Here is a 72089-nt window from a genome sequence, read left to right on the forward strand (position 1 = left end):
CAAATGAACTTATTTACAAAACAGAGAGAGACTCACAGACATGGAAAACAAACTTATGTTTACCAAAGGCAAAAGAGGGGGAGGGATAAATTAGGAGTTTGGGATTAGCAGATACACACTACTACATATAAAATAAACAACAAGGTCCTAATATATAGCATAGGGAACTATATTTAATATCTTGTTAACCTATAATGAAAAAGAATATGAAAAAGAACATATATGTGTAACTGAATTACTGTGCAGTACACCAGAAACTAACACAATATTGTAAATCAATTATATTTCAATAAAAGAAAAAAGAAAAAAATGACATACTGGCCTGCCATGGAGAACTGAGTGCAGAATAAAAGAATAAGCCACTTCTTTGAAAAACTTGATAGCATTTCCAAAATGCTAAAATGATTTTAATTATGTTAATAAATCAGGATGTAATCAGACTATTGGTTTAATACTTATATTCCCAGTCTAAATATCTTATATGTAGGGGGAAAAAATCCACTAATATGAGCATTTAGAATTTGGGGATTCCATGTAAAATTCTGTACAGAATTTTTCTCTTACTGGAGGCATATTGCTTAAGGAGTAACATTTTAAGGACTAGACATTCCACACATTAATACTTTGGTGGGAGGATGTGGCTAATAGGAACAGGGAAGGATGAAGTCTGTCTCTGGGGCTGGAATGTTTCATTTAGCATCCTCAGTGTTACTGTGAAACGGCGAGTTGCGTGGAATCAGTGAGAATGCTTTGGCCATGAGGTGGGTGAATTAAGGAGGGATTCTAAGGAATGGGGACACCAGGGAGCTCAGAGGCCTGACTCTTATTTATGGTTTTGTGTGGGGTTACAGCCCAGGAGAGCAAGCTGGGAGATAAGTGCCATTCTGAGAGGGCAGTGTCGCCCTAGTTCATAGAAAGCTGACGTCCTTTAAAACCTTGTCCTAGATTCGCAGAGCAGTCAGTCCCTGGAGCGAGGTGAGGGGTCTCAGAGATGGGACATAAAAAGCCCTCTTCAAGGATGGTGTTAGCATTTTGGGGGGTCATCACAACCCACTTCATTAAGGTGGAGAAGCCTGGGGATGAACATGTTTTATAAACTAGAAAAGTTTTGCAAAGGTAAGAAAGTTTTACTGGAGATTGAAATGTACTAGGTACATTTCATTCTCTCAATCAGCAGTCTCATGTGGGGTGAGAGACACAGTGGGCTCTGTGCTGAACTCAGGACAAGCCCGGGCTTGGGGAAGCCTAGAACCGCAAGGTGGGACAGCCAAGGGCAGTGACAGTTGCGGGTGAGGGGGTGCCGTCCTCACATGAGGGGGCATTCAATCTGAGTCTCAAGGAATAACATTCCACCAAGACTCATTTGGCTTCAAGGAATAGAAATCTCTTCCAACTAGGTATTGAGAGGTCAGCTGGAACCCACGCCCTGGACATGAGTTCTGTAGCCCAGGGTCACCATCTGGAACAGACACTGGAAAGAGCAGAGGAGACACAGTTGCTCCCGGTGCCTCCCTTCTTCTCTCCCCCGCTCCCCATCCCTTCCCCCTCTCTCATTTTTGATGCCCTCTGTGTCTCTTCCTTTTTCTCTGTAGATCTGCCTCTCTGCTGGCGCATCACCTTATAAATGACCCCAAATGGCTGCCACAGGATCTGAGCCTAGAACACAGATAAATGCCTAGTACTGTTTTGCTTTTGTTTATTTGCTTTATCCCTATCTGGTCACAATCTATAGAATTAGTTTGAAATCTAGAAAGAAACAGCAGTCTGACTGATCCAGCTCAATTCTTCAATCAAGGACACTCAGCTCCCTAGCCAGCTGATGGTCAGCTGTTTGAGGATCAGCTGACCGTCGCTGGTCCCATCAGCAGAGTGCGCAGTACCGGGTCTCCCTCTTTCAAGGGCCAGGCTCGCTGCAGGGAGTGGCTGGCTTGTTTGTGGATGCTGTGGAATCTGGTGGAGAGGAGATAGGAAGAGAAATGGAAAGGACAAGGGAGTAACATGCGTGAAGGACCAGAGGTGTCAAATATTGGCATAATGGCGGCACCTTGAAAGGTTCAGTAAAAGACACTTTCATCTAGAGGTACTATTTGAATAACATTTTAACTGGTAAGGCCTGGGCACCAGCCCATCAGAACAGGCAGTGGCTCTGAGCAGCTGGAAGGGCAGAAATGGCTGAACATCAGCCCTGCCCTTACCTATTGTAGAAGCCTTCCCACGTCTGCATTTTTATGGAAGGGTGTGGCCCCCTTTCATCAGCTTTCCATGACCTCACGTCCTCCTTTACCGAATGATGGTTCTCAGACTGGGGAGAGGAGCTGGCTCGGGGGGGGGGGGGGGGCTGGTCACGGGCTGGGTTTCACCTCCAGGCCTCCTGTGGGGTGGACAGCTCTGTTGTCCCTTCTGGCTGCTGCTTGGGTCTTAACGGGACTTATCTGCCTGAGGGAGTTTAGAAGCTGCCTTTCTCTTTCTCAGCCTTTCTGGGGATCAGGAGGAGGAGGAAGCTCAGCGTTTGAGCCTTGCTGGAGGCTGCAGAGAATGGAGGCGTGAGCACTAAAAACGTTTCTGAAAAGGGTTTTTCAGCCAGCAGTACTTTAGCTCTGGCTGGCACGAGTCACTGCCATTCTGTGTGGACCAGTGACTCATCTGAGTGACTCTCTCCCTCGCCAGAGGGGCCACTGGTACTGACGGAGCATCTCCTGTGTGCCAGACCCTGGGCTAGATGCAACGTGTATCGTCTTATTCAGTCATCCCCGTACCTTGTGAGGAGTCGATACCAGACTCTCGGGCTCCACAGCCCACACTCAGGCTCACTCCACGAACTTTTCCATTCCAAACATCCCTAGAGCCCACCTATTTCATATAAAGCTCTGGGTATGGTCAGAAAAAACAACTAACAGTTGGGGAGGGTATAGCTCAAATGGTACAGCACATGCTTTGCATGCATCAGGTCCTGGGTTCAATCCCCAGTACTTCCTCTAAATAAATAAGTAAGTAAACCTAATTACTTTTTCCTCCCAAATAAAAAAAAATAATAATAAACAAAACAAAACAAAACAAAACAAAAACCCAACCAACACTTGGAAATAAGGCAGATAAGGTAGCTGGCACACACTTTCCATATCGTAGCAGGTAAAAGACCACCCAAGATTGTCTAGAACTGCCCTGCCCAATACAATAGCCACTAGCCATTGTGGCTAGTGGGCGTCTGAGTGGTGGCCAGTCTGAATTGAGATGTGCTGTAAGTGGAAAAATCTATACCAGAGTTCAAAGACTTAGCATGGAAAAGAACTGTAACATAACTTATTAATAATTTTGTGTTGATTACATGTTGAAGTGATAATATTTGGAAATATTGGGTTAAATAAAATATATCATTTAAATTAACTTCATCGGTTTTTTTTTTTTTAAATGTGGCTACTTGAAAATTTAAAATTACGTATGTGGTTTGCATTCTATTTCTATTAGACAGTGCTGGTCTAAAAAGTAAAAATCCCAGTTCTCGTGCAAGGTCACCAGCTGCGTGACCTTGAGAAAATCACCTCTCTTCTTCATTTGTAAAATGAAGGGGTTGAACTTGAAGTTCTCTGAGGCCCCTTTTGTCATTGACGTGCCATGGTTCTTGGAACCACCACCTTGGGGAGCGTCCTCTGGGGAAGGCAGCCCCCGCTCTTGGAAGCTTCTGGGTACTTCTGAGAATCTTCTTCCTGCTCTTGTCATCTCTGCAGTAAGTGGTGTTGAGAAGCTGGGAAACCTGCCTGCTCAACCCAGAAGAGACTGCTGCCTTTGGGCAGGTGGGGCGGGATCTTTTGCTTCCTGGAGTTCTAGAGTTAATCGTAAACAAGAAAGAATAGTTAATTCCCTTCTGAGGATCCCCAAGACACTGTGGAGGAAATGAGGAGCCAGCGTGTCACAAAGAAGAAAGAGAAACTGCACGCTGATTGCTCACTTAAGGAGCTGTAACTAAGTCTCAGTTTTTGTAGGTGAAAGTCACTGGAGCCTTAGATGAAGACAAGGGATTAGTCTGTAGATGTTCTTTTTAAATAAATCGACGAGGAAGGCAAGCTGGATATGCCTTCCCCAACCCAACAAGATGAATGTCCTGCGGGGATCCAACAACTAAGTAACGAGGAGACTCTTGCCGGTGCCCAGAACCAGGAACGAGGGGACAAGTTGCACGGAGGTCAGCTTCCGTCCAGACGTGTGGGGACTGTCTGAAAATGGGAACTTCCTGCAAATCCACGCACAGCCTCCAAAGGCAGTGAGACTCAGGACCTTGAAGGTCTAGGCTAGGGCCAAATGACCACCTGGAAGAAGTGTTAAATACGGAGGCTTAGGGCACATCCTCCAAGCTCTCCTGTTTCCCTTCCATTGTTTAGTAATAGTTGTGCTTGAATACTGATCAGACTGTGGGGTCCTGCGCCTTCTATTTCAGCTTCTCCGGTGACCAGCACCTTATCTGGCCAGAGCAGCTACTCATTAGATGTTGAACTAATGCAAGAACCCAACAGTTCATCAATGGATAAATCAATGAATAAATACAGATGTGATACTCACATCAGAGGGTCGTTGGACTGGGTTGTTTTTCCACCCCCAAGGCTGGACGGTTGGATGAACTAGTAACGGACAGGAGTATCACCCCGTCTCCAGCGCTGAAGATGACGTTTCCTCAGAGCTCAGAGCAGAACAGCCAGGAGCTCGTGCAGCAGGGCTTGCTCTCCTCCTGGCGAGCAACTTGCCGGAGCCTTCTTCCCACAGGGAGAGGAGTTGGGGGAGAAGCAAGGGCAGAGGTATCTCCTGTCATATCTGGGCTCTTCCATTCAGACCAGTTGGTGGCTCATACATGAGGACAATAGAGAATCACTCAGTGGCATGAGTCGTGAGATGCTAGGGAGGAGATCCCACCATGTGCGGTGCGTTAATCATTCCTTTGTGTCTTGAAAGATAGTCTAATTTTAGTTCTACATTTTACAGCACATATAAATCTGTGCAAAGGATATCCACAGCCTCGTTAGCATTTCTCAGCTCATGCCTCAGGGCCCCGTAGGAGAAAACCACTGCAGAATAGGTGCTGGAAAGAAACCCTGCTGTCTTCCTTTCCTGATGCTGCAGAGCACTGGGTCCTGCCCTCCCTGGAGCTTGAGGATATTTGTCACTCTCTGCTGGGACATCCAGTGCCTGCCATGTCTTCTGGGTCTGGTCCCAGCTTGCCCCTCCATGACATCACCCTCTGCTTCTGTACACAAACCTTGGGTTTCCCCACACATGCCTCTGCGTTCCACTCCCTGACCCTCTGCTCATGCTTTGCCTGCCCTGCTCTCCCCCTTCAATCCAGGGTCCCGCTCAGCTTGGAGGGACAGCTTGGAGGGACAAGCCAGTTACCTCTTCTATATAGTTTCTTTAATGTCAAAATGGGAAGACTAATACCAGCCCCCTAAACCTCACAGAGTGGCTGTGAGGAGCTCCTACTTACGAAAACAGTTTAGAATTTCAAAGTGCTACACACATGTAAGAGACGGCCAAAAGACTGATCTGAAAGAACCAGCAGACACGGGCACGTGGGGTACACTCTGCACTGTTTTAGGAATTTGATTGATGGGATTGCTAACCCCATGGAAGAGGGTGGCCTGCAGGTGTCACATCACTTTCTCACGAGGCAGGTGTGTTAAATGTGAGACACGAAGGCATAGTCTTTGGTGTTTTTTCCTGTTCCATATTTGTCATGAAAACCCCAGTAATAGTCCCTCTGGACCTTAGTGAATAAATCCACAGTGGATTTTTTTTTCTCTCTTTCTTCTAGGCTAAGAATCTTTGAAGTGAAAGACGTTCGATTCTGAGGTCCTAGAGAGATGAACTGAGTAAGTAATGACTTTTCTCTCTTTCTCTTTTTATTCTTCAGCTTATACACCTGATGAACAACAGAGGCTCAAAAAAGCAATGGCCCAAGCCACTGCTTGCCTGAGCCCTCTAGCTCTGTCTTTGGAAACCCAGCTCATTATAAATCTCTCCTCTTCTAGGAGGATGTCTGATTCCAAAATCCATTATTAGAATCCTTTTAACAGATGAGGAAACTGAAGTCAGAGACAAGAAAGTTGTCATTTGCGGAAACTCACAAGCCATCAGTGGGAGGGGAGACTGAGGCCTGATCTCTCCAACGGTCTATGACACCAGATAATAGATGCCTTTCAAAGACTGTTTTATTTACTTGTATTTATAGTTTATAAACTTGGGCCCAAATTCAAAACTTTTTTTAACTTTTTTTTTTTTTTGGAGAAGGGTAATTAGGTTTATATATTTATTTACTTTAATGGAGTTACTGGGGATTGAACCCAGGACCTCATGTATGCAAAACATGAGATGTACTACTGAGCTATACCCTCCCCCAAAATTCAAAAATTTCCAAAGGCTATCTCCTCACATTTCTATCCCCCAACCACCCAGTTCTTCCAAGAGGCAATCAAATACATCAGTTTCTAGTATATTCTTTCAGAGTTATTTTAGTTATATTTAAGCAAATATATTTCTTCTGCCTTTTATTTTTTACACAATTGGTGTAGCCATGGTTCCTCACTTGGCTTATTTTACCTAACGATATATTTTGTAGGTTTTTTCCTATGAGACTCTAAAGAGCCTCTTTTTTCTTTTTATGGCCAGGTAGAACTCAACATAATGATGGAGACAGAGGTGATTTCCAATCATGTGCTACTTAACAAAGCTTCGCTGAATAATCTTACATATATGCATATGTATGCAGGATACCTTCCTAGAAGCAGGATTTCTGGGTCGCAGGGGTATGTGTTTTTGAAATTGAAGAGATATTGCCAAACTGTCCTCCAACGTGGTTTTACTAAGTGACACGCCACCAGCAATGCCTGAGAGCCCTTTCTCCTCACAAGCACGGGGTTTTCCACAATTTTTGATCCTTGCTAATGTCTCTACTCTCAGACCTGCACATTAGGCCTGATTAGCACCATTTCCCATTTTGCATCAGTTATGGCTTCCCAGCTCGCTTAAAACCAGTTGCTACTCTTCCAGCAACTAATAAAATAAAAACCTTTTAGGAAAAGCAAAAGCAAATCCTTCCTATAAGGTACACTGTAATTCTATCCAAATGGCCATTATAACTTAAGATATGATTTATGCCTTATCTAATCAAATCCCTCTTGCTAAGACTACTTGCTTGTAGTCTTAACCTTCCTCTGTGCAGGAATGGCTCCACCACAGTGCCCTTAATGCTTGTCCACATGGGGCAAAGACTTGACCCACAGCAGAAGACCCCCGCTGCAGCAATGAGGCCTCTGAAGGATGATAGATGGGACGACACTGGGTCCCTGGAGGCCAAGGAACCACCATTCAAGCTCCGAATTCCCTACCTCTGAATCTTGTATTTGGAGAAAAATTAATTACTATTTGGTTAAACCAATGCAGATTTTGTTACAAGCAGTTGACTATAAACCTTTCAAAGATAGAAGTTCTTTTTTTTTTTTAAACTTTTTTTATTGAGTTATACTCATTTTACAATGTTGTGTCAAATTCCAGTGTAGAGCACAATTTTTCAGTTATACATGAACATATACATACTCATTGTCACATTCCTTTCTCTGTGAGCTACCATAAGATCTTGTATATATTTCCCTGTGCTATACAGTATAATCTTGTTTATCTATTATGCATTTTGAAATCCAAATCTGTCCCTTCCCACTCCCCATCCCCTTGGCAACCACAAGTTTGAATTCTATGTCTATGAGTCTATTTCTGTTTTGTATTTATGTTGGTTTTTTTTTTTTTTTTTTTTATTTTAGATTTCACATATGAGTGATCTCATATGGTATTTTTCTTTCTCTTTCTGGCTTACTTCACTTAGAATGACATTCTCCAGGAACATCCATGTTGCTGCAAATGGCGTTATGTTGTTGGTTTTTATGGCTGAATAGTATTCCATTGTATATATATATACCACATCTTCTTTATCCAGTCATCTTTTGATGGACATTTAGGCTGTTTCCATGTCTTGGCTACTGTAAATAGTGCTGCTATGAACACTGGGGTGCAGGTGTCATAGGGTTCCTTCTCCCTAAAGTGGGTCTCTTGTATGCAGCACCTTGAAGGTTCTTGCTTTATTATCCAGTCTGCCACTCTACATCTTTTGACTGGAGCATTTAGTCCATTAACATTTACAGTAATTAATGATAGATGTGTGTTTATTGCTACTTTGAACTTATTCTTGCAGTTGATTTGGTATTTCCTCTTTGTTCCTTTCTTCTTCCTTTTGTAGTTTGGCAATTTTCCTTTGTATTATCTTGGATTTTATTTAGTTTTTGTGACTCACTTGTAAGTTTTTGGCTTGTGGTTACCCTTTTTTGTAACTCCATTAACCCATTACTATAACTGTTTGTACTAAACAGATAGTAATATAATCTCAAACCCATCCTACAGAGAACAAAAAATTTAAAAAAGAAAAAAAACACTCTACATTTCCTTGCTTCCCTCTCCCACTCTTAATGATTTAGATGTCTTATTTTACAATTTTGTGTTTATTCTATTTGTAATTCATGATAGTTATCACCTTTCCAGTTATGAGTTTCTCTTTTTTGTAGCATCCTGTTTCTTTTCTATTTAGAGTAGACCTGTGAATATTTCTTTTAGCGTGGGTTTAATGTTGCTAAACTCTTTTAGTTTTTGCTTATCTGTGAAATTCTTTGTCTCTCCTTCTATTCTAAAGGATAGCCTTGCTGGATAGAGTATCCTAGGCTGCATCTTTTTTTCATTCAGGACTTTGAATTTATCTTGCCACTCCCTTCTGGCCTGTAGTGTCTGTGTATAGAAATCAGCTGAGAGCGTTATGGGGGTTCCCTTGTAACTCACTCTTTGTTTTTCTCTTGCTGCCTTTAGGGATCATTTCTTTATCCTTGACTCTGGCCATCTTGATTATGATATGTCTTGGTGTGAGTCTGTTTGGGTTCTTCCTGTTTGGGACCCTCAGAGCTTCCTGTACTTGGATATCTGATTCCTTCTTTAGGTTTGGGAAGTTTTCAGTCATGATTTCTTCAAATACCTTTTCAATCCCCTTTGTTATTTCTTTCCCTTCTGGAACCCCTATTATACGTAGATTGGCACACTTTATGTTATCCCATAGGTCCCTTATATTGTTTTCATTGTTTTTCATTTGTTTTTCTCTCAGCTGATTGGGAGCTTTCTGTTGTCTTGTCTTCTAGGTCACTTGTACACCTGCTTTGTACAGCCTTTAGATTGGCTCTCACCTCAGCAAATGAGTTTGCCAATTCTACTTGGCTCTTCTTTATAGCTTCTATTTCATTTTTGACATATTTTATATCTCTAAACACTTATTTCTTTTAGTTCCTTCAGTACTTTGATCACTCCTTTTTTGAAATCTTGATCTAGTAGGCCATCAATGTCTATTTCACTGATTGTTCTTTCAGGGGATTTCTCTTGCTCTTTTAATTCGGACTGGTTCCTCTGCTTCTTCATCTTGTTCGTATCTCTCTGGCACTGTGGCTTAAGGAGTATCAGTTATCTATTGTGGTCCTTAAGGAGTTTATTTATTTATCTATCTAAAGCCTATACAGGAATAAAACTTAAAAGAAAGAGAGAATTTTAAAAGAATGGAGAAAATAAAGGTTTGAAAACTGTATAATCAATAATAGAAGAGCAAGTTGAAGCAGAATAGCAATTGAGTTGAGACGTCTTTTAAAAACCTTTAAAAAAGGAGAAAAAAATCAGAAAACAATATTTGAAACCTGTGTATAATCAATAACAGGAGATTAAAACCAAGAGAAATGAAAATGAAAATGAGGTGGATTTTTTTAAATAATAAAAATTAAAATATTTTAAAAAAAATTTAAAGGGATGAAAACTGGAGACATACACAATTGTTTAAAAAGTAAAATTTTAAAAGGTAATAGAAAATAGAATAGACTTTTAAAAAAAATAAAACGAGAGAATTTTAAAAGGGAGAAAAAAAGGTTTGAAAACTGTATAATCAAGAATAGAGCAAGTTGAAGCAGAATAGCAATCGAATTGAGACGTCTTTTAAAAACCTTTAAAAAAGGAGAAAAAAATCAAAAAACAATATTTGAAACCTGTGTATAATCAATAACTGGAGATCAAAACCAAAAGAATTAAAAACGAAATGAGGTGGATTTTAAAAAAACAGTAAGATTTTAAAAGAAAAATTTTAAAGGGATTAAAACTATAGACATATACAATTGTTTAAAAAGTAAAAATTAAAAAGGTAATAGAAAATAGAACAGATATAAAAAAGATTTAAAAAAAAAAAAAAAAAAAAAAGGATGTGTTCTCCTGGAGACCGTGCACTCTTAATGATTTTATCAAGAAGTCTTTCTGTCTTCGCCCTGTTTCTCGAACTCAGCTTGCTGTCTCCAGAGGCCCTCTGTTGGTGCCCTCGTCTGTGCTGCTCCCAGTGCCTGTTGGCAAGCAGATCGCGCCCCCTCCCAACACTGGGTCAGGTGCTGGTCTCCTTCGCAGTGGGCAGGCAGGTCACTCTCCCTCCCCACGCTGCAGTCAGATGCTGGCTGTGGGGGGAAGGTAGGTGGGTGGATCGCGCTCCCTCCAACCACCGAGGTCAGGGGCGGCGTTCCTGTCAGGAAGGGCGGCGGCCGCCCACCCTCTCCCGGAGCCAGTGGCTCCGCTGCTCTGTGCAGCTGCCCGCTCCGCCTCCGGTCGGCGCTCTGTAGGCGGGCTCCGGGAAGACCGCGGAACAGCCCCGCTCCTGCTCGGTTCCCAAGCTGAGCTCCTTGCCTGTCTTGGCGGCGCGAGATCTCTGAGGTGCCAGGGCAGAAAGATCCTATCTGCCTCAGACTGTGAACAAGTCTCAGTCCTGCTTAGGAGGTTGCGGAGCCCCCGGGTGCGGATTCAGGTCTCGGCCCTGCCCCGGCCCAGGCGCTCGGCACAGGAGGAGATGGCGGCTGTGGCTGCGCCCCGCCTCTCTTCTCACGAGAAGCGCCACTAATGGCGCCGGGGGTCTGAGGAGACGAAGGCTACGGCGCCCCTCCCCCCAGGGCACACCAGCCGTGTTGTTTTGCTTTTTTTTCATAATTTATGGGGGCCCAGGTTGTTCTGCTCCGTATCCCCTCCCAGCCTCAGCGCGCAGCCCCCTGCAGTCCCCGGGGCTGCCTCAGTGCAGCCGCCCCCGTCCTCCGCCTGGCTTGGGCGGCCCGTCCCGGCCCCAGCTGCCTGCTCTCGTCTCGGGCTGGGTGTTGTGGGGACCCTTTGTGCCCGATTAACTCAGTTCTGTCGGTCAAGGGGTGTTCGGGGCAGATCTGAGCCTAGGAGGCTCCCTCTCTGTCCCGCTGGCCTCTCCGTTGGAGAGGGGAGACCCAGCGAACGAGCGCCAGTCCTCCTTTGACGCTCCCTCCCCGCGGGACCGGTCCCGCACTGTTTTGCTTTTTCTTCTTTCTTTTTTCCCTTTCTCCTACTGGATTTTTGGCTTTCGAAGAGAGCGATGTTCTGTCTGAGTTCAGCACGTGCTCTGGTTGGCTGCGGGGGGGGGGGGGGTTCCGTGGATGTGAGTCTTGGTGTATCTGTGGGAGACCGTGAGCTACCAGCACCCTTCTACTCCGCCATCTTGGTCCCGCTGCCAGGCAGAGGTTCTTTTTAAGCAGGAGTAATATATTTACTGAGAATTTTATTTTCAGGAGCAATACTGTTGAAGAGAAATATAATGCAAGCCACATATGTAATTTAAAATATCCTTATAGCAACCTTAAAAAAGGCAAAAATAAACAAGTAAAATTAAAAATAAATTTTATTTAACCCAATATGCCCCAAACACAATCATTTCAACATGTAATCAATATAGACATTGCCAATAAGATTTTGTTTATATTTTTTAAAGTTAAGTCTTCACAATTCAGTGTGCATGTTATTTACGCACATCTTAATTCAAACTGGCCACATTTCAAGAGCGCCACAGCCACTGTATTGGACAGTGCAGTCCTTTAACTCCTAATCTGCAACCTGTTTTAGGCTCTGGTTCTCACACTTGGCTACACATTGGAATCATCATGGGAGCTTAAAAGAGTGGTGCTTGGGTCCCACCTAGATATTGATATGTAGTAGGTCTGAGTGCTGACAGGGTATCAGGGGTTCTAAATATCCCCCGGGTGATTCTAATGAGCAGCCAAGTTTAGGAACCACTGCTCTAGAGTTTTTATTTCTTGAGCCTCGTTATTAGTCTGGGAACAGTCAGATTTTTTGAAGAGCTTCTCATTCCAAATAAGAGCTAGCAGACTTAACACTGGATCTAATCTCTCCTTCTCTGTCTCACACACACGCCCCACCTGGGCCCTAGAGGTTTCGCTTGTATGCTGCATGCCACCAGGAAGATGTGACTCTAGTCCTGGCCTGAGAAGATCATACCTGACATCAAAACGATGAGCTCCACATTCTCAAAAAAGACTTCCCAGAATCCTGGGACCGCGAGCAAGAATCAGGCCTATTTCTGGTGAGTGAAGGCAAATCTAACACTCGGATTGCAGGCTAACAAAAGCAAACAGGTCCTCCCGGAGGGCGGGGAGCAGAAAAGGCCGTGACCCAGAGCTGACGTGTGTGAACAAGGGCAGGCCCCGCCAATCCACAGGGCAGACATCTACAATGAAGTGGATCTCGGGCTAGAACCCTAGGAGACAGGTACATTCACCTTTAGAAGTCCCTTCCAAATTGACCAGTAACTCAAAGTGATGTTCCTGTTATCAATATCTCTTGAGAATACTTTTTATATTAAAAAAAAACAAAACCACAAGCAGCTGTTAAATACAAAATAACCTTGGCTCTGGAAGCAAGGTCTTGGGAGCGAATTACCAGTGAGATTCGTTCCTCCGTTTCACCATGTTTTGAGCACCTTTTCTGAATAAGTCACTGTGTTAGGTGTTTGCAAAGTCAAAAAGGGAAATCTTTTTGTTGGCACAGATGCCAGAAGGGGGTTTAAGGTTTATTTACACGTTTGCTAAGTATCAATTATGTGCAGGTTCTATGCTGAGTGCTGAGGACAGAATGATCAATAGGACATAGTTGCCACCCTCAAGAAACTCAAGTTGCAGTCCTTTCTGGATATAACTTGTCTGGGGCATTTCCAGAATGCTTGCCCTGATAGGCAGGGAACACTTGTCCAGCATCTTCTTGTTGCAGGTTCTAGCTGAGGATGATTTTTTGTCTTCAAGAGCTCCTGTTGGAGGTCAGGACAACTATTGCTGGTAGAAATGGTCTCCTGCTGGACAGAGGAGTCTGGTAGTCTGACAGTTTGTTTTACTAGTATAATTTTAAAACAATGAAAATTTTGAATAAGTAATTTGACATCTCCTTTCTTAACTTGAGAAGTTATTTTTCTTTAATAGTATCAGTAATGGGACAAAGAGATATCACGTGCCTCCTGTTACGAGGCCCTCAGGACCCGACATCACTTCAGGGGGACTCCTGAAAAAAGTGCACAACCTGCAACTAATGAGGAAACATCGGGGAAAAAATAAAACAAACAAAAATAGAAACATTCTACAAATTAATTGGCTGGTACTCCTCAAAAATGCCATGAAAGACAAGACTGAGAAATCGTTCCCGATTAAAGGAAACTAAAGACACATAACAATAATGTACAACTACAGATCCTGGGTTGGAGCTCAGATCCAGAAAAAAAATTTTCTTTCTTCGGCTACAAAGGTCATTAGTAGGACAACTGGCAGATTTAAACAAGGTCTATACATTCGATGTTAGTATTGCATTAATGTAAATTTTCTGGTTTTCATTATTATACAGTTTTATATGAGACTTTGTTTTTAAGAAATAAATACTGAAGTATACAGAGGTAAAGAAGCATCATATCTGCAATTTTCTCTCAAATGATTCAGAAAAAAATTTATTTAGAGAGAAAAAGATGGTAATATGTTGACATTTGGAAAATCTGGGTGAAAGTTATATAAAAATTCTTTGCACTATTTTTGCAACTTTTCTGTAAGTCTTAAATTTTTAAAAAGAATATTTCATGTTTGCTACTATAGTTAAGAATATGCAACCCAAAAGGTCTTTAACTCCAAATCACCTAAAACGCCACAGTGTTGAGCATATTTCTTTGGATGAGAGGTCAATCTCAAGTTTTGCTAAATGATACAATCAAACTATTTAAAATAAGATAACAGGAAATATTAATACCTTAATATATGAATTTTTTAAAATAAAAGAATCATTACAAGACTTTATTCTCAGGAAAAAAGTTGCTGTTTTGTGTCATTAGGTAGAAAAGATTTTATTTCCTGGGAAAAGAAAAATTCCTCATTGTTGGTGTTTTAAACTTCCTTGAAAGGAAAAAAGAATAAAACAAAAAAATCAAGTAGGAAATAGGAATATATTTTCATAGTTTATTGAGCTGGGTTTTAGTGCTACATAGAGCACCTGCCAGATTATTCAATTACCTAATTGGGCTTTTTAGTGTCTTATTTTTTTCATTTTGGTTTCTGTTCTTTCTTTCACCTTCTTAATTATATCAAACACATTTAATAGTTTCTTTCAGATGGCTCTTTCGCTCAAGTTCTTGAATTGAAGCTAATCCTTCAGTTCATTGTTTGCAGACTCACCCTTGTCCTTTTTCACTGAGCTGAGATTGTTTTATAAGTGGAGATGAAGCTCTAACTGCACTGCACTTCCTGTTAAACTTCTTTCATTTGTGGTCTGATGGCTGGAGGGACTTCAGGCAGCTTCATTCTCCATGCCCTCACCTAGCCACTCCTCCCTCCCAACACCAGCTGCACTGGCTCCACCAGAGATGCACTGGGTGGGGACATAAAAATCTCACATGACAGGAACTAAAGGAAAGTGGGCATGGCTCTCTGCTGACTGTGACAGATGTTACAGCCAACTTTCTTAGTCCCTCACTGGTTCTTTGAGGGATTAGATCTTGAGCACTCTCACTATTGGCTGCTGCTAGACTGGGGATCCTTTCCAGGAAGCCTTTTAAGCCAACTTCCTGGTCTTGATCCTGGCCTCCTGGAAACATGTCCACACTCTTTGCCAGACTCCACAAATCCTGAGAGAGCGGCCTGTTTCTAATGCTGTTACTTCTCCCTACTCTGCCATCAGCGTGGCCAGCTAGACATTCTCCCTGGGCTTGAGAGTTTCCAATGAGCCTAGCTTCACTCTGTGTCACACATTAGATTCCGGAATAGTTTGTGGAGCGGTCCCGCTGGAGCACCCCTCCTCTCCTCCAGTGGGCAGGCGGTGATGGAAGAAATTCCCAACACTCTAAAGTGTTGTCCAAAGAAACTCTCATTTATAATTTTTGGCTCTTCAATTTTGATCCTTTATAAGACCTTCCAAGTAATGACTTTCAGGACACCTCACCTCTCTCGCAAATCCTGGGAAAGAAAAGAAAGGATCAACAGCTGTATTTCTATTTGACCTAATACTGTTTACAGATCATAAATAAGTAGATTCTGTATCTTAAACTCTTGTCAAGTCAGCAGACTTTCCCTACAGAAACCAATTAAATTAAATAAAGAATTGAAGAATCCCAGAGGTGAGGAAAAAGTATTGAAAATCCTAAGACCTGGTAAAACATAAGGTGTAATAGAAGATGCCTCAGTGATTCAGGACTGAATGCAGGATGTTTCCTCTAAAGGTTAAGAAGTGAATTCAGTGAACATTTACATTACATTATTGCATTTGGCTGGTATGACATAAAATTCTTCAGGCCCTGCAAGGATAGACTCAGAATGTGCCACCTAAAGTTCTTGAAGACTTTCCTGCGCCTTCATTGGAAAGACCTGCACTTTTCACTTGTTTCATTGTTTCAGAACACAGCCTTCCCTGCTTAGCCATTCTTCTGACCAATCTCTGGTTCTTGCTCCCTGCTCCTGCAGAGTTAAAAGGAAAGGATGGTAGGACAGTTTTAGGGTCTAATGTATAGGGTAGCAATTTTTAAGTCTCTGTTGACAGTTTCAGGAGCTGTTTCATCAAACTTATTTATTTTTCATATTTTTAAAGCTATGCCAATCTTTTTACATTCAAGCAAGATTTTGACTCATTAATTTATTGGCCCCATGTACTTTGTTTTCATTTAGTTCCTTTCCTGTGTCCCAGAACTGGATTTATCATAATCCTTGGTTCATCCCTGTTCTTGAGTGGATCTCTTTCTAATGAGTATTTGTGAACCCGCCGCCCTGCTCCTGAGCTGGTAACAGCACTAGTAACTTACATTTACCTTGTCCTGCTGCCCTAGCCTGTCCCCCTGCTTCTTCTCTGTAGTTAACATCTATTCTGAATTTTGTACTTGTCATTCATATCCTTGATAGATGAAAGAGAAAGTTTTATCACATACAGGTATGTCTAAGCAAAAGATCTGTTCATTTATCAATTTTATAAAGATACACTGTAATAATAAAAAATTCAACCATGTTACTGACTGGAATATGGTTGCCTCACTTTCATGAATGAATACTGTCAATTCCATCCATTTCCTCTCAATGAACATTTACATTATCTCCAGTTTTTCATAATTCAAACAGTGGAGCTCTGAATACTCTTTTTGATTTCCTGGGGCACACACGCCAAGAGTTTTTGAGATGCTCAGAAGAGAACTGCTCGGCTGTAGGGATGTGACTGTTCAACTTCACAAGATAACGCCAAATTGTTTTCTAAAGGGATGTACTAATCTAAACTCCCATCAGCAATGTCTAGGAGATCTCCATCCACGTCATTGCTAACACTTGCTGTGACTAGACTTTTAAATTATACTAATTAAATGAGGTAAAATCATGGTAATCTGATTGTGGTCTTGGTTGGCATTGCCCTGGTTAAGCATCTTTTCAATGGTCAGGTATCTTTTCTATAAAAATACCTGTTCAAAATCTTTGTCCATTTGTCTACTTTTCTGTTTTCTTGTAATTTATATATTTATACTAAATTTTTGTTATGTTGTCTTGACTTGGTTGCTTTTCACATCCAGTTGTCAAAATTTTTATATAGTTGAATTTTATATTAAGGTTCATATATTAATATTCTGAGTTTACATATAATTTTTCTAGTTCGCTTTCTGTGTCCATTTTAATAGATCTTTCCTTACAAACTTCAAGGTCAGCAAGTTACTCACCTACATCTTATGAACATTCCAAAGTTTGCTTTTACAAGTCTTTTCATTGTTCTGGACTTGCTTCTCGTGTATGGCAGGAATTAAGAAAAAACAGTACAAATGGCATTCATTTTTTAAAAACCCACAAAATCATGTAACACTTTTCTCCCCTTGACATAGTGTAAGTTCTAAATGGTACCTTCTTCCAAACAAAAGGGTCATTAATGTGAAAAAACTGTCATGACAAGTAAACTTTATCGTTAATCTGTTTGGGAAACATGATCTGCTGAGCAGATCCACAAACTTGTTTTGCAGACTGAAATTCTCCGTTTTAGAAACAGGTTTTTTTGGGGGGAGAGGTGGTTACTGCTTGAAATAGTTTTCCACACTCCTGTTTTCCCAAATGTGTGTTCCCTCTCCTCCTACAGACTTCAGCAGTATGGACACTAACTTATTACAGCCCATGGAAGCAAACTTATCCCTGGGCTTTTACCTGAGAATGAGAATTCCCGAGACTGGATACTGGGAGTAGGCATTTTAAACAAGTTCTCCCCAAGTTGATTAAAAGCATTAAAAGTGAAAACCAGAGGCCTGTCACTTAGGAAGCAGAATCTATTTCTTCTTCCTACACTCTGTCACAGGGCCTCTCACCTGCGAGTGCATGAAGTTACCTTTTAAGTTCTTCTATCTTGGTGCTTTTGTTTAATGTGTCTAAATATATCCATTCAATGTAGTCTTAGTTTCTGCATTCAAAAGGCATGAATGCCTGCTTGACCAGCATGATGGCTGAATATTCTTAAAAACTGAGTAATTACGGGACACAAGTCAGGTGCTGTAGATGTCTTCCTAACAGCTGGCCTACCAGCAAGTTTGCTGTTAGTTGATTTGCTACTCAAGTCTTGAAATTCTTGGGGGTATCATGAGTCATATATAAAATAGACTTCAAAGGACTCAGGTGAGTAGCATAATCAGACTTGGATGTACACACACACAGTCACATTTTTAAGGTTAGCTTTCAGGCTTTAAAAGCAGATCTACCACTGTGATGGGTTCTTCAATACGATTTTGTTATCCAAAAACAGACAAAAAACCCTACAAAGACCCAGCAGTATCTTATTTTTAGGTCTCTAGTCTTTTAAAAAGAGAATTAATCGAGATTGATTAATATCAATCACACTGAAGATAACAGTACTTTATAGATGCAATTTCATTTAGAAAGGATCCAAGCCCAGCCATTTTCCAAGCACCCAGTCTAAGCTACCACCTTAAGGCTAAATATTTCAGTTCTACCACTGTTACCTCCTATGTGGTATGTGTCAAAATAATTCATGACTTCTTGAAGTTTCCCTACAGGAACACATATACCAGAGCACATAGGCACCAGTTAGAGTTCCTCACACACTGCAGGGCCGCATGCAGTGACTATGATGTACTTACATCCGAAGAAAGTGCCATTCTCGTAACAGACACAAATCATTTAAATGACGCTGTGACTGCTGGAAAAGTCTCACATTTGTATCTGGATCTGTATCCAGAGTCAACTAAAGATTTTTAGACATCTCACCACTGATGAGTTCCCATTATTCGATCAAGTTGAGGTCTGACAACAAATAATCTAAGATTGCAGATTACAAATTGGCCTTAACTAGTTTTAAAATATGCTTTGGGCCATGGCAGGATTGGTGACTATTTTTAGGGACAAGAACAAAATGAACTGAGCTCCTATAGCTATGAAGCCACCTGACATTACATCCTTTTAATCCTCTTGTACAGCCTCACCCCAATTTTGATGATCTTTATAGTATGAAGAACAAATACTAACTGGAAAAACCAGGACCATAGGCCAGAGTGGCAGCAAAATCCATCCTTTTAACTGATCACACTGCTGCTCCACTCTCAAGGCACACCTCTACAGTTTAACAGCTCTCACTACTACACACACCCAGTACATTGCACTGTTGAGTCTCCAAATTCCTGGAACTGTTACACTGACAGAAACAGACATGAAGCCTGAATTTGGGGGCAATTTAAGAAATGTTACACAAAATTTATTATTCAAATCTCAAGGCAAAAATCCTCTAGTTGAAATCTTTATCTGTTGGGCACTACTATGTAAAAATATAGTTAACAGCTAATATTAATGAAGTATTATCACAATTTATATCAGAATGAAACTAGCAGATGACTGAGGCACATGAACAGGTAATGTGACAACCTTTAGATTTTATTTATAATTTACTTGAGTAAGATCCATCTCCTCAGTCTAGCTTAATTCTTAGCTATCAAATGATTATTTCACGTCCCTGGCCTGGGGGTCAGGAGAAATCAATAGGAAAAGAGCTGTGAGTTGAGATGCATTATGATGTTGCCCTGTATGCGTAAGAGATCTTTTTCTCCTTGAAAGAAAGACCCCAAGACCTCCATTGCACTTTTATTTGAATGTAATATTTGGGACAAGTGTCCCACAGGGCTGATATTTCCCAATTTAATTTGAAGTCATAATAAAACAAGCAACGAAACAGTATTTGGGATTTCAGTTTCTCACCCTTATCATCAAGACTCACTGCCTCCCATCATCAGTATTTATTGAGCATTTACAGTGTACTAGGCACAATAGAACATACAGAAAACATTGTCCCTGCTCTTGAGGAGCTTACATTCTAAAAGAAAAAAAAAATACACCTCTTTTAAAATGGTATTTTTGTTTGGTGTTTTCTGCAAGGTACTGAGGAAATAGTTTGTAGGGTGAGCTTTGGGTATAACTTAGCCCCATCATTATTTCAAGAAGAGAGAAAGAGGAAGGATTTTAAAGGCAAAGACAATGACAGACCATTCAGGAAAGGTAGGCTTTACAGGGAGATAAACACAATCTCATCAACTCAGGAGAGATCTGCTGCAGTGAGTAGGATGAGGGAAATAGTTTGTGGGATGCAAGCAAAGGAAGCAGGGTATCCTTAAACACTGAGTGGAGCCAGGAAGATCATGCGGCCTTTATTCCAAGTACATGGCCACCAAGTAGGAATGATTGGTGACAAGACAGAAGGCTAAAAAAGGTAATCCTGTGCACCTGACAAATAGAATAAAGGATCACATTGAAGGCAGGCTGTAAGAGTATCAAGAAATTCTTAAAAATAAAAGAGATTTGGAAGCACGAAACTTACAATGTCATGATGGGCCAAGAACATTGTGGCTTCCTAAGTTAGAAAATGCCATATACCAAAATTTTAAATGGAATACATTACTTTTTTTCAATCAATTCTCCCCACTTCTGGAAAAAAAATTTTTTTTTCAGGGGAAGAGGGGAGTATGGGACATAGTTGGGAACAGTAGTAGTTATATTAGTAGTATTTTGTTGTTACGATAGACTTATTTAAAATTGGTAAAAGCCCATTAGCTGCCAAGAGGGAATACGGAATAAATTTCCAAAAATGTACAATTTCCTTTAGAGAAGTTTCAGAACCAAAAGACTAATTTACATGAAAAGCTGTAGAGAAAGTAGTTGAAAAGTCCATTCATAAAACTTTTATTCCACTTACATGAACTTAATACACGTGTTCTTAACAATTATGCTTGGATTGTTCATGAAAATTTCATAAGACATTAAACAAAGCTAGCCATCATCTCAAGTTATTTCCCTGTTTAACTATTTTTACAGCACATGCATGTTAGGCAAGTATCAAAAAAAAAAAAATCACAAAAGCAAAAAAACCTAAAAAAAGTTAAATACATGGGGTTTTTGTTTTACTGCTGTGCTTGATATACACGAAGTAATGGATATCAAGCAATTCATTTTTACTGCATCTTTACTTGTACATTTGTTCTTAGGTTGCCTAAAACATTTAAATACAAATAAAATGAGTGTAGCAAAAATAATGAAAGCAAACAGCAGGTAACTTTACAAATAATGGAATGTGAACCGTTTCTGCCCTTATCCAGAGGAAGTTGGGTCACAATTAAAGGAACACTTATGCAGCTATAGTCAGGTGTGCACACGGAGACCGAGTATTCCACAGATGTTAATATCCGTGGGATATTCATTTCTACTACAGCCTTGTAAGTGCTCCAAACCTTAAAGTACCCACAACTACACTGTGACTGGAACCAATTATCCCTTTTATTCCCCACTGGGACAAACCAATATGTAGGCAGTTTTCTTTGCTTAGACATGGAAGCGGTTTTAACACTGGCCCTCGTGAAGCCACAATGTACCAAAAGTACTATGCCAAACATTTATAACTTGAATAAAAATTCCACATCCCCATATTGGCCACCTCAAGATGAAAACAGATAACTCCCTAAATGTTAACTGGCTCTACTCCCCTAATATTAAACATAAAAACCACATGGGAAATATAGAAATTCAAATAGAAGTAACATAAACCTGTCATAAATCGTAAACAAAAAACTATTTGTGGGACAGCATGGATGACAAATGGTCTACTGTGTAAATCTTAGAATGAGGCAGACAAAAGTTGGAAGGCCGGTTAATTTTCCCCTCCTTCTCCTGCTTCAGCTTCGTCTCCTTGAGTATCCGATGTCCACAACTAGTGGGAAAAAAAAAAAAGTAAAAAGATATTTTAGTATATTTCAGTTTGAAAAAAATCTTTATATTCCAAGGTACCAGAATGTAAGCACAGTTTCTGTTGAAAGGCTTTCTTTAAAAAAAAGCATCACTGAAGACAGTTTCAAGATATAAACCTCAATATAATACATTTATTTTCTCCGTAATCACTCTGTAAGCACAGTAAGTACATAGCAGAGTTGTCTTCAAATAAGTCAGATATAAGAAATTCTTGGTTATTCATAGAAGGTAAAGAAAAAAATAGAAGAAATCATAGAAATGCAAAATACTAATTATCAACAGTGATTATAATTATCAGATGGCCCCATTGAGAGACAGATGCGTAAGTTTAGTGCAACTAAATCAGAATCATCAAATTCAGTCCATGCTCAAGAAGCTCAGGCTGACTACTTTCTCCTGGTAGATCCTAGGCTCACTCCAAAGGGAATCGCACACACTATGGAATTCAAGAGCCAGGATCAAGTTTGAACTAAGATACAAATTTAGCTTTTCTAACATTTTTAAGTTTAAAAAAAATTCCTTTGTGAATTTGTATGATTGAAAATAAGTAGCTAAGCAGTTTGGTAAGAACGAAATCTTCTAAGATATAAAGACTGAATTGTCCCAAAGTGGTAAGACTATGGAGTCTTAATTTTTAGATTAATGTTATAGTTTTTCCACAGCTTAAAATGATGATATCAAAATTATCACAGCTGCTTCAAATATTAAATCTTATCATTCTATAATAATTTTTAGAGATAATTATAAAAGGATTGACTCAAGATGACCTTAACTTTTATATTGTTTATACAATGGAAAATGAAGGGGAGGAAACTCAGTTAATAAAATTTTCCTATCCCCACAATCACCCATTAGTTTTATTTATATATTAACGAAATATATCTCTAGCCTGGGAAGACTCCTTTGAAGATCATACAGTTAGCCGAATGACCTCTAGAAGTCTATGTGTTCCTTTTAAATAGGGGGTCTTGCAAGACAAGATGAAATTATCTTCCATCATCTCTTTCCAGTTCTAACTTTCAAGGATTCTTGAATTTTCTATATGAACATGAAAAATTTGATGAAAGATTATTTCTCTTCCTAGGGTTATGCACTGACAATATTGGTCAATTGGATCTAGACTCGAATACTAGATAGTTTAGACAAAAATCTCTCTACTTGACAGATAAATGATACACTCAAACTATAATGGTAACAGGTGATACGACCAAGGTTCCGAGAAGACACACAGTAAATAGTGACAGAATCAGAATCTGAACCTTGGTGGTGTTCTTACTCAGCTGCTGAAGTGAGTAGTGTATGTAGTAGCAGATGTAGTAGCCACTCAGCTCTTCATGCTATACTGATACCAAAATTCAGCTGGAAGTATGTATTTCAGATCGTGCCTTCTCAAAAAGTGCTGACGACATATCTCAGCAGTGACTAGGCTTCAAGTTCTACCTTTTAGAATAATTATCTCATCATTTCAAACCAGAAAAATATGAAAATTTCTGAAAATTAAAATTAGCTAACAAACTAAATTGCTTCTTTCATTTGATATACATACAATGATTCATTCTAAGAAACTATACGTTACCTTGGCCTCTTGAGTAAAATAAAAATCTCACAAGTTTGTAGGTAGCCTCCAATTACACTTTCTAAAATAATTTTCAGTGTTTAATAAACGAGTACACAGTACTGTTCAAAAAACTGCTGGGACTATTCAACACCAGAATTATAACTGATTCAGAAAATTGGCAGTGGACTGGATACAGTGGGACAAAGTGAAATGTATAAAATAATGCTGTACAGTCCCCAAGAGAAACGGCCCTAAAGCTAACAAAAACACGCAGCACTGGACTATCATCTTCATTCCTAGCTCTTTACCTGGCACATGTTTGATATTTGATACTCTTTTCACTTAAGCCTCAAAATTTCAGATTTAGTATTTACCTGAAGCAGAGGAATGTGAAAACCTATGGGATCAAAGGAAACATCAACCAACTAATACATAGACATGATTTGGATCCCAATGCAAATAAAAAACTTGGAAAAAAAAAGCAATACAAAAAAGACAACTGGAATATGAACACTAGAAATTTAACATTACCTATTAACAGTATATTATTTTGGTGTGGTAACGGCATTGTAGTTCTTTTTTTTCAGTGTGAAGTATACCAGGGACAATCATGACCTGCCATAGTAAGTAATTTTTTTTTTCACTAAGAGACCAGGCAAAACAGATGTCCACTTGGACTCTGTAGAGTGCCTTGAAATTTTGTAACTAAGGTTATTAAATACCCTACCATAGCTATATAAATACAGAGGCAACTTTATGGTCACCATTTTTAATGGAATTTAAATATGAAGAGAATTTCAGTATACTTTGATACTAGAAGCTAAACTCTCCTGTGACTAAAAAAACCAGAATCACCTACATTGAAATGAAAAATTAAGTGGCTTATATGACTGAAAGTCCAAAACGTTCAAATTATGAAATTATTTTAAAAACCAAAATTTTAACAATGGGCATATATTAGTAGAAAGGGCAAATTTTCAGTCCTTGGTCTAATATTTGTTTCTGTAAGGGTGTTTTTCTTCATGGTTTTAACAGCAGACAGGATCTTACATTTAATTTAAAAAGCCTAGAAATGCTCCTGTAGTAATCTATCAAACAACATCCAGGCATACCTCGGAGATGTTGAGAGCTCAGTTCCAGATCATCACAATAAAGCAAGTATCAAAAGAAAGTGAGTCACACAAATGTTTACACCACACTGTAGTCTATTAAGTATGGAATAGCAGCATGTCTTTTAAAAACAATGTACATACCTTACTAAAAAATTTATTACTAAAAAATGCTGACCATCAACTTGAGTCTTCAGCAAGTTGTGATCTTTTTGCTGGTGGAGGGTTTGAAATACTGTGAGAATTACCAAAATGCGACAGAGACACGAAGTGAGCAAATGCTTTTAAGAAAACAGTACCCACAGACTTGCTCAACACAGGGTTGCAACAAACCTTCAATTTGTAAAAATCACAGTATCTTTGAAGTGCAATAAAATAGAGGTATGCTTGTAATCTCTTCAACCACATTGACCACTCATGATGCTGTTATGTACTTACTGTCAAGTTGTCTCTCAGTAACTGCATTATTAGTGTGCTGTCTTTGTATGACTCTTCACTTAATGTATCAAGTTCAGCAATGGCTTCATCAAATGCCTATGATACAAAAATACATTTCAGTGCTCAAATAATAATGATTACTTAATTTCCACAGAATAGGAAAAAAAAAACATACCGTCTTTGCAAGAGAGCAGGCTTTCTCTGGGGAGTTCAGAATCTCATAATAGAACACAGAGAAGTTAAGGGCCAGACCCAATCTGATAGGATGTGTTGGTTGCATTTCCTTTTTGCTGATTTCAAAAGCTTCTTGGTATGCTTGCTGTGACTGATCCACAATCCCTAGATAACAAAATGTACCAAAATGTACTGATAAAAGTTTGCATTTCACCTTCATCTCTCAAACCAAATCTTTACTACCCAACGATATCCTCTGAAATATTAAGCAAACTTAACTGAATAGGCTCTTAAATTTTAACAAATAAGCTTCTCCTGGAATATTATGCTAGCCATTGATCAATGTCAAGACAAAAAGAACTCTGTAATCACCTCAGTGATTTTTTTAATAATTAGTTTGTACTATTTCACAGTTATACTGTAATCACTCTCTCTTAAAGTTGTGAGGAAACATTCCTAAACATAAAATTGGCTTATCAGCAAGCATTCATTTTAGAATACCAATTATCATGCAGTAGATATATATATATCTGACTCTCGAACAACACAGGGTTTAGGGGTGCTGACTCTACATGCAAAAATTTGGATATCATTTTAACGTCAGCCCTTTATATCCACAGTCACCCAAGCTCGGATCACGCAGTACTATAGTATTTACAGGAAAAAATCTGCGTGTAAATCGACCTGCGCAGCTGAAACCTGTGTTACTCAAGGATCAACTGTTAAGTCTCAGGACTTGAAAAAAAAAAAAAAAGGAAAGAAAAGTAGAAAAAAGTCCATTACTGCTTTTCATTAAGTGCTCTAGGCAATTAAGAAAAACAACAAAACAGCTGTCTACACAAAAAGAAACTACTTTCCTTCTGTGTTATTTTATAAACGTCCAGCCAACAGGAGGATGCAGCGTACCTTTCTTGTCATCCCCGGCGGCAACCTCAGCCAAGTAGCGGTAGTAGTCTCCTTTCATTTTCAAATAGAAGACTTTGCTCTCTGCTTGTGAAGCATTAGGGATTAAGAACTTTTCCAAAAGAGACTTGGGAAGAAAAGAAAGAGAGTCATAAGAAGACTAAAATATTTACAAAACTGAAAGAATCTGCATTTCCTAAGAGCGTATTACAGCCTAGGTTATAAAACTTTAATACCCAGTCACTACCAATAATACAACCTTTGAATGTAGTAGCCTCAAAAATTTGTGGTTTAAAAGTAGAATGCTTTGGACAGCAACACTTAAAATTTGAAATTCGTGTTCAGCTTATTACCTAAGGATGATATACCTGATTACTGGCCTCTCCCCTCACTGTGCTATCAATTTACATGCCAATGAAGACTGCACGTTAACAAATATAAAAGCATGATAGCTCATAATATTTCATAATTATGTTATTATATTATTTAACCAGTTGGCAAACTTTTCATTTTCAAGGTAGTCAAAACATTAGAATGGAAAATACATAAGAGATTAACCTTTTGGGATTCTAGAGGAATATATGATTTAAGCAGAAACCAACAATATAACAGACATTACCAGAGGCCATGACAGAGGAAGCAGAACAAAATTAACTTCACTTATAAGAATACAAGTAATACCTCACAACAGGTAAAAAGCTTTTCAAAGTAAAAGTTTTATTTTTCCTAATTAAATTAAGACACTGGTAGGATTATGAGAATTACAGATCTGAAGAGTAAACCCTTAGTTTCATTAAAGTGACTTTCAGCTAGTAAGATACATGTTTATGGATTAACTCAGACAATAGCTAAAACTTCATCCTACATAATTCTGTTCAAAATTGTAACAATCTAATTAAATCCTAACACGCTAATATATTTTATAATTGATATAAAGTAAAACATGGTATCACTGTATTAGGAAGATAAGGCACAATAAACTAGTTATTTTATTTTAAAAGGAAGAAAGATAGTATTTCAGTAGAATTAGGCAAAATAAAAACAAAACAAAACAAAAACTCCATTTCTTCTTACTGAATATACTTTAGGAATCAAGGTGAAGTTATTTTTCAACTGGACTTGCCCGAAACAAATCTCAATTTGTACAAGGAAAAGGGGCATCTAATTCTTGGTCTCTATTCCCCTGGCACTCACCCAGTAGTTTAGACTATATAGCACCTACTTATACGTCAAACTGTTTGAAGAATGTTTTTAAATAATAACTCGAATTTTGTATGTTTACACCATTATTATGTTCCAAATGGTGGATGGGTGGGTAAGCTTTAAGCCAGCTTCTCCTCTTTCTACAACTTAAACTACAGAAACCCAGAAGAAGTGGGCAGTGCCAAGCTGGCAGTAGGAACAGGCTGCAATGCACTACAGGAAAGGTTAGAGGTGAGAGAAGTCAACATGAAATAATGTTTCCTGTGATTATTAAGTGATGAAACCACTGGCCTGAAATCAAAAGAGCACTTTGGGATAACAAAATTCTTATTATACCACACCCAGACTCTCCTATTCAAAGATCTCTAAGCTGTAAAAATGCTGTCATTCATTCATTCACATTTTGAGGCAGCTTCTACCTGGAATCTCAACCAAACTAGAAGTGAAGGGACCCTCTGGGACTGGAAGACCACCCGCTGTCTCTGAAGCGGGAACGCCTACAACCTAAAACTTGTCAAAATCCAAACTTCCTGCCATTCTGTCCTTTAAACACCATCATTCTCTTTGAGGCATGAACACTGTGAATATTATGGCTGCTCTTTGGGGATCTGTGTCAAATAGCAAGAAGATAATTCCATTTAACATATAGTAAGGGCATTTTTTTTTTTCACTTAAGAAACAAATGACCAGGTCTTTTCAGGTTTTGTATTTTAATACAAAACGCATCATTTACTCAACTATGGGAGATGGTACAGCATAATGGCTTTGGAGTCAGGCAAGGTTTAAAATGTAGCACTCCACACTTTGAAGAATAAATTCCGCTTCTGATTGGCTAGGCTAAAAATTAGACTATGAAGACTAAAGAAAAAGTGTGTTGTGATTAACCAGAATTCACAAATAACTTCAATTAAATAAAATTAAATAATGGGTAAGATATAAATTTAAAAGAAGATCCCATATACAATTCAATTGTGAACTGCTCTCTGGCTCAGTTATGTATATTTAAGATTATACCAAGAAAAATTTCAAATAAAAGAAGTGACATGAACTAAAAGCTTAACCATGAAATTAATTATCTACCTAGGCATTTCTGTTTCATATTTTACTGCTTCAATGTATTTTTTACATTCACTTAGTCTCCAATACTTAAATGCCACTGTGCTACGCACTGAGAATATGATAGTGAGCAAGACAGTCTCCAAGTCTGAGAATAAACTGTCTAGCAGGGAAGACAACTGAAACTAAGAATACTGCCTCATTATATTCTTCACTTTTCAATAATTTAGTTATCTAGCCCACTATATATATGTAAAGATGAAGGCCACAAATGCGCAGTTAAAGGTGAATCACTTAAGATATAAAACTTTATACATTTAAAAACTTGTAGAAGTTATTTAGGCAAAGTGTCAATAAACGCTATGAGAATTTGTAATCCACCTGAGTAATAACTCCTGCATTTCTGAAAAAAAAAATTACACTGGGGTACTCACACAGAGAATTTTTAAATTAGCAATGAAGCATCTCTTCCCCTACAGTGAACACTGAATTTAGCTATAGTGTCTGATTAAAACAACAACAAAAACTATTTTAAAGCTATTAACCAGAACCTACAAGTAACAGGAAGGCGAGATAACAGTAGGTAGTCTGCTTACTGGCCTAATGATAGACCAAAAGGACCAAGTATCAACAGTAGTGAATGTTTCTGGTAAAATAATGACTATAAAAAGTTGAAAAAGCAAACTCATCACACTATACTCATTATATATGTACAGTCCTTTGTATGTCAATTATACTTCAATAAAGCTATTAAAAATAAAAAGTTGAGAAAGGGATAAATGACATACTGTTAAAATCCTCTGATGACATAAAGGTAAGAACCATTAAGATTTAAGTAACAAAAAGTAAGAAAGACTGGATTAAAGATTAAATATGGTTCTGAACTCATCTACAAAACAGAAATAGACTCGCAGACATAATAAACAATCCTATGGTTACCAGGAGAAAGGGGATGGGGAAGGGATAAATTTGTGAGTTTGAGATTTGGAAATGTCAGCCACTATATACAAAAATAGATTTTAAACCCCCAAATTTCTTCCGTACAGCACAGGGAGCTATATTCAATATTCAATGTCTTGTAATAACCTTTAATGAAAAAGAATATGAAACAAATATGTGTATATGCGTGACTGGGACATTGTGCTGTATATCATAAATTGCCACACTGTAACTGACTATACTTCAATTAAAAAAAATGAAGTAATTAAAAAAAAAAAGATTAAATGTGGTTCAGAAGCTAACTATCAAACTGTGGTAGACTGTGTCTCCAAAGATGGCCTCCACCAATTCCTCACCACCCGTGTTCAGGTAGGCATTCATTCCTCCTGTCAAGAGGTGGAATTTATTTCTCTTCCCAAATCTGGGCTAACTAATCATTAGAATGCGGTGCAAGTGACTGTTGCTTAAGAAGCCTAATGCTTTAGAGGACAGCAGCTTCCTGTTTTGCTCTCTTGGAGCCCTAAGCCACCATCTGAGAAATCAAATTCTCCTGCTGGAGAGAAAGCCCCAGTCATGGGACATGTTCAGTGAAGTCACTTGGGTACTTCAGCACCAGCTGAATGCAGCAATGAGCGACCCCAGCCAACACTATGAGAAAAACGGCCCCAAAGAATCTAGGCAAACCACAGAGTCACAGAAAAGAATAAATCACTGTTTTAGTTTTGACTGGTTTCTTATACAGCAACAGACATCTGAGAAAAAGAATCAAAACATCATTTCAATAATAAACATGACACTTTAATTAAGCACTTTATATGATTAATTAGATCCTTCCATAACCTTACCTATGAGGTACAAATTACAATTATCCCCATCTTATAAAAGATAATGGGGCCCAGCAATGTAATGTAATGTGCTCAAAACCACAGCTAAGTTGTGAAGGTACAACTTCAACTAAGCAATCTGACCTGTACTAAAACATAATGCTGTGGTTTCTCTGCCTCATTAGGGTGATATGCCTACTGAAAAGGAGAGTATGATGCCAAGATATCAATTAAAATCAAAATTCAGGATAATGATTCTACATTATCTACATATCTACAGTATAGTTTCTTTAAAAATGTTATCAAGACAGGCTCAGACAAACTGGAGTATCCAGAAAAGGAAGCAAAAATGTTGAGCAAACTGGAAATTTCATGAAAACTGAAAGAATATGACATGAACGGCTCCAGAAGACAAGACTAGTTAAATTTAGGCAGAGGCAGATTTCTGCTCAGTATGAGAAAACTTATGAGTGGTCCAAATTTGGAATAGGCCACCTAGTCAGATAGCAAGCTCTACTCTTTTCAGAGACTTTAAGGAGAAATGAGAAACTCACTTGGGTATTTTGTAGAGGATATTCATAAATTAGATGTAGTCTCATTCAACTCTTAAGATGTGGAAGATATAGAGTTCACTGAATTAAGTTAATTGTAACACTACCGAGGTGATTAAATATGTTAACTTATCAATTTGACCAAAAAGAAATAAAAGTTCAATTTTCTAGATTTGGAAGCCAGAGAAAAGAGGCAAATGTAGGGAGAGGGCCATGATGGAAATAAAAACAAAGGGGGCGAGAGTGAAGGTAGTAGCAGCACTTACCAGAAAGCAGCAGTGACAAGAAAAATGGAGAATAAAAACAGGAGGTAAGAACTAATAGCTATTTTCAAAAAGTACAAAAACTTCAGAGAATACCTTGCTAAGTATACACACAACCTGCTAGATTTCATTCAACTACGGTAGCACAATGAAAGTGATGAAAATTCTGGGACACTGTAAGAATCTGAGTTTAAAAGGAGAGACATAGCATTACATAAGGGAAGAACAAATGAGTCACAACCTCTACTTATAAAATGAAGGTTAGGCTGACCACTGATGTACCTTCTACTTGGAAAATTCTCCGTATGACATAGTACATTCACTCTAAATGTAATTTATAACAGAAAAGGATTTTCAGGTCTAACACAAAACTGAGGAACATCTTACATCCAGGCACTGAACTGGGGCTACAGTCTTTATACTTATGAATCTTGAATCTATACTTATGAATTTGATTTAGAGATTCACAGTATTTCCTCAAGCAATTAAAATATCTGGTTTTGATGACAGCCATTGTTTTTTTAAAGATAATCGTGGCCATTTAAAAAATAAATAAAATTAATTTGAATTAGAGTTAATGCATATTCTGACTTTATACAGAAGTCATCCTAATAACCTTTAAGTGGGACTGGAAGCATGAAGCCCACATGCAAAATGTCTCCATAAATGGTTCATAATACAGAGCTAAATACATGATAGTTCTGGGGAGGGTGTTGAACTTTAATTCAATCAATGGATAAAATAAGTGGAGCTTAAGATTTTAGAGATAAAATATTTTTCTTCCTCTACAGCACCATGGTACAACAATTAACCTCTCAGGCTGTAAAAACACTTAAGACATATGAGATCAAGTAATGATTTTTCCCTTGAGCCAGTCAGTTTACCCAGGGCAGAATATATTAACAATAGTTTCCAACACATGCCTTGATCCAAAGATGGTCTACATAAGTAACATCAATGCTTTGACTTTGGAATGTATTAAAACTGAGGAACCACATAAACTGACAGGTCATCTAGTTCTGACTGCCCTTCTTGAGGTAGGCTCAACCTGTCCCCACTAATAGGAAAGAAACATTCAATCCCACCTGTGGTCAAATATTTCTAATGAAAGGTTTATAAACTGAAAACCCATCTCTATTCTAGTAAAATACCTCTCTCCTTGCCCTTTAGTATGCCTATAGCTTGACATTAAGAGGAAGAGTAAAACATCAAATCTGTAGGAATAATCAAGCCTAGAAACTACCTAAAACATCAAAACTGCTGCCTGAGCTGCTGGCAAGGCCCTGATAGCTGGGCATTCAAGCATTTCTTGGAGCAACAGATTGGTGTAACAGAAATAGTACACACTAAAATCAAGCAGAACTTAAATCCCACTGTCATTATTAATTTCGAGATCTCAGGCAAGTTAATCTCCCAGAGCCTTAATTTTCTCACCTATAAAAGGATTAAATAAAATTTAATTTTATAAAATGATTTATTTTTTAATAGAAAAATATATTTCAATCACAGCTTCTGACATAGTAGGCACTCTATTCAGTTAGATGTAAACATAAGATACAGGGATCCTGACATTCAAAAACCTGCTTTAGTGTACTTGTACTCTCAATTTTAGTTCTTTACTTTGGGTTCAGTAATTAAAATTTTGAGTATTTAGTAAGACTGGTGAAATAATGAGCAAAAACCCTTTTATTTGAAAACAGGATTAAGTCATACCAAAATACAAAAGGTAAAGGGAAAATGTTATAAATATATATATATATATTCCCCCCCCCCAGCAGATTTGTAAAGGGAACAAACTGGAAAACACTGCCTACTGCCTAAGGTCAAATCCCAGTTCACTGCTTACTAGCTGTGCTCACTTTGCCAAAGTTCTGAAACCTCTCAGGGCCTCAGGTTTCTCACCTGTAAAAGAGAGTTATTAGCAACTAGAAAGAATGCACGAGGTTATTGTGAGGATTAAACGAGTCAATCTATTGAAAGCACCTAGAACAGCAGAAGTATTATCCTCTTAGAGGGTGAAACAGTATAATACGAATCACAGTCCCTAACCGACTATTTCTTTCATTCCAGCACTGGTTAAACTAATCAAGTATACTACCTTAGAAAGTATTTGCACTGTAGTAACTGTAAAATGACATCTTAACCAATCAACCCACCATCTTCCCCAAAACTCATCTTAGTTCTGGACTCTCCTTCATGTGAATAAATTTCCTTTTGTTTAAAAAATGCTAACTTATTCCTCCAAACTGTAGTACTTTTATTTCTCTCTAAACATGTATACGTTCGAGGAAAACAAAAAATAATAACAAATGTTCCATCTGTATAGCTTAAAATTTTTTGGTCTTAAGACCACTTTATACTCATACAAATTTTTTTTGAAAGCTGTCAAGATGACAGTAGTGGACACAAGTTTTCCAAAATTATCTTTTTGCTTCAAAGCTTAAACTTTACCATGGTCACAATACCATTTGTTTTTCTTAAAATGACAGGCTCACCTCAATCATTTTCAGTAGATGTTTGCCAAATAACCAAGTATGAATAATCACAGCTTGCCTGTTGGCTATGCTTTGAAGAGTGTTCCATGAAAGGGAAAAAAAAAAATTATTGTATTTCCCACTGTTTCTCACAGAATTTAGAAAGATGTCTACATAAGAGCTATTAATAAAATAATTTTACAGCTTCTTCAAAGACATTAAAGTAAAGCCACTCTTTTTTTTTTTTTAAAGAACATTGTCCATGGTGGTGAAGACTATAACAATTACTAGTACAGTATGGTGCTTCTGACTTTATTAGTGTTAAGGAATCAGCAGTCTTACCTACCACTGCTTTTCCATCAATGCGAATGTCCAAAGTGGAAAAAGCCAATCACAACTTGAGTATCAAGAAAATAGATGCAACCTCATGGGACCCCCCAACAGGGCCCCCAGGGGGTCCACAGATCACTTTTAAGAACTGTTGGTTGATTTAAAGGAATCTGAGCTAATAAATGCCGTCCATCTTTCAATATCCAGTTCTAATGCCATGTTCTCCCTAAAGCTAATTCTCAAAAATACTGTTTAGCCTCCATTTTCTATACCTCTAGCGTCTGGTGAAGAGCTTTTAACTGAAAGAGAAACGAAAGGAAATATCTTAATTTCCATCAATATCAACAATAAATTATGTTATGCCCACATAATACTATAGAGACATTAAAAAGAGCGAGCCTGTGTGCCAAAATGGAATGAAACATAAGATATACATCAAAGTGTTGTGTGTGTGGGTTACAGAATAGTCTGTATATGATCCTATAGCCTTATGTGTATGAGCTTCAAGGACAGAACTGTTTGCATGGGTACAGCAAGTTCCCAGGAGGTTAAAAAAAAGACTGTTAGAGATTACCTCTGAGGAAGTGGGATGATGTCAGAGAAGTTTTATTTTTTAACTTTATATCCTATGCTCTATAATGGCTATTATCCAGAGCAAGTATAATTAAAAATAAAATTAAATTATGATTTTGCACCTTTGACTTTTCATGTATATATTCTTGCCTTACTTATAGGCTCCTTAAAGACACACATTTTGCACACATTAGGCACACAGATTACAACCCCCCAGGCCCAATTAGTATACATACTAATTTGAACAGTTACATTTAAATATAATAGAGGAAACGTAGAACAATCTTAGAAGGAAGTCTTAGCCTAGCATCCTGAAGACCAAGAATTCATCATCTTATAAAAATAAAAAATTTTCAAAGATAAAAAACAAAAGTTCATCATCTTAACTAATTTTAATTAGTTAAGATAAAGCAGGATAGAAATTATTCAGGTTTATACTGTAGGTTAGACAGTATTTTGCTCAAAAAGAAAAAACAATGTTTTCCTTCTCTAAATATCGAGAAATTGCTCAAAAATGACAGGTGTTTGGGTGCTGTACTAATAAGCAAGTATAATCAGAAACAGCAGCTGAAGGGCAGGCTCAGTACATCCTAATATGCCTTCAGGACCCTTGGATAAGCTCTGAGTTTCTATGTAATGACTCTGGAGGAGACAACTAAAGGAGACAAAGAAAAAGAAAAAGACAAAAAAAAAATTAAAATATCACTAGAGACATGGTAGGATAGGCAAATAAACTTGTTTAGAAGTCAGGAGACCTAGATTTTGGTACTAAAACTCTGTCACCAAGAAGATGGATGGGAGTTTCAAATACAAAATGATAACCCATCCCCTCATTCAATCTTCTTGTGTTTCACTATAGCATTCTCATTTCAAAACCTTCCTCCCAAATTTCATCTCTGGAAAGCTCCTCTAATGCCCTCAACTTCCCACCCTACCACTACTCCTTATATTTTCTTAAAAGGTCACTTTTCCTTTCCTTTCTTTCTTAAATGGGAATCAGATAATAGACTAAGGGTCCTTAGACTAAACTCTAAAAAATTAACAAGTATCCATTATAAAGTGTTTATATATTTATTTCAGTCCTAAAGAATGATCACCTACCACTATGCACTCAAATTAAATCACTGGGCTATGTGCTGTGATTTGGGTTGCCAATTAGAATACATGAATCCAATTAATGAAAATGTATTTCGAAGGAAAATTATAAGTTATAGAGCTGCGATATTGCCCCCTTTCAAAAAGTAATCCATTTATTATAAAATGACATAATCCATTTAGAAAACATGTTGGCAAAATATATTTAGTTCTAACCTTTGATGAAGTAATCATACTTATGGGACATCTACAAAATTTTTTTTGATACTTTTATACCATAGAGCGATTTTAAAACTCCTCACTGTTGTTTAAACTCAAAAATATAATGTCCTATCTAGGTAATAGTTAGGTAACAGGATAATAGCCATGTGTCTGCTATTATGATGCACCAAGGAGGGCACAGTATCATTTCCAGGAATATCCCCCCAAAATGCAAAATCTGAATTTACTCATGAGGAATCACCAGACAAATCCAAATTGAAATTTGACATTCTACAAAATAACTGGCCAGTACTCTTGAAGAAAGTGACAAAAGTATGAAAGGCAAAGACTGAAAAACTGATTCAAATTAAAGGAGAGTACGGAGACATGACAATGAAATGCAAACTGTGATCCTGAATTCTGGATTAGAATTAGACAATGACAGTGAGTGGTATAATTTGTGAATAAGTGCTACAGATTATATAACAGTTTATTTTATTCATTATTTTATTAATTTACTGATTTTGTTTATTATACTGTAGTTACACATGTTAACATTTGGGGAATGAGGTAAAGGATATATGGGAAATTCTACCCCCCCAACTTGAATTATTTCAAAATAAAGAGTTGAAAATAAGTAACTCGTCAGAAAGGCAGTTTAACTACCATATGTAGAAAGGGTTATTTTCCCTTTTGGTTACTTGATATTACCATTATATAAAAATAAGTTTTAAAGGAAAACTCTTTTTAATAGTGACTATTTCTGGAAGATGGCATTTCCAGTGAGTTTTGCTCTCCACCCATATACCCTTTCTGTGCTCATTTGTGTTTTTTAAATTTCCTTATTGGGCCGGTAAAACTTGTATTAAGGAGAAAAACAGCACAAAAACAAATGATCCATTTGTAAATAAAAATATGAGGGGTGGAGAGGAGGTTCCCACTTTGTCTTAACAGTATTCCACCAATTGGTCAGTGTTAAATTTAATTTCCATTAAGATAAAAATATATATAAAACGTCACTAAGCAAATATTAAGCAGTCCCAGAACATCAAAGCAAAAGAATCAACCTCTACTGAGACATTTATGGACTGCAATTTGAAAACATAGCTGGGTCAATCTCCTTTGCCTTGACCATACCAGATATGAGCACGGGGAAGACCAAGCCTCCATAACCCATTCCTGTTTTAGATTGTACTATCGCCGCCCTCTTCCATGAACACAACTAAGAAAAGAGGTCAGAAAATAGGTATTATCCTTTCGTACCAGACAGGCTCAAAAAAATCCCGACAGCTAAAATAGAAAAAGTGCCAAGAACTTGAGGCACAAGGCTCTCAAGTGTGATTCTTGTTATTTTCATTTAAGCACAGAGCCCTAAAATATAGTCTAAAACTAAAGCCATCACTTTTAATTAAACAAAACGGTAAATTTTCCAGTTTGCAAGATGGGATTTAACCTCCACTAAAAAAACGTTTCTAATTCTGGAATGTCCAACCCATTAAGCAACTCAAATAAATGAAATTTCAATACAACCAAAATTGGGCACTCCTTGTAAATTAAACGCAATAGGGACTCTCCTAGATTTTAAAAGAACAAACATGCATACAGATCAAGTAACTGGACAAAGTCTTATTCTGCTTCAGCTTCTTGACCTGTGAAAATGAAAAAGCTAGGTTGGATGCTCCTTTAAGTCTAAAATTCAGTGATTCTATAAAATTCAATTCCTAATTTATTTTATTATTAAAGACTCAAAAGCCCCACAAATGTCATTTTAAATATCATCAGTATGAAACTTAATTTAAATTCCACAGCACAATGTAGAAGTTTAAATTTCTGGTCTTGCACAATTCCCTTGTGCACAGAGGAAATTTCCCCAGGACTTCCACTGTATTCTACAGAGCCACTAAGACTTTTATCATTCCTAGAACCCTCAAAATTCTCAAAAAAAGAAAGAAAGAAAAAAAAAAAGCAGCTATTTTTGTCGCAAGAGAGGCCCATCAATTTGGAAATTAGTCTCTTACTCCCTCTCGTGGCTGGAATGGCTTTCTTTCATTTGCAACTTCACCAGTTGCTTCCAACCAATTAGAAAAGTATTCCACCAAAATGCTAATGAATTAGGTGGTGGTTAAGAACTAATCTGGTAGACATTTGCAGACATTTTGACGTTCTGCGCACTCATCTTTCTGTGCAATGCTGGCCTAAGACTAAAATTTTATGTGTTCTACAAATGATACGGTCATATAGAAAAGAGACAGCTGCTAAAATAAAGTTCAAGAATGGAATCATAGAGAATTCTGACCAATCACTTAACTGAATGCATTTATCATTAATAAGAAATAGATGGCACATTTTCACCACTGAACTTTTAAAATACCAAAAAGAATACCAAATAGATTATCCCTGGTATTTAAGGAATATTAAGACCAGCCTAAAATTTCATTTAAATTCCTGTTAAAAATTAAGAGTGGTTGGCTCCATTTTTTTTTTTTGCCAAAAAACCAAAAGATAACCACACAAAAACTCAATGCTTATAGAACGCCTCAAGTGCTCTTAAAAAAAAACACAAACTTTTTTTTTTGGAAAAATCAATTGGGTGAAAAGGTTAACAATAAGTGGGACTAAAAACTACTAAATTAAATCAGAACTGCCTGCCTCTGGATCCTTAATGCTAGCAAAATAATCCCCAGGAGAATTAAATTTCATATTCAAAATGTACCTCCTAAAGATTCAAAGTAAAATAGTGAAAGATACCAAAAATAACCCACCGAGCCCTGAGCGGTAACTGCTAAAACTTACTGACACTCTTTGAGGGCTTTCCTTCTCCCTACCTCCAGACCCCCTTTCAGAGTTGGCATTAATGTTGACCTGGGCTGAAGTTTCTCACCAACCAAGGCCCCATTTCTCAATATTTCTATCACAAAGCATTTTTGTTTGTTTAAAACACTTCATTTTTTCCTACTGTTTTTTAAACGTGCACGTGCACATTGCATATTACGTATAAACCCCTTAGTGGGACCAGATTTTATCAGCCACTTTTAAAAAAGTTGAAGACCAGCTTTTCTGAATTCGACCAACACATAGTATTTTCCCCTCTAGGTTGTTGAGATTTTTTTTAAGAGCACAGGCTCTTTATATCTATTGTATTTTTCTTTATAGCACAGGGTTTATAAAATAGCAGGTAATCAATAAATATTAAAGTTTAAGCTGTTTATTAAAACTTCTCTTAAATTTAATCCAAAATTAATAAATCAAGCCACAATGATGTGACATCACAGAAGCACAAAAGAAAGTAAGCAGTGTATCTGCTATTTAATATCATCATGGGGATATATTAACTCTATATACAAGACATCCTAGAGGTAGATGCTACCATTACCATTCCCATTTGAAGACGTGGAAATAAGAGTCAGAGATTAATAACTTGCCCAAAGTCATAAAATAAATTAAAAATTCAAACCCCCAAAGTGTACATAGCCTGTGCTAGGTTATATCACCCCTTTTAAGTAAGGCAGTACACATTTTACTTTATTTTTAGGAATATTACACAAGATTATTCTTGAGTCTCATCCCTATGATCCAATTAAGTTAACTGTCTGATGGTAATCATCTCTTATCAGATGGAAACTACCAAAGGGAAAACTGGAAGGAAAAGTCGTTACTATTAACAAGAGCATGATCCCTTTGATACGTCTTATTTTCAAACATCTTCTAAACACAGCAGTAAAATATTCATCAAATTACTGAATTGAGAACTTGCTTATTCTAATTATTCTACAGCATGCCTATATAAAACATTGTCCTCAACTGTACATTTTTCAGAACCACATTTTAAAGCTAATGTGTTCTGAGCAGAACTTTCATCAAGTGTCTCTGGGTTGAACGTGGTTCAAGTATCCTTTGAAACTGGGCAATAGTGTTTAATACTATTTTAACAAGCAAAAATAATTATAAGCTGACAATTCAACAGTCTTGGATCAACAAGAGAAGTAGTATTCCTCAGAAACGCATTTGTATTTACTCAGATGAGAAACATTAAACTCACCACTGGGTTCCTTGGTAATACTGCTAATTTAAAAAAAACTTCTAGGTCTCAAAACTCGTTTGCAAGATGGAAGTTAACCTCCACTAAAGTGTTTCTAACTTCTCTAATGATGTCCAATTCATTAAACAATTCAAATAAATGAAATTCCAATACCACAAAAAGTGGGCACTCCTTGAAAATTAAATACAAATGGATCTTTCCTAGATTTAAAAGAATAAATAAGGCCAACCCACTGGACAGTCTTATTTTGATCTACTTAACTCTACAGATTAACATTTGACTGACCTTACGTTTTTACTTTGCCATCCTACTATGGCTAATACCACTGTAACCATATTTTTACTTGGGGGAGAAGGGAAGAAAGCTCACAACAAATTCTGTCAAAGAAACTCAGAAAAAGCCTGTATGCTGAAACCTTTTGCAATATGCTGCAATACAACAGGACCATACTGGTAACATAACAAGCCAGCTATATTTATCCATGCTTTCTTGTCTCCAAGATCCATACTATATAGCAAAAGAATAAGTCAACAGAAAAAATTAGTGAAATCTACCAAGACTATTTTACACCACATTAGTACTTATGTCACATTATACCTTACCAGAAAGTGTAAAACTTTATCAATGACAAATGACAAATGACTGCTACTGCACAGCAATTTTCAGATACAAGTTTTTCTTCATTATAGGGAATTACTCACTAGGGAACAAATACGGAATGACCTGTTGCAAAACGTACTCAGTACAATGGGAACTGATAAGAACATGGTGGCTAAGCATGCCTTTTCTCTCAAGCCAAATTCAAACTTGTGCCACCTAAACATTAAGCATATCATATTTCTTCAGCATACTTCACAGATTAAACACCACATGCGTCAATTGTCCTGTTTTCAAGGGAAATGAAGGAATAGAGCCAATCTTCTAGAGTTAAAAAAAAAAAAGGACATCAATATTAAAATAAGCTATAAATCAGAGTAATAAAGCAGGAAACCCTCAGGCCATAAAGATGGGAATTAGCAATGGTCGGTGTCAGGAACAGTGAGAAGACCAAATCAGAGTCAAAGGCTTTGTGTAGAATATTTTGATAAAGATCAAGCAAATGGACAGAAGGAAAGAACTGTTTTATAAAATAAGAGTAAGAGCTGTATGTAGCATGGAACTGGGAAAAGAACAGTAAAGATACCCAGTCCAAGTGAATGACCACCAGCAGCAGTAAAAAGTTTACAATTTAGCTTTTGCCCATTAACACTAGGTCAAGCTTATCCTTACAACATCACTTTCTTGCCAATATGCTTCTGAGTGAGAGAGTAAGGGGCAGAACTACTAGTACAATGGGAATAGCAAATAATCCTGGGTACTACCCATAGAAGTGTCATACACATGAGTATCAACATGAGAGTAAAGGGTTGAGAGAACCAATGATCTAAGCAACACAGCAATAACTACTTGCAATCAGAAAATGAAGTCAAAGTTGAGTTCAAGATGTCATTTTTGATTAAGGCTGGAAAATGGCTAAAAATTAGGTGGCTAGAAAGGTCAGGTAGTTTCAAAAGGAAGATGAACTCTTGCTTGCAGCATACTGAAACTGACAATAATTCTAAATCTCCTAAAGAGCAACATTTATTCTCTATGTTAAAATCGTAATAAAGCAAGAGCTATGGAAACCAGGATGAACTCTCAATACGGGTATCTCAGGAATTCTAGAAAAAAAAATTCTAAAGCCTATTATTACAATTTCAAGAGACTATATTAAGTCAGCTGATACCAGAACACCCATAATTTTGACTTCAAAAAAATTTATTTCTCATACATACATTCTTCCATGTAAATGTGCCAAAGATCATTTATTTTGGAATAAAAAGCTTGTGGTCAAATTAATCTAAATGGTCCAATAACAATTCAGTATTATAAACACTGAACTATTTCCTATACTGGGCTCCCTTTATGTGGTAGAACCACTCATCAGATACGAAAACAGATATATTCACAGGGGGGAAAAAAACTCCTAAGTTTTTCATAGGTTAAAGCCCCAATTCCAAAAAAACCAAAAGTTAATGTATAAAAGATGATAAACTGTGATGGAGGGCACTGAGAATCTATTCTGATATTAACAAAGGAGAAAATTAGTCCAAAGAACAGAACCAGATTATCAGAGATCAAATCTTCAAAAAAAAAAAAAGGGTCAAATCAAAAGCTCTGATTTCCTTTATAAAAGGAAAACTGTTTTTGTATGTCAATCTACCTTGTTAGAGGCAAAATCTTGTGTCATTTCTTTTGTCTGAAGTTTGCCCGTGGCTGTTAATAATAATCCTTATTTCCAATATAGTAGGCCCTTCATGATCTAACCAGTACCCCTCTCTCCTAGGCTCATTTACTACAAAATTACTGGAAAAGGATTTTTAAATGAAGCAATATCCCTACCTAATAATGTTCTGATAGAATGATCTAGACTCCAACAACTCTTTTACAGAACCATCACTTAATTTGCTAGATTAACCAAATCCCACTTAACTGATAGACTGGCTTTATGCTAGGCCTTTCCAGTCTATGTTCTTTTATTTTCTCTCATTTCCACTTCATATGTCTCAGACTCTCCAACTGTACAATACCTCACTAGATGTAATACTTAATGGTTGTCATGAAAACTCTTTTAAAATGACTACTGAATTTTATTACCAAAAAGACTGTCTAATGTACTCTTTCCTAAGAGGAACTGTTGCTATCTGCGATGTCGTATGAAGTCTTTGTACTCTGAAACATATCAAAAGCAGTGCCTGACAAAACATATGTGATAAAAATGAACATAACACCAGAATTCTTTTAAGAAGCCCTTATTCCAATAAATGAGCTGCCTAGTGATTTTCAACTTAAAACTCTATATAGCAGTTTTTAAAGCTCAAGACATATATTAATACAGTCAGTCTAGGAAGGACCCCAAAGCTGCCTGGTTTTCTAGCTTGCTTCTGCTCAACGGCAGTTCTATGAGCTGGAGATAAAAACCAGTGCCCAGCAACCACACCTTAAAAACCACTCCTTAAAAATGTAGAAAAGCATAATAAAATGGAACTCAGTCAAGTCAACTGAATCACACAACTACTGTTCCCAACTGTTATGTCCTAATAGGAGAGGAAGCCATTCTTTTTACCTTATACACCAGTGGTTTCCAAATTTTTAAATGAAACCTTTAAAAATTTGCTGGCCAGTATGGACCTTCTCCTCTAAAAAAAACACCCAATTTTTAAGGCTTCTTGGATCTTTTAAATCTAATTCTTGGAATCCTGAGTTAAGAGTCCTCTATACTATTAGAGGCCAGCTTATACTCTTGTCACTGCTTTAAACAGAAGCCCAAAGCTGAGATAAGTGGCATGCTAAGAGCATTACATGATTTTCATTCCCCACATTCCCATGGAGTGGATATTATTCCCATTTAATTGAGCTCAGTTTTTCTCTGAGAGATGAGTGATTTCTTCAGGCCACTTGGCTATTCAATGGTAAAAAGTTGGTTTGATTCAAAACCTGGAGCTCTACATTCTTCTTTGAGCTTGATTTAGGTTCAATCTAATATGCATTTCCTCATTTCATTTTCCATTTCATCATCTTCAAGACAAAACTACCCAATTTTTGGCTTCTTGTGAAATTAGGCAGAAGAGATGCTAAGCATCATTAGTGCTGAGGTCCACCCCCACTAACAAAGAGATCTGGTCTAAGATCTGGTAGAAAAGACAGACTGCATTAGTTCACATACTGCAATTTTAAATTAACAACCCAAAGAAGAGAAGAACAGCAAATTATCTTGCATAAAGAGTAGTCCATGTTGGGAAGAATACGCCAGTGACCATTTCCCACAGTAATGCTCTCTGACTCTTGTACAAAGTAACATGGTCCCTGCTCTTTTTCTTAGGAAATTATATAAACTAAACACTTGACAGATGCACATAACTAGAATGGCAGTAACCTAATAATGGACTAAAGAGCTCTTCAGAAAAACTTTGAACAGTGGAGGTTAGCTCCCACTAATGGAAGAAAGAATAAGCCAGTATGATACAGGTACTCAATAAAACAATGAGGTCTGGTCCATCACTAATACCCCAAGCCAGTAACATTAATTCTGGAAAGATATTACCTTCTTATTTTCCCCCCAAAAAATCAAAGTTTGGGGGGGGAAGAAGTAGAGTCATAAAAATTATAATTGGTTATATTTTTATCATGTAAGTAAGATCCTGGGATATAATTAAGCATACTTTCACTAATCACCAAGTACATCACTTCAAAGAATTTTTTTCCCTAGAAGAAATATCAGTTCTGCTGTATTTTATTCTCTCATTTTACTAAAAAGGGGAAAAGGAATTTCATGCAATATGTTTCCAGAGGCAACATGACCTGTCTGAAAAAAGATAGGGAAAAGAAGCCTGCCTGTAAAGAATCACAGTATCTGTAAATATCAAATTTTCCCAAGTTGAAGCAGAAAAGGCCTTGGAAAATTAGCAGTGCTGCTAACCTAATTCCTATTATTCTCTTTCCCAAAGACTTTCTGCTCATTTACTTAACAAATACTTGAGTATCTACTATATATTAGGAGGTATGAGCCGTGCAAAGATCACTAACAGAACTTAACTTTTGAATAGACTAAGGCTGGAAGCAAAAGCTTTAGAATTCTCTGAGCCTTTTGCATGCTAAAGCAATTAAATTTTTATTTATCTATACTTTCAAAGTGGAAATTTCATTTAGACTTGGTGAGAAGCCGGTGCTAGTCTGAAGAACAACATGGGTAGTGACCAATATTAAACCCCCTTAAATAATCATATCAAGAAGAAAAGCTATTTAGAGATTAACCCAGTAATTCTCACCCACTGATCCTATGCAGTATTTTTTTTTTTTTTGATAAGGAAAGAAAAGGGGAGTAACATTAAAACCACTACAGTCTTATCCTAGGAAAACCCTCACAATGACAGGAGTTTTTATTCTTTTTGTGTGGAAAACATGCAAATACCTACCTGGAATTGCAAATAAGCTTGTTAGTAGAGGGTAAATGTTACCATACCACATCCCCTTTTATTTATAAAATTGACTTTTCTTAAGGGATATTATAACTTGCAACAAACTCTTTGAAACCAGAATAAAATTTGATTAGGTGTAAAAATTGAGGGAAAAACATGAGAGTGAACAAAATTCAGTAACATGTACACAGGTACTAATCAGTAAACAGAGCAAGATGGAAAAAGCCTAACATATTTTTTAATTACAGAAAGAAAAACATGGTATTTTCAAATTTTAAATATTATTACCCTAGCAAACCAAAAGATAAGCATTTGTCATTTAGCCTCAATAAAAGAATGGAATTCCCTTCTGATCTTAGAAATAAATGATAGCTATCAATATAAAAATTTCAAGTAAGCAATCAAAGACAAACAAACCACACACAAGACAGACAGCAAGTGAGAAGACTGTGAGCCCACGTTAAGATAAAAAACTACTGTTCTTTAAAAAGGCAGCCTAAAGAAAATTTGAGAAACAATACTCATGATTTAGGAACTGAAGCTACTCACTCTTCCATTAGTTAGGCTAGTGTAAAGGAATCCTAATACTATTACAACTTTAACAAAAACCCCAAACCCACAACAACATCATTATAGTAGTTCTTCTGTGAATAAGGTTCAAATAGTAAGTAGTGCAGCTGGATTTTCAGATAAACTGGGATACTACATCTCTCCACATATGAGAGCCCTATCATACTGAGATCCAACCTTGTATAAACTGAAGTCCTGCAATATAAGGGTAATCATTTAGTAAAACCCACTTTAAATATTATTCCAAAAACTCCTGGTTCATTAAAAGGGAAAAGTATTACTGTATATAGGATATTACATGCTTAATGATTGGATTTTCTATCAACTTACCCTCAGATTTAAACTTTCCTGAAGCAGAAAGTCACCATTTGGAAGAAAACATTAAAATCAATCAAATTGTAATGTTCAATTCTCTTAAGCTATTTAGAGAAGCAGTGCTTCAACACAGTAGGTACTGAATAGTTAAAACTGAACCTGGAAAATCAAGCTTGAGCTTTTCATAACCTTTCATTGTGGTTGTCAGTGCTCAAAGTAGACTTCCAACACTTAAATTCAGGAAGAGGCAAAAGCAACCCCGACGCCAGTTTTCTGTGTAGCTTACTCATTACGTGCACATTATAGTGGCTAACCCAGGGAAGGGTACAGTGTTCAACAAGTCTCTTACTACATCTTACATAAAACAAGGTAAGTAAAATTTCTGCATCTATATATGTTCTTTTAAAAAAATCAGCCCTAGAACTACAACAAATATTCTAATAACTGAAAGGGTAATACTATTACTTTATCTTTCCAGTTAGAACAAACTATACTACCAGTCTCTCTTTGAACTGACTGATAATCATCATTGCACTTATTTTGTACAAACTTAACCACAAGTGTTTTAACATCTCAGTAATGACACCCTAAAAGACTTCGATTTCTAGAACACCCCATCTTTAAACGGAAAAGAAAAATCAAAGAAAGAAAAAGTTATAAGTAACATAACTGATAATTCATTATAGGTGCCCTGTATCACAGTGACGCCAGACTGAATGGTTTGATTCTCACCAGTACATCATTGCAGATCTCTCTTAGCTCGGTCTCAATTTTCTCTCTGTATTCTCGAGCCATCTGCTGTTTTTTCTCAGCACCTTCCGTCTTTTGCTCAATACTTGAGACGACCCTCCAAGATGACCTACGGGCTCCTACAACATTTTTATAAGCAACTGAGAGAAGATTCCTCTCCTCATTGGATAATTCAGCTCCTTGCTCAGTTACAGACTTCATGCAGGCTGCCATGTCATCATATCGCTCAGCCTGCTCGGCCAGTTTGGCCTTCTGCACCAGCTCATTTTTATCCATGACTGAATGTTCTGCAGGAAAAAAAAAGTAGCATTTAAATACTTTTTCCATTAAAACAAACAGACTCAAAATTATAAACTATGTAAATAAACTATGTTAATCTCTCAAACCTAATTACCTATGGGACATTCTTCACATGAGGAATTTAATGCAGCCTCTCAAAAAGATGCTCAGAACAAGAAAAAAAAAAAAAGCACACTCAAGCATGCAGAAGGTACATTTAAAGCTGCTAACACTGGTTTAGCAAAACTAAAATTGCATTACCTCATCTTTGCTCAGAAGACCCTAATTTCACATAAGGTCAAAGCACATTTGACCAAGAGGCTACCTTGCAAACAACTTTAATCTTACTTGGTCAAAATCTCAACTCTAGTTTGCAGTATCACTAAGTAATCCAAAATTAAGCAGCTTTCTTCAGTGAAAACACCACCTATGAAGAGCATTACTTTTTATCATACTTCGAGAATCACGATTCATGTCAGTTTAATACATGTCTTTACTTTTTTAATAGCTAGTCCTTTCAAGAGAGTTTAAATTTTAGTTGGTACTCCACCCCCACCACCCCAAGTCCACTGATCTTTGCAACACTTGTCAGCTGAGCATAGCACGCCAATTTTCTCGGAGAAATAACCAAATTGCTTGTTTTACGATATTCTGAATATAAAACCACCACCAAGGATCAGTATCTAACTGACCCTAAAGCTTCATTTATCTGTACCTTGTAATATGCATAGGCTTAAAAGATATATCCATGAGTCCTGGAACTCCAACTCTATCTGTGAGCACTAAAATATACACATTAAGTGCTCCAGGGGAACCAGTGTTTCTGATGTCACTGTTCAGTTTAAATGCATAATTACATTTTGTTTCTAGTAGTCAAAATTAATTGAATACGTTATCACTCAAACTCAAGCTACTCTTATCGTGACTTTCTAATTCTCTCATTTTAAAGCTCCCTGAACTTTTCAATTTACCCCCGCTATACTCTTCCTTAAGATATTCTTTTGAAAGGTCCTAAAATAGCACAGAAAGATACTAAGTCATACAATGATCCCACAGGCTAAATGATTTTAAGGAAAAATGTACAGCCTGAGTGATGAACACAAGAGCTACTGTCTCTATGGGAACTGAATGACTCCCTTTACCTTCCCAGGGAAATCCCACAATACTTAAAAACAAAAACCAAAAACCAAATTGGTACAGGTCCCCAGTATTTAAACTAGTAAGCATCAGCCTGAATGGGAAGTACACTGTTTCAATGCGAAAACTAAAATTTGTGATCGCATTAACATCCCCTTTCAACCCCTTTCTCGAAATTATTGATTTTTCCTCAAGGAACTCGAAAATGCTCTTAGGCTAATGCTGCTTCTAATAAAAAATTGTCTAAAACCAGCACAAAGGTTTCTCTCCCCAACCCTTCGGGTACAAGGGGAAATGGATTAGGTTTCTCATAGAATAACCAGCGCTCCTAGGCCTTGCCGCACCCATTTAACCCTTAACCGACGTCAGACATCGAGGGGGATGAGATGAAAACTGGCCGACCATGACTTTAAAGTGCAAACCCTTCAGTCCGCCCCGTCCGCTCCATCTTCACCGCCCCTCCTTGGCTCCGCCCAAGCGTGTGCCTCCGCTCGAGTCCCCGAGTCTCCCTCTTTGTCATGGCGGATCTGTGTCAAGGAGCCCAACCTACTGCCGAGAGTTAATTCCCCCACCAGGGCCGGAGGGAGGAGCCGAGCGCCCCCGCCCGAGCCAAGGAGGGGGAGCCGCCCGCCTGTGCCTGGAGAACAGACACCAGCGCCACCCGCAGAAGCGGAACCACGATCCGCCGGGCCACGGACACACCCCACTCTCCCACCGGCGTCCGTCCGCCACCGGACACCGAGGGGGCTCCTTTAGTCTACGGGGACCCGACAGCTGCGGCAGGTGGGGGAGGGGGCGAGCCACACCCAGGCTAGCCCGGCCACCACCGGCTGTTACGCTAGGGCTCACCCGCCCCGCAGAGCGGAGTCGGCGTCTACACACCCAGAGAGGAACCCTCCCGCTCTAGCGCCCGCCGTCTTCCTCGTCTCTACCCCCACCTGGGCTCCGAGCCCCCCTCCACCCAGAGAGAGACAGCCAGCCCCATCCCCCACCCCGCCGGGAAAATTCAAGTCCTCCCCCCCCCGGGACCCAGGAAATTCAGCTCTCTGTCTCGGGCGAGCCCCACCCCAGAGCCGGCTCGCCAGAAGCGCGGCCTCGCCCTGGTCTACCTGGCCGGCGCTTCCCGGCCCCTCGGCTCGCATCCCGGAGCCCGCGCCGCCGCCCGGGTGGGGGAGGGCTGGGTGCCGCGGCAGCCGCCGCAGCGCAGGGCGCGGAGGCTGCGCCGAGGAGCGGGCGGGAGAGGCAGGGGGAGGGGAGAGGAGAAGAGGACGGCGGGGAGGGGGCGGCCTCACCTGCGCCACTGCAATGCCCGCCGCCGCCGAGTCATTATCTCAGGCGGAAGCGGGCAGCGGGGCGGCGCGGAAGAGGGGGCTTTCGGGGCCGCGGGTCGGATCGCGGCTGGCCCACCCCCGGGAGCGGGCGGGTCCCCGGGGACCTAGCTTGTGGGCGCCCTTCCCACCCCCGGGGACCCGACCGGGAACGGACGCTCATCTGGGCCGCGGCGTCGATCCGGAAGCAAGTAGCCCGAGGCAGCCGCGAGCCGCCCGCCCGCCCGAATCCAGCGGAAGAGAAGCCGCCGCCCGTCTCCGCCTGAGGAGACTCCGCCTCAGCCCAGCGCCGCTACCGCGGGGCGAAAGAGACTGAGGGGATGTGGAGCGGGAACGGCCCCGCTCTTTCGGAAGGCTGGCCCGGGACAGGAAGGAGCGGGGCGACGAGGCGGCGGCCGGTCCCTTACCTGTGTCCGGAGTGGGTGGCGGCGGACGGACGGGGGCTCAGCAGTCTCTGGGCGGCAGCGGCGAGGCTGAGACTCTGTCCCTGGATCTCGCTGCTCACAGGCTACAGCCGCTCCGCAGACACGGGGTTTCCTCCAATCACCAGCCCCGGCAGCAGGGGCACCACACGCACGATGACGTCAAACGCTGCTATGGCAACCGTTGATTGGTGCCCACAGCTCTGGGGGCCCAGAGCAACCGCCGCTCCCCAGCGCGCGCGCCCTGCCCGCCCGCGCTAGAGGGCGAGCGGAGGAGCGAGCGTCCTCTCCGCTACCAACACTCCTCCCCAGCCCGCTCGGCTTCCAACTTCTCTACTCTTGTCCCGAGTATGCCTGGGCAGGAAGCCCCTCTTTTTGTCCCCCTCCTGGCCACTACTACCCCCACCTACCTCGCCTTCCCCTCAGATCCCTCGCCACCGCCGGCTCACGCCTCTAAACCAGCCGAGAAGAAATTTCTCCCTGCCCCCACCTTAGCTTTTCGTGCGGCCCTTCTGCGCCTGCGCTTGTTACTCCCTCTAGAAGGGGCTCCGGTTCAGCAACATCCGGGACTTCTCACATTCCCCCCCCCACCCCCTCCAAGCCGCCTGGCCCGCCCCGCCCTCCGTGCTTCGCGGTGGTAACTGTCCCCGGGGCCACCCGGGGGCTGGATTACGAGAGCCTCTTAGCGGCGCGGGCATTATGATCTGGACTTGGGGGTGGGGGCATGCGGTCAGAGGCTTGGGGAGGGCCGTTATGGCGCGATTTCACCCCCACCCGTAGTCTGCCGTTCTCCCCTCCAGGGCGAGGCGACGGGGGCGCGCGGCCCCTCCCTTTCTCCCTTCCGCCGCGGTGGCTTTACCTGCTGGCTCGGGAAGGCGTCCGGAGCCTTTTAAGGTTCTGAAGAGAGTGAGGCATCCGGCCCCAGAGTGTGGGCTGAGCGACGGGATGGTTTTCCAATCGCGAGCTGGGGAATCTGCGCGCAGTGACAGCTGCGAGGGGACAATGGGTGGGCGCGAAGTGGGGGTGAGGTGGGCCCGGCGGGAGGAGCTGGCGGGAGGTGAGCCTGGGAGGAGGCGCCGCGGCTCTCTGAAAGCCTACAAACCCCCAGGGGAAGAGACAGCGTCCTTAGATGGAAGTGACCACGGGGGCCTTAACATGAAGTTAGGCAAAGGAAAAGGTTTGACCGTACTGACTCTTTTCTCGTAGGTTAGATTTCTCTGTCTAAATAAAGCTTTCACTTGAAGATTTTCATGCTGCAGTGGCTTAAATGGCTTAAAACATAGTGATCATTACCTGTTTTCTCCTGAAGCAAGATTTGAGGGACACGGTGGTTCCCAGGGCCCCGATTAACCCAGCTGGCGGTGGGAGTGGGCCTGCAAGCTGGGCGAGGAGCGGGGACCGTCAGGAAGAGGGGAAAGAGAAGGGCGGAAATTGCAGGTGCCCCATTAACGCGCCAACATAAAAAACGGTAGGGCCTCCACCCAGTCTACTTAAGGAAGTTCAAAGAGATGCACTCAGTGTAAAATGTCTCTAGTCCCGTCTTCCTTTAAATGTGTTAGAGTTTAGAAAAGATTAGCGCCTGGATTACCTGCAAAACCAGTTGCTAAGGTCATCTAGAGTTTCTAGTTAGAGAACGAACTCAGAACTCTTCCTACTACTCTTGTGTAAACTCCACCTTGGCCGCATTGACTTTTACAGCATCTTTTTATTGAGCACCTACTAGGGCCCTGCTGTTAGCCTCAGCTGACCAGGGAGCCTCACAAGAGTTCGGCCTCAAGGTCCCCAGAGGATTGAATTTGTCTGTAGCAGATACACAAAGTGTTTCCTCACTCTTACAGGACCTGGTGCTTCTGAGCACTCATCTTATCCTGTATGTTGGGTACAATGTCTGGGCCACAACTATTCTACAAATTACGTTTTCCCTGAAGTTTCTACTGGTGTTTAGTCTTTTATTTTCTGTTTCAGAGCAGATTCATAGTAGGCTGAATGCATGAACAAATTGATCAGGGTTTTATTTATGGCATATTAAAGTCACCTTTCTTTGACTCCCAAGCAAATTCTTTTAGGGCGTGACTCACTTAAAAATGACTAATATTTCAAAAGCTTTCTTTTAAAACATTTTTTTGTCTTCAGTGCTAGGCACCAGAAATTTGACAGAAAATAATGTTTTAAAAATATTTCTTAAAAGGAAATTGGTGTTTCTTTAGTATCTCAAATATATGTCTAGATAAAATATACACCCTTTATTTTAGAAGTTTAAGGATTTCTCTGCATAAATAAGCTGTGGATTTATTTTAAGAAACAGCTAGGTTTTACATACTCAAATCAACATGTTCATGGAATAAACTGTAATGAGGTTACAGGGAAGCAAGAATAGGGAATGTCATGAAAGCCCCAAGTGGTAAGTGTTTTGAGGAATGGGAATAATAGATGTCAAGGATAATTGAAAACAAAGAATAAATAGAATCTATGAAGCTGAACTCTGGGACTAGAGTTACTAGAGACTTTCACTAGTAGCCGGACCTGTTTTATTTTCTTCACTGCTCAACTCTATTGCCTCAGTCAAGTTGCTTAACCTTCTGTCTTGATATCCAAGTCAATAAAATATTGGTAATAAAAACACTCATTAAATGGTTTGAGGATTAAATGAATGTATAAATACATGTAATAAAAGATATAAGAATAGATAAACAAGATTATACTGCATAGCATGGAGAAATATATACAAGATCTTGTAGCTCACAGTGAAAAAAGTGACAATGAATACATGTATGTTCATGTATAATTGAAAAATTGTGCTCTACACTGGAATTTGACAACATTGTAAAATGGCTATCACTCAGTAAAAATGTTAAAGATATAAGAATCTTCTATCAGTGATTATAATTATATATAAGCAATTATATAAATATAATCTTAAAATATGCAAGATACATAGAATGTATAATATATATGTAATACAATGTGTAAGTGATCTATACCTTATATGTGTTATCTATATGAATTATAGTACTTTATATGTGTTATATATATTAATTATAGTACTATATACAATATTATGTATTTTATATACATAGTGTTTAGCAGCATTCCTTGCTATCTCTTTGTAAATGGATATATCTAATGTCTCTACTGTTCAAAGGGTTGTGAAGATAAAATGAAACTACATATTTAAAACATCTTTGAAAAGTGTGAGGTCTAAAGATGGTCACCTAGAAATGGAAATTTGTTACTCTGTTAGCACAAATGAGACGTAAGTGATGGGAAAATGACAATTGCTCCATTCCTCTGCAAGAGACTGCAATGATCTCTTCAGTTCTGTGTTATCCGTTAAAATGGGAAAGCGTTCACGTGAATTAGCGTAAGTCCATTATCTGAATTAGAAAGACATCTCAAAGGATGGAATCTATTGATGATGTGTCAATTTCATGATCTTTTAAGCTTCATTACAATTCAGTCAGGTTATAAGCTCACTTCCACATTATGCTTTACTTGGAGAAATGCAGCATAGTGCAGTGGACTTTGTTGTCAGAATGGGATACTAATCTTGGTTTGTCATTCAGACCTGTAGGCTGCTAAATTGGACATACTAATATCCAGTTTCATCAGAGTATTGCAAGGATAAGAGAGAGTAAGGAGAGAGCTGCATACAGTGCACTATATCACAATTATCCATTGTTGTAATAACCTGTTTGTGGCAGAGGCAGACAAGTTATTCACCAAACCCATTTTGCTCTATCAGAGCCACAGCTGGACTCCACTCCCAGTCTCCGTTGCATTTAGGTGTGGCCATGTGACCGATCACTAATTAATAGGATATGACCAAAGTGATGTGCTCCACTTGTGCCCTTGGTCCATAAAAACGTCCCTGTTTGAATCTCTATTCGGTCCCTTAATGGACCTCTATTTGCCACCAGGATGTGTAACGGAGCAGGACCCTGGGGGGCCTGCCAGGGTTAGACGTCTCCCCTATATCCTTTGGGACAGCTCCTCTTTGAAGCACCCAGATCATAGTATCTCATGTATATTTCCTGAGTTCTTCAGATGCTTAAAACCACCACCAAAGGGAAGAAATTAACTACTTGATGATCGAGGGTGCATTGCCCCCAGACCTTCTGGTGCCTTGGGGTTGATAATGATCACCCTGTTACCTCCACATCAACCAGTCAGAGGGTTGTGCACAAGCTGATCACATACCCTGCGACACCCACTCCCTTACCTGGCTTTTAAATATTTTTGGCCAAAATCCTTTGGGGAGTTCAGGGTTTTCTTAGGCATGAGCCACCCCGTCCTCCTTGCTTGGCTCTGCAATAAACTTTTCTCTGCTCCAAACTTCGACGTTTCAGTTTGTTTTGCTTCGTGGTGCAGTGGGCACACGAACTTGCCTTTGGTAACAGATGGAGAGGATTCCAAGGTTTTAGAGGAGGGTGGGACCATAAAATGAAGGGAACCTGAGTCCCTGAAAGGCTATCAAAGACAGCCCTGTCATTTTGGACTTTATTGAGGGTTAACTTCTCTTTTTTAAGCCACTGAGATTTAGGTTTTATCTGTTATAACAGCAATCACTCTATTGTCTGTAGCCGTCTTTGGCAAGTTCAAAGCATGATAAAGATTTTCTTTTTTTTAAAGAAAAAACTGGGAAAGGAAAAAGTGGGGTTGGGGGTGGGGAGGAGAAAGAAATGAAATGAGAGAGTAAGAAAAAGGAAACTGATCTTGTGATAAAAGCTATTTTATGTATTCTCAACTAATCTGTTGACCCCTGGAATGACCTTAGGAAAGTAACATTTCCTTATTTAATTCTAAGTCAATCTTACAGTTTCACTACTTTACTTTTTAATTTACTATTTGCTTGGTTCCTCATTCCTGTTTGCCATCCCCATTACTTTGTTTATTACTTTAGCTTTGTTTTTCTTAAAAAATTTGTTTTTCAGTCCATACCTTTCAACCGTATCCCCACATCCCAAACTCGAGCCCTGTGTTCTGTGATACTGTAGTCACAGACTGGGTTTTTTTCATGCTGATTAAAAAAACAAAAATGTAAACTAATAAGAAAGCCAAGTGTGAGCTCTCATTTCATACCTTCATACCCACTGGTTGGAGTTTATGCTGCTTATTGGGACAAAAATGCATAGCTCATGGTCCCTCCCTAAAGGAGCTCATAGTCTAGGGACAGAGACAAACATCAAATGCAATTACAGCAAAGCACAGTGAAGTCAGGGCTCATAAAGGTGAGCACATTGTGTTTCAAGAAATCTGAGCTGCGAGCACTGTCTCTGGAGAAATGAGGAAGGTTCCTGGAAAAACAAAAAACAGAAAACTCTTATTCATCCTATGAATGACTGTTTTGATTATCAGCAGAGTCAGTTTTGCTTTTTTGCCTCCAATGGCATTTCTAATTCCACAGTGAAATTTTTAGTTTCCTTACATTTTTAACTTACTAGTCACTGATAGACACCATATTGCCTCGCATCCCACTAAGTACACAAACAGACATATTCTCAAGTTTTCTTTTCCTATAGTAATCTCCAGTTACGTGTGATTCTTTGGCATCTTCAGATAGCATTCTGTTTCCTTATACTATAGAATATTTGATGGATCTTAGGTTGTGGTGGTGATTGTTTTCCTATCACATGTCAATAAGGGAAGTTCCTTCCAGTCTCAGAGCTGGCCAACTGGTCAATGAAACTTCCTCTGCTTCTCTTTCCCATCTTCTTGAAAACAGATAGGTCTAAAGTTGTGGGAGGGACTGGGAACATGCTCCCTTGCCCAAAGGCTGGAATCCAGCAGACGTTTCCATTTATCACCTCTTGAGCAGCCACCATGACAGAATCTTCCCCTGACCCATTGTCTAGTTGTCTGCAAGGAGAATTTATGTTGTCAAGAATCAGAGGCTATCTGGGGTTTTCTTTAATCAGCTGTGATAAATGGAAAAACTACAAACTTGAACACTGTGGGCTGTCAGCACGCTTCCCTGCACTGCTTATCTGCAGCTCCTAACACTAGGGGTCTATCCATCACATTCTGTAACCAGCCACCCAGGTTTCCTGGCCCTCTGTGCTTCCATTGTGCCTTCTCCTGGAATTTGGAGATTCTGATTGAATAATAGTGTGAAGGCTTAACTGCTTCCTACCAATTTTGCTCTTCTCTTTTGGAGGATAAACTATTCACGATAAACGTCTTGGTTTGGCTTCCTCTGCACCTCAATCAGGGGAAATTCCTCTTGCAAATGGTTGACTTATTTTTCAAAAACCTTTTCATGATATCTTAATGGAAAAGTGAGGGAAATTGTAGCAAGAATCATAGCCTAGCACCATTTTAGCATCTTAACATTTAAGTCTCCATTCACAGTCATTTATACACACACATACACACACACACAAACATACACATATAATATATATATAGTAAAATTTATTTTTAGAGCAGTTTTCAGTTCACAACAAAGCTGAGAGGAAAGTACAGAGATTTCCATATAGTCCAGCCCCCACTTACGCATAACTTCGCCTATTTTCAACATCTCCCACCAGAGTGAAATATTTGTTAAAATGGATGAAACTGATTTGTTTAAAATCAGTGGTGTATTTTGTTAAAATACACACACAAATCGTTATCACCCAAAGTTCAAAGTTTACTTTACGGTTCACTCTGGGTATTATACGTTCCATGGGTTTGAACAAATGTATGATTATATATATCCATAATTATAGTATCGTAGAGAGTAGTTTTACTGCTCTAAAAATTCTCTGCGCTACCTGTTCAATCTCTCCCCTTCACCCATGGCAACCACTGATCTTTTTATTGTCTCCATAGTTTTTCCTTTTCCAGAATGTTATATAGTTGGAATCATACCGTGTGTAGCCTTTTCACATTGGTCTCTTTCATTTAGTGATATGCACTTAAGATTCCTCCACGCCCTTTCATGACTTTCCTCGGATTTTTTTTTTTAGGATCGAATAATATTCTGTTGTCTGGATGTACCACAAAACTGTGTTATATCCATTCACCTATCAAAGGACACTTTGGTTGCTTCCAGGTTTGGGCAATTATGAGTAAAGCTGCTATAAACATCCACGTGCAGGTTTTTATGTGGACATAAGTTTCGAACTCCTTTGAGTAAACCCCAAGGAGTACCATTGCCAGATTGTATGGTAAGAATATGTTTAGTTTTATAAGAAACCACCAAACTGTCTTCCATATTGACTGTACCATTGTGCATTCCCATCAGCAGTGAATGATAGTTCCTGTTGCTCTCCATCCTTGTCATCATTTGATGTTGTCAGTGTTCTAGATTTTGACCATTCTAATAGGTGTTGTTTTAATTTGCATTTCCCCCATAACATTTGACGTGGAGCATCTTTTCATATGCTTCTTTGCCATCTGTCTATCTTCTTTGGTGAGGTGTCTACTAAGGTCTTTGGCCCACTTTTTAATCCAGTTGTTTTCTCACTGTTGAGTTTTAAGAGTTCTTTGCATAATTTGGGGTAGCAGTCCTTTATCAGACTTTGCAAATATTTTCTCCTAGTTTATGGCTTGCTTTCTCATCATCTTGATCAATTATATTTTTCCTGTATTACATTTTCATATTTGTAAGCAAAAGTAAAGACTTTAATTTGGTGTTAAACATTAAAATAATTTTGAAAGTCATCACTGAGATTAGTAGCATGGAAATGAAGGTGCTGGTTTATAATACTTATCAGAAATGTTATCTGAATTCAGTAATCATTTCATATGAGAGGGACTCATATGGGCAAGGCAAAATGAGAGAAGCTACAGGTACTACCATGTCTGATCATCCTTTGGAGCCTGAAATCTTTTGACAATAGTTTAAGACAGGTAAAAGCGGCTGGGATCTCCCAGTTTCAAAAGTGCATCATTTACGATTCAAAAGTAATCATGAAGTGGAAAAGTCAGGAGAAGAATTTGTCCCTTTCTGGCCTGTATTTCAGTCCTTAGTGCCCAGGAAGGAGCAAAGGAAACATTTGGAATTCATTAAGAGTTGAAAATACAATAAGAATGCATATATATCAGAATACTTTAAACCCTCCCACCCCTTGAGCAAAACAAGCATCTGGAAAAGGAATCAAGGGCAGTGTGAATTTCTGGCAGTTTTCCCAAGCCCTGATATAAAATTTTTCCTGGACCTAAGAGCAGAATTTCTGTATTCTAGTTTCCCTGGTCCTTCCTCTGGGGCAATTGCTCTCAACTTAAAATTATTTTTAGGAGGAGTTCACACAATTTCTTAGGCATGAAATCCTCAGGAGTCTCTGAAATATTTCAATATTTCAGCCACTTAATAGGAAATTTAAGCCAAACCCACTCTATAGGACATGAGATGCTTATTTTGAGAAAGTCAGATGTGTGTTTTTGACATGACCAACTTTCATACAGTGAATGCCTCACTTACCTGTTAAACATTGATTTTTCAGTCAGGCTAATAGAATCAGCAAGCTTCAAGCTTGGTCAATTAAAAAATGAATAAGTAACAACTGCAGGAACATTTTAATTGGTAAGTGACCAGTAGAAGGAAAGGGCACAGGGGTTGAATTGGTTCTCTAAACCACCATTGGCCAAAAGATCTATCTAAGCAATTTATAAGATGAGGTCACCTTCCTTTTGTGACTTTCCTATCACAGCAGAGCAGCTAGCAATAGCTTACGCGTGCAAGCGGCATAAGTAAGTCAAAATATATCTGGTAGGCAGTGTCTGCGGATACAAGAGGGTAGGGATTAGAAACAGCACGAAGGTCAAGCTTTAGAAAGAACAATTAACCCTGAGCTGCTGACAAAGAAAGGCTTGATTGTTTTATTAGAGTTAAGTTGAGGGTGAGAGGTCAGGGAGAAGTGCATGTTGTACTTGGTAGGGAGTAGAGGGGAATTCTAAACTCAGGGAAAGCACCGATGTCTTCTGTACAGAGACAGCATGGAGACCACGTTCTAAGACACGGTCTTCGGTATGGTATCTGACTCCTCTCCTTCACCGAAACATCGCAAGGGCCTTTATAGAGTGGCACATAAATAATACCAGGACCAGGAGATTCTGGAGTGTCAGTGAAACACTCAACATCATCATAGATTGTTTTCATCGTTTTTAAGAAAACAGCACACCATCAATGGATCTGGGATCTGGAAAGACCACATTTATTCTTTCTTTCATTCTTAAACAGATGTCTGTTGAACAATTACTTAAATACCAGATGTAACAGGTGCTGAGACTGGAAAGATGGAAACAAAGAAAACACTTCTGGACCACAGTAAAGCCATATTTTGATGGGAAAGAAAAATATATGAGCCACTTCTTTGTAGGTAATTGGTAAAGACTGGTTGAATGGAAGAAAAATAAATAAATAAATAAATGGATTTTTTTAAAAAGAAGAGAATAGCATTTTCGACATTGCTAATATTGCTGCATATGAATAAATAACATGGATAAATGAAATTCACTGATAAACGCATTCTCAGTATTTATTTAAACCCAGAAATACTAGGAACTATTTCTTTATTAAGAAAAACGGAGTAAATTTTCTTTATGTTCATTTCTCTGCAAGGACCTCGATGTAGATCTGGTCAGTGATGAAAGGAGATAAGGGAGTGAAAGGAGAAGAGAAACAAGACCGGGATGATCCAGTTATGTATAAATACTGACAATAAAATGGACATTGTCATTTTTGAAATATTTACTTTATTTGGGGGACAGACTCTAGATACAAACTTAAAAATGGCTATTAGAATTAAAATATCACCTTCAACTCTAGTTCTGAAAAAATATCCAAATAAACCAAGGATTATATATAATGACAAAATCTAATTTTTTTAAAAGCCAAAATGTAATCCCTGCTGATTAGATCACTTTTATAAAACTTAAAAAAAAAAAAAAAAACAATAACCCAGGTAAAGTTAAAAAAGTACAGATCAATAGTAAGTTTTTTTAATTGCTACTAATAATGAATTTTTTTTCCTTGAGAGTGTATCTTTTCTTAATGATTTAGCACCTAGCACAATTTCTTGAAAAAAGAGAGTATACCTATTAAATGAATGATAAATCATCTAATGAGTGTTGGGTGTTTTGTATTTTTATAGAAGTCATATTTTTTGTTTAGACTTTTCAAGAAGGTAAAGACTTGAGAACAGTTGAAGAAACAAATGTAAATGTGGCCTGTGAAAGAGTCTCCAAGTTTCTCCAATATACCTTCTTCCTTTCTTCTTAGAAACATTAATAGAATGTCTGATTTTCAGCTGGGCACAACACTCCCTGGAAAAAAGACCACATTTCTTACTGCCCACCCAGCTAGGTGGGCCTTGTAAATAAGTGACAGTCAAGAGATGTAAAGAGATGTTTGATGGGAGACCTCTGGGAAGTGTCCAGAAAGGGAAGGATGCTCACTACTTTGTCCTGTCCCCTTCCTGCTGGCCAGGACATGGACATGGTGAGGGCTGGGATAGCCAACCTGGACCAGGTGGAATCCCAAGGAAAGTGGAGCAGCCAAGCAGAAGGAGCCTTGGGCTATTACAACCCCTGGGAACTGCCGTACTAGCCCTTATGTTCATTTTTGTTATTGTTGTTCTTGTTCATGAAATTAAGCTGCTGCTAATATGAAGTGTCTGTCATTTGTAGTCAAACCTAATTCTAACCAATATTGGCATAAATAGTCCCAAAATTGTTATCTATTTTATGTACTTGTCATGGATTCTATGACTGTAGTTTGAGGTTCATTTTGTGATTTTGCCTATAGCTGTCCAATTGCCCTAACATCATTTTTGGGGGAAAGGTATCCTTCCTTCATTGAATTGCTTTTGCACCTTTGCCAAAAATCAGCTGGGCAAATTTGTGTGAGTCTATGTAGTTAATTCCTTTTTATTCCTGAATAGTATTCCATTGTATGGATATACCACAGTATCTTTAACCCCTCACCCATTGTTGGACATTTGGTTGCTTTTTGCTTTTGACTATTATGAAGAAAGCTGCTGTGAGCACTGACATACCAGTTATGTGTGGACATCTGCTTTCCTTTCTCTTTGGTAAATATTTAGGAATGAGACTGAAGGATCGTATGGGAGGTGTATGTTTTATTTTATAAGAAACTGCCAAACTGCTTTCTAAAGTGGCTGTACGAATTTGTATTCCCGCCAGCAATGTATGGGAGTCCGTTATTCTACATCCTTGGAAGCACTTAGTATTGTTAGTCTCGTTGTTTATAGCCACTCTGGGTGGTGTGTAGTGCTATCTCGTTGTCATTTCAGAATACATTTCCCTAATGACTAATGTTGCTGAGCATTTTTTCATGTGCTTACTTGCCATTTATATATTGTCTTATCTTTTTTTCATTTTTAATTTTTTTTGTCTTATTAGTTATAGGTTTAAAAAAATCCCAAATAAGTATTTTGAGGGAGCTTACCTTTAAAGGAATTCTGAAATGATTCTTCCCAGCTTCAAAGGATATTAAGTGTTCAAGAAAACAAAAGTCACTCCTCATTAAAAAGAGAGAGAGAGAGAGAACAATTTTCCTGATTTATTTAGTGTACATATTTGGATTTCCATTATAGTACTACGTTGTTTAAAGAAGGGTATACAAGAGAATAACTTTAAAAAATGTAGTGCTTACTGCTCATCCTTTGGTAAATTAGGAGTGAACATGATACTTTGGTGATCATATTGCTAACCAAATGTGAAGAACTTAACTTCTTCAAGCCAGCCTGTTAGCATTTTAGTGAATAATTCTTCTTAGTAATTTTTTTGACCCCTTGCAAAGGTAATCATTCCTTTTCTAAGTTTGAGAAGCCTCTCTGCGTTGCAGAAGATGTGTCCCATGGCATGCCTCTTCGAGGAATCATAGGAAGTACCACAGTCCAGGAGAGTAGTGGCACTAGAGATGGATGGAGGGTAGTGGAATCTTCCATCCTGCTTTTCGTTTCATTCCAGTAGATTGAAGACCAGTAATAGATTCGAGGCCAAGGTCCACCAAGCACCCTAAGACCTATGATGCCAACCCAGGAGTAGCAGTTAATCACACTGTGAAAGGTGTTAAAATATTTACTGAATCAGGGAAATTCCTCTACATCAACCATTAAGCACATTTCACCAAAATAAAAGAGCGTCCTGTAGGCATCAATCTGATCAGCAGTGAAATGTGCTGCCTCAAAGAGGTGATGCTACCCATCACTGGAAATATTCCAACAAAAGTTGTGTGACATCTGACAGGAATGATATGGAAGTCAGCAATTGGTTACACAGTTTAAAATAAATTAACTTTATTTACAGTTTACTTTGGTGGCATCACAATTCTTAGAGGCAGTGTGGCACGGTGAGTACAGATTAGGTTATAGAGTCACTTGCAACCTCTCTGATCCTCTGATTCTCAGTTCTTCCTTTATAAAATAGAGATAATAGTATCAGATATAATGTGAAAATTAGTGATACGTTTTAAAAATTAAAATTCCTTGCAACACAACCTCTTAGTGGTTTCTCTTGTTCCATTTTAATCTGGCTTCTCCCTGGGCAAAAGCTCAAAGAAATAGATGATTCTTATTTCATGATCTGAAGGTCAAAGAATTCCTAACCTGTAGTAGGGGCAGGGAATTAGAGCAACAGAGCCTCCCTGCTTCTAAGTGATGTGTGTGTGTGTGTGTGTGTGTGTGTGTGTAGCTCAGTTCAAGTTTTAAATCATGCTTTTAAGACTTCAGATACTGGGAGGATGTTACAGAGGTTTAATACTGAATAGATAGTACTATAAACAGTTTTATCTATACAGAATAAATAAGGTCAGCTTGAGGTAGAGTCTTGCTAATTAGATTGTGAACAGAGAGTCAAAGACAGTGTTCTTTGTATCACCTGCTGCAAGTAAAGAATGCCAGGCAGATCAACCTGAGATTCAAAATTTAGAGACATGATAGCTCCCTCTCACCAGAGGTGGTGAGAAGGCAAGCTGCCCAAACCAAGAACTAAAGGATGGCTCTTAGAGGTTCAGAGTCAAACTTCATCTTTTCACCCACTTTTACAAAGGAGAAATAACCATCAGCATTGTCATTGTGAAGTTCAAAGGACAGACTCTTTAAGGAAGTGGCATCCCCAGATTACCTGGGATGACTGGAGCCTCCTGCAAGAATCTTGGGTAGCAAAGGACATGTTGCCTCTTCACGTGACAACAGAGTGTACATCCACTGCTCTCTGGTCAGCTCAGTGTGGCAGGAGAGGAAGGGAACAATACTCAGTGTCCTTTAGGATGCAGCCTGAGCACCTGCTCCCACCCCTCCTTTTACACTAAATACCTGCATCTTCCAAAACGGGAGTATTGAGTTCATTTGTCCCCATTTAAAATGGGACCATTTCTCATCAAGCCACCCCCAGCCTGCATATGGCTGCCTTGGGTCGTGGATCAATCCCCCGGTGAGCAGAGCAGGGGAGCAGCTAAAGAGCATGGCTGGTCACTCAACGTAGAGGGCACAAGTCATGGCAACCTCTGCAGAAAATAAGTAGGCCACTTGCGGTAAAAGGTGGCTGTGGGTAGGGTGGGAAGGGGTTATATCCCAACCAAACGCTGTCTGTTGACAGCAGTGCTATCCTGGTTGTCAGGGTTCCCTTCAACCTCTTTTCTGTAGAGCTGACCAATCACCAAGAGTCGCTAGGACTCCTCTAAAATGTATGTCAGATTCTCCCATTCTTCCCCTGTTGGGGTAGACAGACGTGTGTTGCTCAGAGCCCTCTTCAAGAGATAACTCACTGCGCACTGAGGGAACTGTGATTGTCCAACAGCTGTCAGCTCCTTTGGGATCTGCCTCAGTGATTCAAGTCAAGGTCACACTCTCCTTGGGGAGATCCTCAGCCAAGAGCTGAACAAGATGGCGGCACTTCGCCTTGACTAGCCACTTCCCCTCAGTGTGAGACCCTTCAACAGGCAATCTCTGTGACTGAGCTCCTTATGGGGCTGGCAGACTTGGTCAAGTCCCATGGCCTTTGGACTGGTCCACCTGCTCAATTCTGCTTCCTCCTCTTTTCCTGTTATAGATCTTACCTCCCAAGAAATCTTTTGTACTCCCAGTTCTTTCTCAGCATCAACATCCCAGAGAACCTAACCTGCAATGCTGGCTCCCTTCACCTAACCCTGAGGCATGTCGGATTCCACTGTGAGACCTGCTGTGGAGTTTGAAAAAGTCTTCCAAGATGCTGCACGCATCCCAGTGATGCTGATAGTCCCCCCTGGGGACAGTGGGAAGTGCTGTGGGCTTCTTACCTAGAGAGGAGAGGTGGGAAGGAAAACATAAATATGTGCCCAACGCTTGAATAACCATCATGTGGGGGGGGAAAAAAAGAAAAATGGGTACAAATCACCAGGTTTGGGTTCAACACTGGAATTTTTTTCTTCCTTTTGTTGTCTCTTTCATTCATTTTTTGCAGGATTCTTTTTCAGGTGAGTTAAATTATTCACCACAGGATCATCTCAGAATGTCTCCATGGTTCATTTAAATTCTGATTTATAAAATTTGAATGTAAACTTCTCTTTTCTCAGAAAGTCACTATCAAGTTAAATAGATATAATATGCTTGAATTAACTGTTCTTCAAAATTGTAGATGGCACACAATGATAGCTTTGCTTTTTTTTCTTTTTTTTTTGCTTTTATATGGCTGAAAATACTTGAAAGAACTGCAGAAACACTAAATCATAAATCATGAATTAAAAGAGGCTCTCAAATGAGGAATGAGGATCCGAAATAATTCATCATTTTATGTTTTTCCAACAATAATAACAACACAGCCAGGTTTGCACTAAGGGTGAATGAGACATGGTGGACGAACTTTTTGGCTACGACACGCACGTGGAGTAATGTGGAGATGGTGGAGCAGGCTTGATTTGCTCCATTTGGTGAAAGATGGGAACTGACTGCCTATTTCTTTTACTTTTAAAATTGTTCTAAGTAGTTATCATTTCCACACGACTCAAATTGCAAAAGGTACAATACCATATGGGTGAGCAGTCCCCCTCCCACCCAGTCTCATTCCAGTGGGAGCACTTTGAGCCCTCCGTGGCCTTTGACCCACACCTTCCATTCATTCACTCATTCGGCAAATATTTATTGAGCACCTGCCTGGTGTGAGGCACCTCTTGCAGGTGCAAGGATCCAGCAGAGAATAAACAACATCACTGACCTCCTGGAACTGACCTTTTAGATGTGCAGAGGCAGACAACAAAGACAAACAGAATACACAGCATATCTGATGGTGAAGTTGCCAGACCGCCAGACTGGGGGCGGGTGGGAGGTGGGGGATGGAGTGCTATTGTTAAAGGTTGGTCTTGGAAGGCCTTTCTGATAAGGAGGTTTTTAAGCAGATCCCTGAAGGAAGTAAGCAGGCAAGCTCTCCTGAGAAGGTTTCCAGGCTAGAGGGAACAGAAAATAAACAGGTATATCTGAGGAAGCTTTGTTTCTTGCACTGCTCTACTCTAAGAGTAACTTTTCTTCCTCTTCCAAAGGGAGATTCATGGAACAAATCACTTTCTCAATATTTTATTTCAGAGGCTGAACTTGAGTTGGTCATGGTGGTGCCATTTTTTCACACCTAGCAACAATATGTATTAATTTTGCCTTTTATTTAGAAGAAAGAATTGTATTATGTATAGGTACACTTTGCTTAACTAAGTACTTCTTTATTTGGAAAAGATAAGTTACATGTTGATTGGATTTTTGCAAATCAAATATCTTAAAACCATTATAAAATTTTGTACCAGCCTGAACCCAGCCAGTATTGTGAGTTTTTCTAACCTCTCTTCAATGATAACATTAGAGCAGTGTTTTGTTTTTTTTTTTAAATTGAAGTATATTTGATTTATAATGTGTTAGTTTCTGGTATATGGCATGGTGATTCAGTTATACACACACACATATATATATATATTCTTTTTCATTATAGGCCATGACAAAATAATATAGTTTCCCCAGCTACGTTTCTTAAGTAAAGGTGATTATACACCCCAGGGCACATTTGGCAATGTCTGGAGGCATTTTTAGCTGTGATGATCCTATTGATGGGAGGGGTTGCTACTGTCATCTAGTGTCAGCGATAAACAGGATTGCCCTTCAAAAAAATTTTTTTCTGGCTCCAAATAACAATAGTGCCGAGGTTGAGAAACCTTGCTCCAAGATCATTAGCTTAAACTAAAACTTAAGGAGAGAGACAGTATGAGGCCATGTTTTATGTTGCTCTTAATCTAATTCACTCACTCATTTATTCATTTATTTGTTTAACGAATACTTGCTGATTGTTGGTATTTGTCAAGTATTACTGTGTACAAAATATTTTAAAACTTAGTAGCTGAAAACCACAGTGATATGAATGTGTTCACAATTTCTGTGGGTCAGGAATGTGGAAGTGGCTGGCAGGGGAGGGATCTGGCTCAAGGTGTCTCATAGGGTTGCAGTCCACATGTCAGCCAAGATGTAGTCATCTGAAGGCTTGACCGTGACTGGAGGCACTGATTCCAGGGTTCCTCTCTCACATGGTGCAGGCTGTTGGCAGAAGACCTCAGTTCCTGGCTGCACACAGCTTTCCAGGCTGCTTGAATGTCTTTACAACATGGTTTCCCTCACAGCAGATGATCTAAGACAGAGCAAAGCAGATGCTGTATGACTTACTCCCTAATCTCGGATATCCCACACATGGTCACTTCTGCAATAGTTTATTGGTTGTATAGGTTGTATTGGTTGTAGTGAACTCTGTGACAGGCCATACCCAGCCCTCACAGAGCTTTTGTTCCCAGTGAAAGAAGAAAGACAATAACAAACTGATGGACGAACAGAGTAAGTGCCAGAAAGGTCATGAAGCAAGGCGTGAAATGGCAAGAGACCAGCAAGGGAGGCAGAGACGGCACTCACTTAGCTGGGGCAAGTGGGGAAAGCCATCCTGGGGAGGCATCCCTTGGGCTGGGACCTGAATGATAGGAAGAACTGACCAGGGAATACCCAGTGGCAGAGTCTTCCAGGCAGAGGGAGTAACAGACACAGACTATTATTGATAGTAACTGGTGGAACCTGGATTTGTACATGAGGCTGAGACTGCAGGGCAACCAAAAGAATATCTGGTTTCATAACTAAGAGTTACTCCTTCATTTAGGCAGGAAGTAATATAGAATCATGATGTGAGTATAAAAGAAGACAAACACTGAAAACTTTTCAGCAGGATTTACTGATAGCTGAATGTGTCTCCTTTATCACCCAGAAATCCCACTCCGAATACCCAAGAAATGAGTGCCTAAGTCCACCCAAGGCACGTAGACCAATGTTCACAACTGCTTTATCCATAATAGTCCCGAACTGGAAACAACTCAAATGCCAACAAATGAGATTAGATAAATCATGATGTATTTACTCAATGGAGTACTACACAGTAATGAAAAAGAACAAATCAATGCTATATGCACCAGCTTAAATGAATCCCACAGACATAATGTTGAGTGGAGGAGACAAACACAAAGGAATACCTACTATGTGATTCCATTTATATGAAGTTCAAGGACAGGCAAAAACTAGATTCTGATGGAAGTCAGAATAATAGTTTCCTGGTGAACAGTGGGGATGTTTTGACCTGTGAGGGGAAAGAAAATACTTTCTAGAGAATAGAAAATGTTCTATACCTTGATGGGTTGATTATGTTGTGTCCAACTCAAGTAGCAAGGCACATACAGAATTCTTATTAGAACCGGCAACAACCAGGTTCAGTTTTATATGTAATAACATCAAGGATTCAGATGAAACGGGCACAGAGAGAGAACCTAGAGTCCTCAGGTTTACGTTATGGGTCCGAAAGTTCATGTAGTGTCCAAGTTGGCCAAGCAGACCCCAATTTTTTCCAGAGGTCAATCCCCACACAGACAAAGCTACTCAGTCCCCAGAAACTCACCCCCCAGAAAGTCCAGCCAGGCCCAGGGGACCCCACTGGGTTTCCTAGGTCTTCCTGTTTTCTCTTTCATTGTTGCTTTGTTACTCCCTTCCTCTATCCAAGAGAAGAGGGGGTTTCTTCAGTATATTAGAAAATATATTTGCATACATTCAGGGAAGAAAACAATGTTTTAAATAGACGGCTATAGCAGCTTGTAAAATTGTAGATTAAGTTTTTCCTCTAAAAGCTTTTTTCAGCAGAAGTCATGGGGGTGAGAAAGGGGCGAGTGTGGTGAGGAGGGAGGAACAGGATAATGACTTAGTCACCCAGGTAACCGTAGTCTGAATGAAAGAACACCATCCCGGCTCCTCCAGAGCAGGAGAGAAGGGAGGGGAACGTGATCTCTTTCTCTTTTCTTCTGGGTTTGGGAAAGGTTGGGGATGGGAGGGGAATCTTAATATTTATTGGCACCTAATTTGTATTGTTCAGTGCCACTTTATGTAAAGAGCTGGGGGAAAATTGGTTACACGTTACCTGAAACTATATATATACTCTTAGCAAAGTGCTGTCCCCACTCCTCAGCAGTATGGGTGCAAAAGAGGATGAATGCTGTTTATTTCCTGTTGTAACCTTACTATAAGAATAGCTACCTTTTAAAATTGTGGGCTTAAAAGGCAGGCACCAGTGTGAAACACTTTATATTCATTTTCTCATTTAATCCAAGGTATTATGTACAAGGCATTATTATACATTCTGAGGAAGTGGGGCTCAGAGAGGTAAGGCAACATGCTCAAGGTCACACAGCAGAGATAGGAAAGAAACCTGGATTCCCCGCAGCTGAGTTCTTAAGCCCCTCCTGCCGGTCTGACCGCTGTGACCTAGGTTTCCTTTTGTGTTCTAAGGAAGCCCTGAGCTTGCTTCCCATTCCCTCTCCTTCCCAATGAAATGTAAGCATTTCTAATACAACTCAATGAAGGAACAAGCACTTTCATAAGTTTTCAGGCTGGAACATGTCACGTTTTCACTTCTTTTGTAGATTTCCAACTCAGCACCAGATGACCACCCCTCTTCTGAACCCTTTGATGTTTTGCCTACATCACTCCCACAGCATCAAATTTGTCTTTGAATCTGATCTTTATGCACAGACACAAAATGACCCTTAGTTCTGTGGGGATTCCTGTAATTCCATAGCTCTTTGTCCACATTTCTGATATTGCACATTTCATGCTGTGTTTTATTCATTCAGTGTATATTTTTAAGCCCTTCACATACTGGGCAATGTTCAGAGACCAGAGATTCAGCCGCGCATCGTGACACAAAATCTCTCCCTTACAGAGCTTGCATTCCAGATGGGGGAAAACTGATACTAAAATGGTAAAATATAGGGCATGTCAGATGGTGGTAAGTGATATGGAGAAAAACAATGCAGGGAAGAGGACGGGGTGAAGGGAGAAGGAGTGTCATTGATGGCCTTTTTATTATTTGTTGACTCGTGGGTCTCCTCAGAGGCAGACACCAAGCTAGTCTTGTCTCCACACTTCTCATACCGCCTGGCCCTGTGAGGCTCAAGAAATATTTGTTGATTGAACACAGGAGGCCAGTTTCATGGAGCTCATTTGATATGGAAATAGTTTGCCTTTCTCAGCTTTGGATGAAAGAGGTATTGGTTGTACTACGAATGGCCCTTCCAAGAAGGAAGTGACTGTTTATTTTTGGGGTGGGTTCTCCACTTTATGGTTTTATCAGGGCCCAGTGCGCACTGGCAGTTTTGGAGAGAGCTTCAGCATAAACCCACAGAGATCAAAAAATAGACAGACTTGGTCAGCAATGATGAAGGTTCTTCCTTTTACGGAAGAAATGAGACATGAGAGATTAGAAGGCAAGAAATAATGCCAGTGTCAGAGAAGGAGACGAGAAAAAGCAATGGCAGGAAACAAGGAAGAGACAACAAGAAGAAAATGTAAAGGAGAATGAATTGGTAAGAAAAATTCAAGGCTGTGTTGGGAGAAACCCACAAACTCTCCCTCTGATGAGGCTCAGAGTATTGGAAGGAAGACTGCGAAGCAGGGAGTGGGGCAGCGGTGGGGGTCGGGTGAGCATCCAGTAGCAAACCCAAGGCAGAGAATCCCAATTTATTTCTAGTTTTGATCAATTATAGCTCTCCCTGAAGGTCTGGCAAGAGCTTATATCTCTACCCACAAGTACAACTAATATAACAAGTATCCTAATTCATCTTCACTGTACTTAACATCAGAAGGATGGACTTTGGAAAAGGGCAGCTTGGGGACAAACCTTTTACGTGACAGAGGGATCAGGAAGCCCGGTGAATGTGGGCTTGTGCAGCGTGTTCTGAGTAGGGTCATAACAAGTCCTTGATCATGAAAGTCAGCAGTGGGAAACCGACATAGGCAAATGTGAAATTGTATTAGGTCAATAAAGAGAGCTTTGCTTATTCTACTTAAAAGTTCTTTTCAAAAATAGTCAAAAGCTAGCATGAGGTCGCTTTTTAAAGACCATTTCACGGTAATTTGAATGTATTTACTGTCTGTCTTACAGGGTTGAGGCTTCTTGTCTATCTCTGCATGGTGGTACCAACCACTCCTGCTCTTGGATGCCTCATCATCCTGGGGAGCAGAGGAGAAGAGATGATGTCAAGGGACTGTAACTCAGGCAGCTGCAGGTGAGTGGCAGTTGGCAGCCAGGTTGAGGGACCTGAAGTTGGCGATGGGGACCACTGGTAAGTGGTCCACATTGCCCACCGCAAAATGTCAAAGGCTCCTCCTCGTGGTAGTACTGGCGTCCTCCCCTTTGATGTTCCATCAACCCAAGACCCTTGAACAAGCTTCTCATATTCTTCAGAACCTTCACCATCTCAGAGGGGTGGGGATTAGCACCATCTACAACGAATTTATTCCAGCAAATCCAGGTATTTTCTTTCTTTGCCTTTTCACAAAAGCTCTAGAAGTAAATGGAGGCACAAAGGGGTTAGCAACTTACTCTGGGTCTCACTGCTAATAATGCTGGGGTCAGCATGTGAACCTAGCTCTGCCTTTCTGTGTGTGTGTTTCTGACTACACCTGGCTGCTTAGTGATGTTCGCAGGAGGGCAACCGCAGAGCATCGAGAGGGTGGAGACCCGAGGATGTAACAGGGAGGCATCTGTGATTGTTGGCTTCATTTTTTTTTTTCTGAAGACCTCCTCTCCAAATTAAATAAAAAGAGGAAATGTTTTGTCCTGGCATATTTTAAAAATAATAAATATAATTTACAATAAGACATTCATAAAGCTTTTCATCTGTATCTTTAACAAAATAAAAAATTTAAATGTGATTGAAAGAGCCTTACAGTGAATAATGTCCTATATCTGTTGGTTTATCTCTTCCATGTGTCCTTGATCTAAAACTTCTGCTGCTGCATCTTTGTTTTTGTTTTTAAAGCATTGCTACAAGGGGCACCTCGTCATTAGCCTCAAGAAATCAAATATTTGAAGCTGTGAAATAAAAAACGTTCCTGGCTTCCTTGCTGATCCAGGGAGCGGGGGATGGGTAATGACGAGCCCGATCTATATTTTCTGGAACACTTACCCAGTCTACAAGTGAAAATGCATCCTGGCAGGAAGTGCTTTAATTATTAAGATCAGCATAATGGTTTGTCCTGCAGACAGGCTCTGAGAAAAGTCTCTCTTGGAGTCAGAGTATGATTGGGGCAGGGAATCTGCTTAAGTAGCAATCTTTCAAAATATTTTATAGATGAACGGATAGAGGGGTCATGGCTTATATGAATCCAGCACCCCAGTGAGGTTTGGCTTAGCCTGTTTCACCTAGAGTAGAAGATGCCAGAGAGATGCCAGATATGGGTTATCAATGTGGGAGGCCCCACAAATGGTGGGGAGAGGTGACTCTGGTTTGCTGACTCTGCAGGAAATGGGGACATGGTAGGGGAGAGCAGAAGGGAGCGAGAGCTGCAGCTTACAATAGGATGCTCTTTTCATGGCCCGAACTTGCTTCCTCGTGACATCATCGAGTTGGGTGCTCTCCAGAGCTCCAGGAGATCCAAGAATGGGATAAGGAATATAAAAAGCTATTCATAGGAAAGTTGCTGTCTTCAAAAGAAAAGAATTCATAAATGATAAAACAATGTCATTGAAAACCCTAGAAAATTGATAGAAAAGGTGTGGTTCTATTCTTAGGATTTTCTGAAAAATAAAGAGGCTATTTAAGAAAACACAGATTAACAACCACTTTTGAGTTCCTTAGCTTTAAGGATCATTGTACCTGATGACGGTGTTGTCTGCAGGAGGCCTTGAAGACTTTAAAACCAGTTTCATGCCACAACCCAAAGCGGGGAGGAGGGGAGCATGTGGCTGGGGTCTCCAGTTTATGTTTAAGAGCTTCCCCTTTATCTTCAGATGAAGTTAAACACACAGTCACAGAAATGCCTGATGGAATTAAAACAAAATGATCTTCACACAACTTTGACTTGAGTCCTACAACATGCCACACCAATGAGTTAATGTCTAATAAATTCCACAATTAGCTAGCCTTATTTCATTCCATTGTTTTTATTATTACTTATTATTATTGATTATATTACTATTACTTATTGCATTGTATTTGTGTGCGTGTGAGTGATGAGTTTCAACTTGTTAAAACTAAGCATTTAAAAAAACCCCCACAATTTTTACTCTATTTTCAATTGTCTCCATTAAAAGGGAATTCGACCTGGGATTTCAAAGAATGGAAGTGCCTCCAGCCTTTTTTAATCTTCCAGAGGCCTTGTCTCAAGCTAAATGCCCCTTTGCCAGCTGCCCCTCAGGCAACCACCTTGTTAATACAATTTTTAAAACAGACTTCAAGGTCATTTCCACTTGGAAGTGTAACAGGGAAGAACCAATCTGACTCCATATTAGATCTGTTCCTTTAGCTCTAACCCTGTGCTCTGTTTCCTGGGCTCAGTCATGCTGGTTCTGCACCTTTTGTAAAAGAATGTTACATACAGCCTGAAATATACAGAATAGCCCATTCTCAAG

At 39.4% G+C, this 72089-nt stretch overlaps 1 protein-coding gene across 3 annotated transcripts; it reads right to left on the reverse strand.

The window, feature by feature from the left end:
* Positions 1-19507: 19507 nt before the first annotated feature.
* YWHAZ (tyrosine 3-monooxygenase/tryptophan 5-monooxygenase activation protein zeta) lies at positions 19508-50180 on the reverse strand. Of its 3 annotated transcripts, none has more exons than XM_074353065.1 (7): positions 50059-50180; positions 49185-49368; positions 46016-46320; positions 25857-25980; positions 24952-25115; positions 24777-24872; positions 19508-21633 (listed from the first exon to the last, which is right to left on the reverse strand). In XM_074353065.1, exons 3-7 carry the CDS (start codon positions 46307-46309, stop codon positions 21574-21576), a joined length of 738 nt encoding a protein of 245 aa, XP_074209166.1. In that variant the 5' UTR covers positions 46310-46320; positions 49185-49368; positions 50059-50180; the 3' UTR covers positions 19508-21573. The 3 variants fall into 3 exon arrangements, with proteins under 3 accessions (XP_074209166.1, XP_074209165.1, XP_074209164.1); XM_074353064.1 differs by lacking the exon at positions 50059-50180 and adding an exon at positions 49610-49748; XM_074353063.1 differs by lacking the exon at positions 50059-50180 and having other exon boundaries at positions 49185-49530.
* Between the last annotated feature and the right edge of the window lie 21909 nt (positions 50181-72089).

This window comes from Camelus bactrianus, chromosome 25 (genome assembly GCF_048773025.1).
Source record: "Camelus bactrianus isolate YW-2024 breed Bactrian camel chromosome 25, ASM4877302v1, whole genome shotgun sequence".
NCBI classification, from domain to species: Eukaryota; Metazoa; Chordata; class Mammalia; order Artiodactyla; family Camelidae; genus Camelus; species Camelus bactrianus.

What these genes read in the sequence shown, in the direction of transcription:
- YWHAZ (XM_074353065.1), bottom strand. Translation starts at nt 46,309, where the DNA reads ATGGATAAAAATGAGCTGGTGCAGAAGGCCAAACTGGCCGAGCAGGCT. An exon ending in AGATCTGCAATGATGTACTG is followed by an intron (nt 25,981 to 46,015) that starts GTGAGAATCAAA and finishes TTTCTTCCCAAG; the next exon opens with TCTCTTTTGGAAAAGTTCTT. An exon ending in TACTGAGAGACAACTTGACA is followed by an intron (nt 21,634 to 24,776) that starts GTAAGTACATAA and finishes TTTTCCCACTAG; the next exon opens with TTGTGGACATCGGATACTCA.